This window comes from Bombina bombina, chromosome 10 (genome assembly GCF_027579735.1).
Source record: "Bombina bombina isolate aBomBom1 chromosome 10, aBomBom1.pri, whole genome shotgun sequence".
NCBI classification, from domain to species: domain Eukaryota; kingdom Metazoa; phylum Chordata; class Amphibia; order Anura; family Bombinatoridae; genus Bombina; species Bombina bombina.
Window position 1 is genome coordinate 95902220 of NC_069508.1, and position 72089 is coordinate 95974308.

Sequence of the window (72089 nt, forward strand, 5' to 3'; positions counted from 1 at the left end):
AAAGGATAAAATGTTTACCAAACGTGATAGCCTGTATTAATGGGCCGTGTATGTCTGCTGTACTATCGGGCTGCTACACCTCTAAGTGCCTACCTGTTCATTTGTGGGTATACCTCATCCACTCACCAGATGGCACAGGTGTCCTTGCAGCTCCACAGATAGCCGGTGACATCACACGCACCTCCATTCCCTTCGGAAAGTAGATCCGTCTGGATTAAGGATCTTCAACTCTGCGCAGAGTATGCTGTATGCTATAGAAAAAAGTAGTGCCGATGGAATCCTTTGTGATCCTTAGTCCATTTAGGTAGATAAGGTATAGCAAACTTCTCTATGTATCCGTGAAACAACCATCAACGCGTTTCACCACTTATCATGGATTTCTCAAGATGGTTTTAATGGACTTAGTGTTAACTATATAAATGTTGATAGCTCCTGATTGGTCTAGCAATCTAGCCTCTTTTTCAATAGTTCGTTGTTAAGATGGAATTGGTGAATTTTGTTAAGGTGGAAGACTTATGTCTTTATAATGCCCATCCGTATTTTGAATGTTTTTTTTTTTTTTTTTTTTTTAAACCAGCTTTATTTTCAAAAGAAATTCAATACAGAGTGCAGAGACGCAGCTCCGTGGGGTACACATACATTGGCTGGTCATTTTCCATATAGTATGGGAGCACACGTTCGGGTTTAGAAAGTCCCCAATGTTCTTGGTCCTGTGCTCCTCTGTGCGTAACAATACAACAAAACATTAACAATCGTAAATCATAAATCATAGCCTAGGAATGTGCAAGTTGTGACAAAGAAACTGAATTCGTTACAACATTCTGTAATATCAACGCAATACAAGCGTGGATAGGTAAAGAACTAATGTTGCCTTCTCAGAGTGCACTCCGAAATACCGCCCCATGTATGAGAGTGACTACACACTATCCTCTACTCATCCCCCTGAGCATTGGGTTTGTGTCCATCCTCCTGCTTGGATTTAAGGTAACCCTCCCATATCTCAACTATTTCTGCGTAAAGGGTCATCTTGTCGTATTTTAGGTAGTGGGATTCCTCCATACTTATTAGGTCTGATGTTTTTTGTACCCATAACAGCATGCAAGGGGCCTCTGCCACTCCCCAATTCTTAGCTATCAAGAATTTAACGCTGTTCACCATCAAGGTAAGGAGTTTTAGTTTGGGTTTGCGTTTCAGCTTTGGAGGTTTATTTAAAAGCCATATCAGAGGGTCTAAGGGTAGCTGTGTTTCCATAATTTTCTCTATCTCATCAATGACTTGTGTCCATAGATTACGTATGGAGGAACACCACCACCACATGTGTGCCATGTCGCTTCCGACATGGCCACATATCCAGCAGTGGCTCCTTGAGCCTCCAAACAATCTGTGGAGTCTCTTTGGTGTATAATACCACCTATGCAGAATTTTGAAGTTTATTTCCAGGATACTCATAGAGATTGAAGATTTCATGGTACACTGGAATATTTGTGAACAGGTTTGAGGGAGTATAATTTTCCCTAAGTCTCTTTCCCAACTCTCCATATATCCCAGCACCTGACCTGGTCGATTTTGTACCAACATTTTATATATTTTGGAGATTGTGTGCCTTGGGGGAGGAGCCTGAGTGAACAGGGATTCAAAGTGGGTAAGGGGTCTTGTCATATTTATAGCCTGTGGATTGGAACTTAGGAGGTGGTTGAGCTGAAGGTAGGTAAACCAATTAGTGAAGCTCTGCAGTCCCTGTTCTACTAATTCTTTCTGGGGTCTGAGTTGTTCGTTATCTATAAGATGACATATAGGAAGGTCAGTGAGTGAGTGGGTGGGTGTTGTTTGTAAAATTGTAGGGCCAAAGTCTAATACTCCATTTTTAACCAGTGAGGTTAAGGGTGAGGGTCGGGATGTAAGAAAGGGAGAATGAATGAGTGTCTTGTTCCAGGTGCTAAGAGTCTCTAGAATGATTGGGTTAGTAGTTACTATAGTAGGTGTGGTATAAAATGACCAGCACCATTCACTGATTCGCGTTATACCCAGATTATCTAGGTCAATATCCACCCAACGTTTATCGTATGGGTGTGTATAAGTCGAGCATTCTCTGTAAGTAAATGGCCGTATTATAAGCTTGTAGATCTGGCATACCAAGTCCGCCCTGATCTCGATGTTTCGTCATTATTGCTTTGTTAATTCTGGGGTTCTTCCTATTCCATGTGAACTTGCTGAAAGCTGTTTGTAGAGATGTGATGTAAGATCTAGGGAGGGGGATCGGTATCGTCTGGAAAAGGTATAGTATGCGGGGAAAAATGTTCATTTTTATCAAATTAATACGACCCATCCATGAAATTCTTTTGTTTCTCCACCTAGATAGGTCATTTATGATTGTGTCTTTCAGGGGTTTAAAATTATAGCCAAAAAGCAGGTCTAATGAGGGGGTGATATAAGTTCCCAAATATTTGAGGGAATTTGAGCACCATTTAAACGGGGTAACCTTCTTGGTTTCGATTAGGGTATTGTGATCCAATGTTATATTCAAAATTTCAGACTTATTAAGATTTATTAGAAAATTTGAGAGGTTATGGAAGGTTTGGAGTTCTGCGATAACTATGGGGATAGAGTGCACTGGGTTTGTTAGTGACAGGAGGACATCATCGGCGTACAACGTGATTGTGTAAGGTTGGCGATGAATTTGGACGCCTTGTATATCTATGTTGTTTCTAATTTTTGTGGCTAGGGTCTCTATTATACATGCAAATAATAGGGGAGAGAGTGGACATCCCTGCCTGGTACCGTTAGTTAATTGGAAGGATTCTGAGAGGATCCCATTGAGGTGGATTTTTGCGGTCGGTTGTGCATATAATGCCATCACTCGGTATAGTATACTATCCAGCCCCATGTGTCGCAGTGTCGAATGATGGAAGTCCCAGCTGACACGGTCAAAGGCCTTTTCCGCGTCCATAGATAAAAGGACTAGCGGAATTTGATGTTCTTGTGCATGATGAATAATATTCAAGGCCCTGACCGTGCCATCTTTTGCCTCCCGGCCCGGGATGAAGCCTATCTGATCAGGATGTATCAGGTCCGAGATGACTCTGTTCATCCTTATTGCCATGATCTTCACAAATATTTTTACGTCAGTGTTCAGCAGGGAAATCGGGCGATAGCTGGCAGGGTCATCTAGGGGTTTCTTTGGCTTGGGTACTAAGATGATGTGTGCTTCTAAGGCTGATTTGGAAAAGACATGAGTCTCGTCTATAGAGTTATAATATGTGAGGAGATGGGGTGCCAGCAAGTCCATGAATTTGGTATAGTAGGAGTAAGAGAATCCGTCTGGGCCCGGTGTTTTGCCCGTGGGTAGATCTTTTATAGTGTTGATGAGTTCGTCTATATTAAATGGTTCAGCTAGCCTATCTGCTTGGTCTTGCGTAAGCTTGGGTAACTGTAGTTGAGTCAAGTAGCGGTCTATGCTTTCTATGCACTGTTCTCTAGTCTGTGGGTCATTTGGATTTATGTTGTATATGTTTTGGAAAAAGGATTTAAATACTGAAGCTATGGAATGAGATGTGTTATAGTGGCTTCCTTGTTTGTCTTTAATGTGTAGTATGTATGCCATGTTTGACTTTTTCCTTATAAGTCGAGCCAGAGATCTACCCGGTTTGTTGTGCGAGTCATATATTTGGTGTTTTAGGTGTAAGCTTTGTCTAGCAATGTCCTTGTTGAGCATTGAGGCTAGCTCTTTTTTCTTATTTGAGAGTGTTTCTAGGAGTTGTGTGTCCTCTGGATGCAACTTATGTTGGGCTTCTATAGTTTCTATGAGTGTTATGAGGTTAGTCATGTTTTCCCTTTTAATTTTATTCTTTCTGGCCTTGTAAGCAATAAGTTCCCCTCTTATGGTAGCTTTATGTGCTTCCCAGTTGTTCTGGGGCGAAGTGTCGGCTGTTGTGTTTATCTGAACATATTCAGTGATGCGTTCTGTTAGTTTAGCTTTTAGTTCTATGTCGTGTAACATGTATTCGTCCAGCCTCCATATGAAATCTTTAATTGGTTTTGAGGGCCAGTTAAAGGAGCAGTGTACTAAGCTATGATCCGACCATGTTGTTGGAGTAAGTTTAGCTGACCTGAACATACACATCCCCGTGATATCTGTAAATATGTAATCTATGCATGTATAACGCTTATGGGGGTAGGAGAAAAATGTATAGTCTATGGAGTCCGGGTGTAGCGTTCTCCAGACATCTTTTGCCGTGAGTTGTTTTAGAAGTAAGTGTGCTTTCTGTAGTGTGCGGGACGGGAGGGAAGACTGTGTAGAAGAGCAGTCTAGTGTAGGGTGCAGTGCTATGTTCAGGTCTCCCCCCATCAGTAAGGTGCCGCTTGAGAACTCTAAAAGCTTGTTCGTCAGTTTTTTAAGAAAAGGGAATTGTTTCTGTGGCGGGGCATACATGGATATAATAGTAACTGGGCGACCATACAAGAGACCTTTGATCGCTATGTATCGACCCTCTCTATCCCTGAGTATCTTATTATCTTGGAATGGCACACCCTTTTTAATGAGGACTCCCACTCCTTGCGTTTTCTTTTTGGGGTTTGAGGCATAGTAGCTGGTGCCAAATTTATAATGAAATGTCTTGGGCTCTCTTCCTTTCAGGAAGTGTGTTTCCTGCAGGAGTATTATGTCTCCTTTCAACCTTTTGAAGTCAGTCAGAGCTATGTTTCTTTTTTGGGGGGAGTTAAGACCCTTAGCATTGACTGATAGAATGTGCATTAAGGTATCAGTATTATGTACTAGCATGTGGGTAGCGGGTACTTACACATCTGATGCTTGCTGAGATGGGGGGCATCGGAGGCACTCAAGGATTAATCTATAGATAAGACTATGACTGCAACAAGAAATAAGTTTGACCACATCCTAGGCAAAAAATAAACGGCAATAAACAACATACATAAAAACAATAACATGGAACATATTTTATAACTAAAACTACAACTGCATAACTTTTGCCAGTGCGAGGACGAAATCAGCATTTCATCTACACGCAGGTGCAATTTGGGGGAAGGAGAATTAATCCCTTCCAACCGGACCATGGCAAATAACAAATGGTATAAGTTAGGAGTGTTGCATGTACTTCTTTATAAAGTTCAAACAGAACAGGTAGAAAAATAAGTTATCTAGATAAACGACTAGGTCTAACATTGTGATTCTAGCGCCCCTCTGTAGGGGGAGCCTGTATATAGAGGAAAGTCAAGGCATATTTGCGTGAGGTACGCTAGTAGGGGTCCCACTTGTCGGCCCCGGAGGTTAGAGTCCTTAAGTCTAAGGTACTTATCTGGTTCTCTGAAGTGGAGTTGAGTGTAAAGACACTTTCTTCTTCTTTTGGATTGTCCTCACTTTTCTTTCAATCATGTCGGGGGATCCCGGATTTCTCTGGGATGGTGTGAAAGTTTCTTATGATGAACTGTGGTCCACTGTGGTCTCTGTTCTTTGGGTAGGTTGTTTTCAACGTAGGCGACGGCCCTCCATCTTCAGAATCCGTTGTAGTCATGGGGTGCTGGACTTGGATGTTGAGTGTTCTGTTTATCATTGTCAGGTGTGTTGGGTCTTTATAAATGAGTTGTTTCCCTGCGTGAGATATGATAATACTAAAGGGGAATCCCCATCTGTATTTGATCTTGTGTTCTTGTAGGACAGTTGTGAGAAATTTAGCTGCTTTTCTCTTTTCAATCGTTGCAGGGCAAAGGTTTTGGTATACCTGCATTTCTTGGTCTTTGTATTTAATAGAGCGTGATGTTCTAGCTGCTGACCAGATTAATTCTCTGTCTCTGAAGTGAAGGAGCTTCACAATGACATCCCTAGGGGGAGCATTTGTAGTTGGTTTGGGGCGTAGCGCCCTGTGAGCTCTTTCTATGGAAATCTCTGATATTTGTGTGGAATTGGTCAGGTAGTTAAAAAAGTCTATAAGGTATGATAATAAATTACCAAGATCCACTGTTTCCGCTATCCCTCGAATACATAAATTATTTCTCCTGCCTCGATTTTCGAGGTCCTCAACCTTTTCTTTGAGGGAGTGTATTGAGGTAGCATATTGGGCTAGGCAGTTTTCAGCAGAGGAAACTATTGTATTAAGAGTGTCTTGTCCTGTTTCCAAGTCATCAATCCTAGCACCCAGTTCGTTGATATCTCTCCTGACTGCTGATAGTTCTGTCTTAATGAATGTCTTGAGGTCGGCAATGTCGGCTTTAGATGATAAACTTTGAATTGTGGCCTGTATATTAAGTAGCTGATCTTGTGGTAGAGACTGTGACTGTGGGTTCTGGTGTGACTCTGTGTCCATCTCAGCATTAGGTTGTGATGACTTTTTATTTTCTTGGTCTGGTTGTTCTTATGGGGAAAAAAGGCATTAAGGTTACTAGTCTGGATAGTGTTTTTGTTATTGTTGCCTTTCTCCCCTTTGGTGATTCTTTTGGAGGCCATCTCTTTTAACTGGGGGTATTATCACTGCTAGTGCGGTTGTTATGTGGGGCAGAAAGTGTCCGTGGTAATTTTATGAATGTCTGGAGCTGGGATGTGTGGATTCTTATTAAACTTTCCCCCAAACTGTCACTGCGGTCTCGATGGAGTCGTCTGAGCTGTTATCAGCACAGGCCTCCGTTATATGCAGCCCACGTGGGTCGGCGGTGTCTGGGATTAACTCTCACCTATCAGCCTGTCTGGTTGTAACCCATCGATCCCGCCGCTAGCCCGCTCCATGAGAGTGCTCCAGCAGCGAGTGTCGGTAGGTCTCCAAGGTTCTTCGCAGCAGTGTCTGGCTGGGCTGGGGTAATATATGTTGCGCTAGCGTGGGCATACCATCATGGCGTCTGCTTCTTGTTGCTGGATGCAGCACCGCAGTGAAGTTCCGTTTTTTCCCCTCCGCTATATGCGGCAAAACTTTCATCCAGGCATCCGCTTGTTCTGTGAGCCTTGAGCGAGGTCACGGATTGTTTAGATTACATTCAGCTGTCCATTAGTCCGGCGGCAAGGGAGAAACTCTAACGGAGCTAGGGCACTACCCGTCCATGTTCCTGCATGGCCAAGCTCCGCCCCCCGTATTTTGAATGTTTTAACTCCTATTCTAAAAGTATGAAAAGCGACTTAAAAAATTATGGTTATATAATTACATAAAATGTATTAAAATAAACAATTTGTAAAAGTGAATTAAATATAATCCTACTAAAATAAACAATTTTAAAAAAACATAAAAATATAATAAAATGTATCCATTTAGATGGTTTGCCTATTGTGTAGCATAATATCTAACATGGAATCGATAAGTGTTTTTTTTATATGGTACACTACTTAATGGATCAGTTTCGTGCAATAACATATCCCGATAAGTAGTATGCACAAGATTTTATGCATTCATATATAAAATATATACATATAGAAAATATACGCAAAATATATATGAGCATGTATTAAACATTAAAAACAGCCAAGATCTGTGAATTTCTGTATAGCAATATAAAAAATGGTTACATTTGGGGTATTATCCTTCAAAATAGGGCTGAATAAATATCTGATTGGTTATTACAAATGATACAAGATCTAACTGTGTGAATATTATCTAGAAGGACCTTGGTATGTTAACTCCTTTGGCTGGGATACTAGCTAATCTGTTATGGACAAGAATAGGGTATATCTATAAAAAAAACTATAAGACAGAATTAATTCCTATAATCAGGGCAGGGACACTGTCTGGTAAATAGTGTGAAGGATCAAAAATTAGACAACTGTATATAGGTTGTTAAATTGATATTAACCCTTTAACTGGACATTATGTCCATATCTAGTGTGTCTTATTAGGTTCCAAAATAGATATATATATATATATATATATATATAAATATTTAAATAAAATTATAAAAATATACAAAATATATTATATATTAGGTAAAAGAGATTTAAAAGAAATGTTTAATCTAGAATGAAGGGGTTGAGGTCCAATTCGGAATTTAAACCCTTGGGGTATAGTGTTTGTAATACATATATAAGTTTGGCTTCTTTCCGTAGGAGTAGGCGTTCATAATCTCCACCCCGCCAGGGTTTCTTAATCTTACAAATACCCCAGTATTTAAGATCTATGTTATTATTTTGATGCTTCAACCTGAAATGTTCATACAGTCTAGTATCTTGATCTCCTTTCTTTATTAGGTTAAGATGTTCCCTGATCCTAGTTTGCAGGGTCCTGGTGGTCTCTCCTACGTATTGTTTGCCACAGGAGCACTGAATGAGCTATATTACCCCTTTATAGCTGCATCTAATAGTGTCCTTGATGTTATATTTTTTGCCTGTATTAGTAGAAGTGTACTCTTTACATTTGGTACTGTGTTTGCAGGCTATACAGCTATAACAAGGATAATACCCTCTTAATGTATTCCCTATCAGGTATATAGTTCTAGTGTTAGACTGTTGGGCTTTCTTATTGAAATCACTAGGTGCTAATATGTTTTTAATATTAGTTGCCTTTCAAAAAATAATTTGGGGATGTTCAGAAATTATATCTCCAATGATTGGGTCAGATTTAATGAGGTGCCAGTGTTAATTTAACTATTTTCTTCAGAAGATTATGATGATAGCTAAAATTCGTTACCAGAGGCTTTTTCTGGGTGTCTCTCATTTCGTTCTTAATTTTTGGCGTCTTGGATAGGAGATCTTGTCTCTCTACACTTCTTATTTCCGAGATGGTTCTTTCTAATATCTCTGAATCATAGCCCTTCTCTAAAAATCTGCTTTCTAATACTTTAACTTGTTGGTTGTAATCAGAGATTTTTGAGCAATTTATTCTAACTCTGAGAAATTGACCCTTAGGGATATTATCAATTCAATGTCTTAGATGGCAGCTGTGTGTGGGAATATAATTGTTGGCATCTATGGACTTAAAATGATTTTTGGTAGCTACTCCACCATTTTCTACATAAATGTCCAAATCGAGAAAGGTGATGAGTTGTTTACTGATGGTGTGTGTGAATTTTAAATTAACATCATTTTGATTCATTTCTTCCAAAAAAGATATTTAGCTCTCCTCACTCCCCTTCCACACTATTAAGATGTCGTCAATATATCTTTTGTATAGCATGAGGCTTGCTCCCAGCCTATGTCCCTGTAGGTAGTGTTATTCCCATTTACCCATAAACAGGTTGGCATAGCTAGGAGCAAACCTCGTGCCCATTGCAGTACCTTGAACCTGGAGGTACACATTCCCATTAAATGCAATATAATATTTTTTAGGTATAAATTCAATACATTCTAGAATAAAGTTATTGTATCTCATTTGTGTTTCGTTCTCATTTTTTAAAAACCAATCTACTGCCGCTACCCCTTTATCGTGTTGGATACTAGTATATAAGGAGCTAACATCGCTCGTTGCTAAAATATAGTCATCATGCCAATCTAAATCTTTTAGGAGATTCAGTACTTCAGTGGTATCTTTTAAATATGATGGTAGTCTCTGTACATAACTTTGGAGTTGGGTATCTACAAATAAGGAAAGGTTGGAACAGATTGAAGAAATACCGGAAATAATTGGACATCCTGGCGGGTCAACAAGAGTTTTATGAATTTTGGGCAGAAAATAAAACATGGCCATTTTGGGATATTTCTGATGGATGAAATTAAATTCCTTACTATCGATTAACCCATTATCTTTAGCTTTTGTTAGCATGTCATATAACCTGTTGTTTATCTTATTTAGTGGGTTTAATTTCATTTTCTGGTAAGTTTCTACGTCATTTAATAATCGATTGGCTTCATTTATTTATTTGGACGTGTCCATAATAACAAGGCCACCGCCCTTGTCCGCCGGTTTAATGGTTATGTCCTTGTTTTTTTGTAACTGTGTCAGTATTTCCTTTTCCTTTCTAGTCATATTGAACCTAATTTTACTTTTATCATCTACCTTTAGTCTCTCTAATTCAGTTAAGACTGTCCTTTCGAAAACTTCTAAGTTGCTTCCTTTACTTTGATATGGATAAAAGGAGGATTTTGGTTTAAGTGAAGTGTGTATTATATTCCTGCTATTGGGATATCTGTGCAGTATATAATGCACATCATCTTTTTTTATTACATGGAATGGTGAAAAGTCTCATTTAATATATCCAGGAGTGGTGCACCATTAAACATTTGTGTTTACCTTGTGCTGCAAGAAGTTTTACACTGGGTTTAGAAACCATTGCCCCATCCGGCTGAATTTTATACATTTATATATGGTTTTGTGAATTTTATAGTCCATAAGGATTTTATTAGGATAGTTTTTAAGATTTTTTTCATTTTTTTATGACCGGTCATAGATTTGCACTATTAAGAATATGTGTTTATTACAATAAATGTTTATATTTGTAACCCATATTTTCCTACATTTATATATAATCTGTGATTAATTCTGACCAGTAAAAACATCCAGTCATATTTTACTTCCCCGTTGCTGTTAGCGCACTTTCACCAGACTCGGCCTCGATTTAGGGGCTCATAGGTAGTTTATGGGTGTTAGTGTACTTTGTAGCACTGTAGTTAAGAGCTTTATGTTCCGGCATTAGCCCATAAAACTCTTAACTACTGACTTTTATATGCGGTAGGAGTCTTCCAAGACTTGTAATACCAGCGTTAGCCAAATCCCATTAAAAAGATATAATACGCAATTAACGTAAGGGGATTTTCGGTATGGAAAAGTTGCGGAAAAAAAGTGAGCGGTACACCTGTACCTGCCATACTTGTAATACCAGCAGGCGTTAAAAAGCAACATTAGGACCCCTTAACGCTGCTTTTTAAAGCTAACACAAAACTCGTAATCTAGGCGTTTAATTTTTGACTATATCCACACCTTTATTTAAAAAGAATATTAAACACATTTTCTTTCTTCCATGACTCAGATAGAACATACAATTTTAGAAAACATTCTAATTTACTATTATAAGCAAACTATTTTTATTCTCTTGGTATCCTTTGTTGAAGGCACAATACTGGGAACTGCCGGAATGCATCAGATGAGCCAATAACAAGAGGCATGTAGGTGCCCAATCACTAGTTATCTCCCAGTAGAACATTGTTGCTCTTGAGTCTACCTATGTATGTTTTTCAACAAAGAAGACCAAAAGAACAAAGCAAATTTGATAACAGAAGTAAATTGGAACTTTGTTTTAAATATCATGACTTTACTGTCTCTTTAATAATCACACTAAACAAATCTATAAAATAATATAACGAATAACCCATTAAAGATTTAGCATATTTCATACACTATTTTTTTTTCTAAATTAAATAAAAGTTTATAATTAGTTCCACCTCAAGGTGACAATAAAGCTAAATAAATTATTTTGTATGAACTATCTGCATGTAAAACAGTGAAGTGTTTTTCCACTGTTAAATCCTTGTTATACAGTTCTATATCATTAAAGGGACATGGGAGTCAAAGTAAAAAAATGGCTTCAATAGATCATACAATTTTTTATAAAGTACCCAAGTAAAATATACCTCTTTCTAATTATATGCTTTGTTAAAACCTAGCTACTTTACATGACTGCAACCTAGGAATACTCAAGAGTGAGCACTAAATGGCATCAGTGTTTGCAACAAAGTATGTAACAGTGCTTTACATACAGTGTTCAAAATAGGTTCTCATGAGTCTCTCTGGGTATGCTCTTATAGAAAAAAACAACTTTCTACTAAGGATACAAAGAGTAAAGTGGTGATTTAATGATATAATCAAATTATAACATTTCTAAGATAACTGTTGCCTTCCATGTCCATTTAAGTTAAGTCTAGTCATTTTTCCTACATACTGTACAGTACGAAGACAACACTCTAATAGGCAAATTCTAAAATTTGCATATCAATTAATGTCAGCACTTTCTCCTGTTAAAGGTTTTAAATTTTTTATCACCTCTAACATTTTACACCCATTGGATCCACATGTCCAATATCCCTTTGTTGTTAACCAATTGCGTCTAGGGTCTTTCTTATATATAATTAGACTCTAAGAAAGTTGTACAGTTAAGGTTTCTTAGAAGACTTTTCAAATTTTTTTTTACAAATAGTATGAAATTCTAAAATACTAAGTGTAAAAACAATATTTTCCTTTGTTTTGTTCTACAGTTTTTCTAAAGCTATTTTTTGTCTTGTTAGTTTACTCAAATCCCTTTATTTTCTTCTGTAATATTTCTTTCTCTGCATCTTAAACAATTTATGACATTTAATTAAATAAATCTGCATTAGATTTAAATAAAATACTCATACTACATCTTCACCAATTATGAATACCTTTATTTTCTCTGCCCTAAGTCACCAAAAAATCCGGAATAGAAAAATTCTAGCCCACTTTAAAAAATCTAACACTTTTCGATCACGCGCTAACCTGCCATCATATTAAACCCACAGGGCTATACCTGACAGGATTAATAATATTTCACATTTCAATGTTCTTCACATACAGGAAAATGTTCTTTTTATTTTAAAAAGATATATATATATATATATATATATATATATATATATATATATATATATATATATATATATATATATAAAAATAATATTTCTAAAATAATATTTAATATTGTGTTTAATTGTGAACTTACTGTAAATATTTCACATTAAATATGTTTTTAATAATATAAATAAAAAAAGTATTTGTAAAGAATCTAGGAATGTAAAATCTGAGTAACACTTTGGGTTTTGCGCTTTAGGTCTAACGTGGAGTTGGGTTAGTAAAAAAGAGTGTCATTGAAATATTAAATATTAAAAAATAATTATTAAATTAATTATTAAAATGATTATAGATTATGTAATATATATATATATATATATATATATATATATATATATATTCTCTGGATTATTTAGAATAGATTTAAGATAACTAACTCTTCATGTGTGCAAACCAGACACCACGTTAGACCTAAAGCGCAAAACCTGAAATGCATTACACATAGTTTACATCCCCATGTTCTTAAAATAGAATTTGTTTTAATTTGTATTTTTAAATATATATTTCTATATACATATATGTGATTATGTAAATGTAAAATATATACCCATAGCTATATATCTATAGGAAAAGATATACAGATATATATGTAGAATTATCTATTTAAAATAAAATAAAAATTCCTGTATGTTAAAAATATTGGAATGTGATATTTTAATAACTTCTGTCGGTCTAGCGCGTGAGCGATAAGTGTTAGTTTATTTTCTTCAGCGTTGTCCATTAAAATCTATGGGGAGAAAAAGTGTGGTTGCGATATCTGAGGTCCTTAAATTAGTGTGTGGTGGGTTTTGCTTGTGCGCAACACTTTTACTTTCAAGTAGTAATATGCGTGCTAACCCATGTGCACAAAAAGATTACGTTTGAGCAAGAGTGCTAAATAGCACGCCAATTGTAATCTAGTCCTATATATTTTTTTATATTTTATTTTTACACTAATTTGCTTCAAATTTTTCTAGTCTGGGTATAGTGGAATTTATTTTTCAGTCCTCCATGTAAATTTATATCTTTCTACTTTATAATTAATTCAAATCTATATAATTTAATATTGTGCCAATGATTGTAGATTGAATTCACATTTATATAAGAATGTATCTATTCCAAATTGAAATGAGCACATAGTTATTGATTAGCCTATTTTTGACACATGTACATTACCTAATTAGTAAAATATTTATTTCTTCATTTAAATCTTTATTACTATAAGGTATTTTTTATATCCTGCTTTAAAGTATTAATTTAAACAAGTCACACAAGGGACATATATGTATATATATATATATATATATATATATATATATATATATATATATATATATATATATATATATATATATATATATATATATATATATATATATATATAAAATTCTAAATTTGAAAAATGCTGTTAAAATATTTGTATTATTGTGAATGTAGCTTTTAATAATAAAAAGTCTGCACTATAGCTTAATTTTTTTGTGTCCTTCATTCTGATATTTGTTTGATTATTCACAATCATTTTCAAAAGATAACAGTAGTTGATCATTATTGGGTCATTTTGACCCTGGCAAAGTTAATCTAATCTGTAACTTATCTAAAACCAGAATTTACACAATGATACAAAATACAATTATTCTTTTTTTAAGAACTAAATTCAAATTGAATTTAATTAGATATGTTTTGTTACTGCTGTTAACATATATTTGTTGTAGTTTTTTTTTTTTTTTAAGAAATGTTCACAATTTTCTCTGAAGTTCTTTTTCAATGTGAATTAAGAATTGTTTGCACAAACTGATAAAGAGATGTGAATGAGCCAAAATTGTATCACGTGTTTCAGATTTACTATTATAAATAGAGCAGGTTGCTCTTAGTTCTGTATTCGCCACCATGAGGGGAATCATCCTAGCATTTCTGCTTGCTGTGGCGGGTAAGTAAAATAATTAATAAATAAGGGATTCACATATGTGTACTGGGCTCAGCTTAATTCATTCAGAAATCAACTCAACCTTTTAATAATAATTATTTATCCAATACTTATGCTATCCTTTAAAATGTATTTGAGATGTGAAGTGACTTTCCAGATCTTTGTGGGCCAGCTCCATTTATAAATGTAGAAATCACAGAAAATAAAAGCAGCATTAGAGAGTATGAATCGTTCGGGGTTGCCATACTATTTGTCTTTATTGGCATGGGCAATATAGTATTAAAATCAATCCTATCAGCTTTTATGCATGCTAACGAACTCTACTTGGGGTGATAATTATACAATCATATAGAAGTATATTTGGGTAGAGCAGTCTTTCATGTCCTAAATAAAACACACTTCTACCTTACTTTAAACATTCGAGAAGGTCACACCAAACATAAAAAAGACAGTAAGTTACATACAAGTAAGTCTACATACTTAATCAAGTCAGTAGATGATATATATACACTAATCTCTGACTAGTAAGTAGTAATTGCAGCAGTTGAGCTGATAAATTATGTATCTCCTCTATCTTTAAAAGGACACTAAACACTAAATAAACAAATGCTAAATAGAATGATGTATTCAAAGCAAAATTAGCCTGAGATTAATATATATACAGTATGTATAAATATATATACTGTATATATATATATATATATATATATTTTTTTTTTTTTAAATTAATATTATGATTTTAAATATTAAATAAAATAAGTGTCTTCATAAAGCAATGGGCACCACCATAATGTAACCTAGGTTTCCTTCTCTGGTCAGGCCAATCAGCGACAGCTGATTCACTAGAGTGTTCAACCAATGACTTCCACTTCTAACTGGAATGGGAAATTCCACAATTTTTAGAATTAAATTGCAGGGAAAGGGGATACAATTATTTAATAAAAATAATAAAAATTAAAGTATATTACTAAGCTGTTTTTACTACATAAAAAAAAACTGTTTAATGTCCCTATAGCTTTGACTGGACAACTTTTTCTCCACTAACTAATAATCCTTGGAATTCAATTTCAGTTTCCAAAACTTAATATTAAAATTTCAAATTAATTATAGCTAGTCTAAAGGGTTAGCAACAAATATTTGTATCTATCCATTTAACCAGAGATTTGATATAATTAGGCCTTTAAGATCAATAGTATGTTCAAATTATGATCCCTGGCTTTAAATTTGGATGGATTTGGCAATATGTTTGAAAATTGGATATTTATGGATTTATGAATATTTGACTTGCTTTCATTCTAAAAGCAAGTCATATATATATATTTATTTTAAATAACCAACTTGTACTAATTTTGGCTATGCATGTTGGATGTGAAGGGTGATTTAACAACTAATTTGCATTTACAAAATAGGTTACATAATTTTTCTCCAAATCGTATATTAGTGTATACTTATAATGTTATAAATAAATATCAGTCCTTAACTTGTAAAACCTGGTGTGTTTGGGACCCTCAAGTGTAGAGCAGATTCGAACAGATCTTTGTTTTGCAATACTATATTTTATTTTAAGAAATATTTGGACCTAATTTTCCTGTAATAAAATCCATTACAATGCTGACAAATCTCATAAGTTTCTTTCTGTTTTACTTATAGGCTCTGAACGATCAGATATAGGTAGGTCTAACATATCTTATATGTATGCTGTTTTGTGTAATGCTATAAATGTAATAGCTGATTGATTAATACTTTAATGTTAATATATTTTAGAGCCTGTTTTTAGCCAAAGCAAAACTATTGTATATAACTATGAGGCTGTTATTCTGAATGGACTTCCTGAAAATGGCTTGGCACGGTCTGGTATTAAAGTGAACTGCAAATTTGAGATCAAATCCTTTGCTCAGAGGATGTACCTTCTCAAGGTAAAAATTAAACATTTAAATGTTGATACTAAATATTGGATATTAATTGTACTTTTAACCAGAACTGGAATGGCTATTTTATAAATGAAGATTTCTGTTGAGGACCACTGGTCCGACTGGTAGTTTTTGGCTGTCCTCACCCATTTGCCATATAAGCTGTAGCTGCAAGAATACCATATAAAATATGTCACTGGATACAAGTGGGACACAATGGCATAATAGCTAAGAAAATGTCCTCACTTTTTTACATTCTTTGTTTTCTATAAAATTTAAATGTGTCTCATATTCCAGTACATCGTACATGTTGTAAAATAGGTGTGTTCCACCAATGAGGAGCCTATGTCAGGTCTCCTTACCTGCACATTTTTTGCACTGCTATACTTTTCCAGGCAGGGGCTGGACCTGCTATAAGCCCTGCTTTGGGATCTAACATGTATTTGTTGCTGGCATTAACACATTTAATGTATGGTGTAGTTGTACTTTAAATTTCTACCCTGTAGATGGTATCTCTGTACCAGTTTTGTGACTAAATGTCTACTGTTTATCCTGCCCAATATCTTATCCAGACAGAAATATATTAGCAAATATTTCAATTTATTCCATTGGTGAGAAACAATATCTCTAAATTCAATTATGAGATATATTCAGTGACAATCAAAAGTTGACAATGTTTCCACCCATCTGTGCCAGGCTTGACCAGCTGCCATGGTAGGTATTTAATTTGAGCCAGGCACACTGGCTGAAGTAATAAATATACATTTATAGGACAATAGAAATTTGTTTTTAAGAACTAGTACTAAAAAATATTTCTAATAAAATAAATGCAATTATAAAATTCAAGATTGATTAGAATTTTATAGATCTTTCAGGGATTTAATATTTTTTATTGGGTATAATATGTTGCCTTCATTGTCTACAGAATCATTTTAGTAATAGTGTACATTGTATTATATATCTAGCTAAATCCATCATCTTTTTGTGCACCTTCAAAGAAAAAAATCTATTTTTTTTAGATTCAATCTCCAGAAATAAAGGAGTACAATGGTGTGTGGCCAAAGGATCCATTTACGCGGTCATCCAAGTTGACAAAAATAATTGCTGATCAGCTTACAAAACCTGTAAAGTTTGAATACCACAATGGACGGGTTGGAAACATCTATGCCTCCGATGATGTCTCAGACACTGTTGTCAACATTTACAGAGGAATCTTGAACTTGTTCCAAATGACCATAAAAAAGACACAAAATGTTTATGACTTGCAAGAGGTTAGTTTTGTGTTTTATAACATATTGCTCAGTAAAATTATAACAATTGCTACAAATTTCATTGACTAAGGTTGGGCAAATCTTATGGTACATTAATTAAAAGTAATAAAAGCTGTCTGCAAATGTTGAATTACTTGTCAAACATTCATTACTTGTTTTGCAAGTTAAAAAGTTCAATTAAAATGTAGCATTAGGTTATAGAATACAAATTCAATTGTTGATTGTCTTAAACGTCATGGAGAGAGAGTACAGGAATCAGCGATATATGCAATATGTATATGTTGCAATGTTATAGTCAAATGTTGAATTTGAATATGCTGCTGTTACATTCAATATTCATATGCTGGTGTGACAGAAACATTCAAATTTCAAAACATATGTCAAGAGGAATTAATACTACAATTTGATTGACACAATTTCAGCATTTGCTTTCTATACTGTTGATTTCTTAAAGAATGAAACTTATGTTAATATGTACAGAATTTTCTAATTAGTTATTTTGTAGTATTTCTTAAACTCTACTTAAGTGGGTCTGTGATTTGCTGATGGATTTTACATGATACAGGTGGGGGGGGGGGGTTAAGTAGCTTTTTAAGTTTACCTTTTAAAAATCCACTGTTCATCAAATAATTGCTATTGAATTGTATTTTTTTTTGTAGATCCATTTATTATTTTATCATCTTTTAAATACAAAACTAACATTTCTCTGCTTACATTTCTAATTATATATATTTGTGTCTTAGTCAAGCATTGGTGGGGTCTGCCACACCAGATATGTGGTTCAAGAGGACAGAAGAGGAGATCAAATCATTGTAGATAAGTCTACAGACCTGAACAACTGTCAAGACAAAGTATCTAAGAATGTCGGCATTGCATTCTTGGAGTCCTGCATAGCTTGTAAACATGTACGTACTGTTTATGTTTAGCTTTTATAGAGGAAAAGGAAAATAACGCATCACTTCCACTAAATACGTTTTATATATTTTAATTTAGCTGGGAAAAAATTTACGTGGAACAGCAACATACACCTACAAGTTGAAGAAGAGGGAACAAGGCGCTTTTATAATGGAAGTTTCAGCACGGCAGATATATCATTATTCTCCATTTGCTGAACTCAATGGTGCTGCTGTTATGGAAGCCAGGTTTGTATTTGTAATATTATGGCGTATTTTGTCATCTTATGTTGACATTATATCCAAATACACACTTCACCTGTATTTTGTATTTGGTTGAGCTAAACTCATTTTTAGTAGGCTGTCTTCTGGAGAATGTGATCTGTTAGATCAGAGTTTTTCAACTCCATTCTTCAAGTAACAAGCTGGGTTTTCATGAAATCTGAACTAGATTAAAGGTGAAATAATCTCCTGATGTGCAAGAGCAGGTTAGTAACCATGGTTACCGATCAAGTGATTATTTTACCTGTGCTCTCAGATTTCATGAAAATTTGGCCTGTTAGGGGTACTTTGAGGACTGAATTTAAGCAACACTGTATTAGACCATGTCTATGTTTCTTCTTTGTTACAATGAAGAGATGATAAAAACATTTAAATTGATATAAAACGTTTTTATCTGCTCATTATTTGATTAGACTGTACAATATTTTGAGCAAATGTTTCAGAATTAGCACTTACATATCCTATACATATTTCAATTTTCTTTAGCATTTTATAATTCCACCCATGTAGGAAGGCTGTTCAGTATAACTACTTGTATTCTCTATTGCACTTACCTAGATGATTTGTATACCATACACATTTATTGCCCAAATATCAACTACGTTTTCTGTAAAATAATGCTCTTTTTCACAATGGTTAGAAAATTGTAACCAAATTCTAAGGCTGTTTTGTCTATGAAGTTGGGGTTAATCACATTTTACAGTATTTATGTTGTTATGGTAAACTAAAATATTTTTGTATTTTTTGGGCTAATCATTTAAGAATATTTTTTTTGGTGTTGTCAGTAACAAGGTTAACTCCTTTATTCATAGTGTGAGTATTATATTTAGAGAAATGATAAAACCATTGGAAGATGTATATGTCTGTCCAGCTATAACATGGTTGACATATTCACTAGTCTAAAAAAATAATATTTACAAGAAAAACAAGAAATCTCATTCAGTAAGAAATAAATATAATTGACCTAAACTATATTTGCTTATTTAATGCATATTTAATTATCTATATGGCTATATCTATCTTTCTATCTATGTAGTAAATCTTCCATCTAGAGTTGGTGGAACATTCATTTTGAATGATAATTAGAAAAAAAAAATAATACAGGTTCTGGAACCAGCCTATAGGCTTTGTCTGTATTATTTTATTTATTCATAAAATATTTTACCAGGAAGGATACATTGAGATTTCTCTCGTTTTCAATTATGTTTTGAATAATTATACTAAATGACTAGATGAGCATAATTTATAGAAAATAATTTGAATTGCAGAATATGAATTAGCATATTTAATATTTGATATTCTTTCTACACCATAGACAAGTAATAACTTGGGCAGGAACCAAAGGTGGTCAGACGTATGCACCACAGATTCAGCTGCAGAACCGCGGTGGGCTTCATTATCAGGTGGCTTCTGAGGTGTACCAAATTCCTATCCATCTTATGAGAACCAAGAGCCCTGAAGGACAGGTACATAATAATTATTAAAATCATTAAACTAAACCACAAATCATAGCATTTCAAGATCTATTTGCTAAATAAAGCAATATATTCTGAAGGTGAGACAGATACATTGCAATATAATTATCAAAAAAGCCCCTAAAGATTTTTCACCATTCTGATGAGTTTTTGATCATCTTGACTTTAGTCTAATCAATTTCTTGCATGATTAAGAATCTCACACCAGTGTTAATTTTCCCCAGGTAATTCAGTGCTTTTTTAATTTCTATAAAATGATAAATGATTGGAATTTTGTATTTATGATTGTTTTTTTATCGTCAATAAAATAGATAGAGGAAACTCTGCAACACCTGGTACAGAATAATCAACAGCAAGTGCACAATGATGCTCCAGCCAAATTTTTGGAACTTACTCAGCTTCTACGTTTATCATCTACTGAAGGCCTCCAGGGCATTTGGAAGCAGTATTCTGCTAGACCTCAGTACAGGTATGAACCAATCAAATGCTCAAAATGCTCAGTGATCCCATCTAGTGTAATCTTTTGTGCTGATCCCAAAGTATGTTGCAAACGTTATAAAGTAGCCCATAATAGTTTGCACTGGAATTCCCTTTAGTGTCACATTTGAAATACACAGTTATGCAAACATATTTCTTTAAACATTATCACTGCTACAACAATATCTCCTAACATGTAAGCAACGTGCTATTGATACAGCCAGAGGTCATGTGCATGTGCATAGGTAAGGAGCGTGTGCCAGTCATGTCAACAAATATGTCACCTGTCTCCTACTTTTGAAAGCTTCAAGCGCTCCCTAAAGACTCTATTTAGGGATGCATACAACCTACACTAACCTTTCTTAACTCCATTGCTATCCACTTAAACCCCTTAGCATGTAAGCCTTTGAGCCCAGCTGTTTGTAGGTCACGTTCATAAGAGCCGACTACAAAAGTGCAACTCTCGGCAGGGCCCTCTACCCATTTGATCCCTTAAATGGTACCTTGTATACCACCTATGTTATAGTGGAATCTGTTGGAGCTCTACAAATATCTGATAATGATGACCTGCTGTACTCAAACCATGTGTAGGAAAAAAATAGCACTGAACAATGAATAATTTAGATTTGTGAATATAATTTTGTAGATATGATCATTAGAAATAAATAAGATTCATCCAGGATTTTTTATATATAAAATACTTTGATAATCACTTTTGTAGTTGAAGCCTATAATAAACCTGAATGATCATACTGAGCTTTATGTTTGATCCAGACGTTGGCTCTTGAATGCTATCCCTGTTGCTGGAACAATGGATTCCCTGAAGTTTATTAAGCAGAGTCTTCACAACCAGGACCTGAGCCCTCATGAAGCAGCAGTAACAATTACACTGGCAATGCAATTTGCAAGATCCAATCAACGTGCTTTCCAAGTTTCCGCTGTAAGTTATTTCAGATATAGATATATCTTTTATCCTACTTCTGGTATGTTGGTAATACCGTTAAAGGTAAAAACAAATTTAAACTTAAATGGATTGAATAGAGCATGAAATTTAAAACAACTTTTTCCTTTACTTCTATTATTCATTTTGCTTAGTTCTCTTGGTCATCTTTGTTAAAGAGTAATCCCAGTTGATCACAGGAGCGTGAAGGTGTCTTTATTTATCTGGTAGCAGTGTTTGCAACAATGTTTATGGCAATGTTATATAGTGTTGCAAATACTGCTGCCATAGAATGATAAGGACACGTGCATGCTTCTAAGGTCCAATTAGCCAACCTAGGTTGTATCTTTAAAGGGACATTAAAGTCAAAATTAAACTTTCATGTTTCAGATAGAGCATGCATTTTTAAACAACTTTCCAATTTACTTCTGTTATCAAATTTGCTTTGTTCTCTTGGCATCTTTTATTGAAGAGTAAAACTAGGTAGGCTCATAAGAGCTCAGGAGTGTGCACGTTTCTTTAGTACTCTATGGCAGCAGTGTTTTGCAAAATATATAACAAACCTACAAATAATGTTGCAAAACACTGCTGCCATAGATTACTAAAGACACGTGCACACTCCTGAGCTCTTATGAGCCTACCTAGTTTTACTCTTCTATAAAAGAGAAAAAAGCAAATTTAATAACAGATTAAAATTGGAAAGTTGTTAAAAAATTGCATGGTCCATACAAATCATGAAAGTTTAATTTTGACTTTACTGTCCCTTTAACATAGGATACCATAAGAGAACAAACCAAATTTGATAATATAATAGAAGTAAATTAGAAATTTGTTTAAAATTTTATTATGCTCTGTTTGAATTATTGTTTAATTTTAACTTTACTGTCCCTTTAAAACAGCATAACTTATGTAATTAGTATTCAATCGGCTTTAAAATTAAACACATCAAATATAGATAAACAAAAGAATATAAACAAATACAAATATAAAAACAGTATTTTAATGATAACTGATTTGAAACAAATCCTTAAAGGGATAGTAAACCCAATTTTTTTTCTTTCATGATTCGGGTAGAGCATGCAATTTTAAGCAATTTTCTAATTTACTCATATTATCAATTTTTTTTCGTTCTTTTGCTATCTTTATTGGAAAAGGCAGGAATGAAAGCTTTGGAGCCGGCCTATTTTTTGTTCAGTACCCTGGATAGGGCTTGCTGATTGGTGCTTGCATTTAGCCATCCAATCAAGAAGCGCAACCCAGGTTCTCAACCTAAAATGGGCCGGCTCCAAAGTTTTTATTCCTGCTTTTTCAAATAAAGATAGCAAGAGAACAAAGAAAAAATGATAATAGAAGTAAATTAGAAAGCTGCTTAAAATTGCATGCTCTATCTGAATCATGAAAGAAAAATATTTGGTTTAGTATCCCTTTAATCATAGTAACATGAAAAATAGATTTTGAAGCCACTCTAGTTTATAATATTATTTATTTATAATTCAAAGTATTTAGACAAATATGAGAGTTTTTTAAAAAAAATATTTTAATTCTATATTTATTTAAAAAAGTACTTAATTGCATATATAATTGTATGTATATATGCAAATATATAAGATATTCCACACATCCAAAAATGGGTTCCATGTAATTAAGCAGCAAATTCTGCCATGGAGCCCTTTTTGACTGCTGCTTCTTACTATTTCTGGCACCTTTGAGATGGTGGATAGAAATCACACCAAACATTTAATTTTGGGTGATTGACAGGCCCTTCTCTCACATGATTAGTCACACGAGAGAAGGAGGATTCATTACCCACTTGAGTGTGTAAAGGTACATATGGGCAGCAGACATACAGTGTAAGTTGCCGATTCACTGTGAAACTGGGCGGACAAATTCTGAAGTTGGGAACCTCGTCCACATCTGCTTTGTACATGGGGCCCAATTTGTGCATTTACAAACATTTTCTTTGTAGAACATCTATTAACTATTTGTTTCGGTGTTGTAGGAATTAGTAAAAGATCCAAAGATACAGAAATATCGTCAAGTGTACAAAGCTGCAATCCTTGCTTATGGCTCCATGGTGAATAAGTACTGTGAACATCTGAGTGGCTGTCCAGAAGCAGCTTTAGAGGTGAGTATTTGTTAATGTTGTGTAACAAAGGCAAGGCCAATCCTAATAGTAATCCTGCTGTGCTTTCTAGAACACACATTTGACTGTTTTAACTGATTATAATTGAAAATTCTAATTACAGTGGCTAGCTAACAGAAGGATAATAATATGAATTTGTTGTGTTAGACTTGTGATAGTTATTAATTCCAGCTTAGGTATTTTTAATTTGTATAGAAAAATCATAAATTATTGTTACTCCCATTCACATAAAATATTTTCATTAGGTTGAACCAGGCAAATCTCCTCCCATTTTCTGCCCTACTGTCTGCATATTTTGGGAATCTGTGGATCAATGTTGTCCTCATTGCTTCTTATAGTTCATTCCATTCTATTTTAGCCCCTCCATGATTTAGTGGCTGAGGCCCACAGCAAGGCACATGAAGAGGATATCTCCCTGGCACTAAAGGCTTTGGGTAATGCAGGGCAACCTCAAAGTATCAAACGGATCCAGAAGTTCTTGCCCGGCTTTTCCTCTGCTGCTTCCCAGCTCCCAGTCAGGATTCAGACTGATGCTGTCATGGCTCTGAGAAACATTGCCCAACAAGATCAAAGAAAAGTAAGTGATATTTATTTCTAAAGCAGTAACATTTTCTTCAGTAATGTTGCCATTGGAAAACTAGCAAAAATCAGATACAAAATGAGGAAAGGATAGACGATCATTTGATATGGCTCCTTCTGTGTGACTGTGGTGTACAGTACTGGCAGGCTTTTCAGCTTACATGCTAAAAGTAGAAATGAGGGGTTTATAAGATAGGGAGAGGGAACTAAGGTGATAAATAAGAGAACTCAGTTAGTGTAAGTGGTATGTATTCCTTAACACTAGTGTTTTAGGCAACACATGAAGCTCTGAAAGTCTGGGGGGCAAGTGGGTCGAGGTATAGAATTCCAGAAAATAAGTGCAGTTATAGAAACTTCCTGTAGGTGGCAATGTGAGGAGGTAGTAAGAGAGGAGGAAAGAATAAAGTTTTGGGCACAGTGATAGGAGTGCAAAAAGAATATTTGAATTAAATATCCCCTATTAATATATTGGTGCAATGTTGTTTTCTTACTATCTTAGGTGCAAGAAATCCTACTCCAGGTCTTCATGAACCGCAATGCACGTACAGAAGTCCGACAGATGGCATGTTTGGCATTGTTTGAGACTAAGCCAGGTCTGGCTTTAGTAACAACCATTGCCAATGTGGTGGTAAAGGAGAGCAAAATAAATTTGCAACTTGCAAGTTTTACATTCAACCAAATAAAGGCCTTGTCCAGAAGCAGAGTGCCACATCTTGAACCCCTGTGAGTACAAGAGTAACAATGGTTGTTTTTCATTCCAATCAGATTATACATATAATAATAAGAAATACTTATTGTTATAAACTTCCATATTTATGATATCTGTTTTATATCTAGGGCTGCAGCTTGCAGTGTTGCCCTTAAGATAATGAATCCAGCTATTGACAAATTAGGATTCCGATACAGCAAAGTTTATCGAGTAGATCATTTCAAATGTAAGTAGGTGCATAAAAACATTCCTAGTTATCTTTACATGGTTTAAAATCTTTAATTTGGAGCCATTATGTTTTACTTCATGTAGATAAAAAATGTACTGAGTCATTTTATCCAGCCTTGTGTAAATATAATTTGCTAATTTAGCCCTCAGATACACTCTGAAGCTTTTCTATATTTTATTGATATATTTGATTCCTTAATGCCAGTGTGCATTTTTGAAATCTTTCTATGTAATGGACTGATCTACTTATATTTTGTCCTTTTTTATCCTTTTTATTTTTGTTGTGTGTTTGCTAATATGATGTATTTGTATGTTAGTCATTATTTTATTCCTTGGCTGAGATATCATAGATGTTTATACAAATCATTACAAATAATCATTTCCTTACTGATCTGCTTAGTGGATCACGGTTCCTCATGTATAGTGCAGCATATTTGTTTTGCATTAATCTACTATATCTACTGTTTCATAAATATTTATGGTGTCTTCTCATAGATTCTCTAATGGCTGGTGCTGCTGCCAAAGTCTACATTATGAATAGTGCAAATACCATGTTCCCTGTGTTCATTCTCGCTAAAATCAGAACATATGTTGCGGGAGGAGCAACTGATATCATAGAGGTAAATTCTAAATTGCCTTTGGGGCAAGGCCCATGGTAATCTTCAAAATCAAATGTAACTACAGTATTTCTGTGCTGCTTTTCAGCCCCCCCCCCCCACACACACACACACATTGGAATGTGCATGAATTTAAAAGGGACATAATACCCAAATGTTTAAACACTTGAAAATGATGCAGCATAGCTGTAAAAAGCTGACTAGAAAATATCACCTGAACATCTTTATGTAAAAAAGAAAGATATTTTACCTCAAAAGTTCCTCAGTAGCCACATCGGATTGTAAAGGATTTCTAAGCAGCATATTAGTATGTCTGTCCTGGGACAGCTAAGGGGATGAGCCTCGTGCACTCTCATATTATTTCCCTATTCAGGCTAAAGGAAGCTTAATATGAATTCTCATGAAAGTTAGGTAAAATCTCATGAGATCACAGTAAAAGAGTTCATGACCTCAACACTGCTGATGCTGATTGGCTGCAGTTCATTTCTTCATATTTTTATTTTTTTTACCTGCAGCTGGGAGCAGCTGAGTATAACTTTTTACACAGAACTTACTCTGCTGAGCTGAGGAGATTGTGAGGTAAAATATCTTCCTTTTTTATATAGAGATGCTCAGGTGATATTTTCCTGTCAACTTTTTACAGTTATACTGCATCAGTTTCAAGTGATTTAGCATATGAGTATTATGCCCCTTTAAATAAACTCCCACTTCCATGAATAAGGACCAATATATGATGGTGTACATTATCAAAAATCTGACTGAATACAAAAACAAAATTTCAGTTGCCAAACTATGGAGCTTCTTTTTTTTATCACCAAGAGAGATTATTGACAAACTATAGAAAACACAATAATAAATTAGCACAAATTAGTTCTGCATTTATTCATGCCATTTACACTTTTTTCATTTTTAGAATAAATAAATAGAAAAATAATAAATCAAGAGAAAACTAGGAGCTAGCGAAGATAAAGAGGGAGAGAGAGAGAGGGAGAGGGAAAAAAAAGTTGAAAATGAAAGCTTCCCATTATTATTAGTAAAATGAGAGAAAAATAAATAAAAAGTGTACATTATATTTATGTAATTTAATCAAAGTTGGCATAAAACCCAATTAGTAGAAATGTGTGAAAAATAAATAAGTTTATTTATTAAATTATTTAATCAGGGAAAACATATAGAAAATAAAAGGGATTGAAGTTGGAGGTTAAAAAAACAACCTTAAATATTGTGATAACTCATTATAATTGGTGTGTTATGCAATTACACTCTTAGGGGCCGAATTATCAAGCTCCGAATGGACTTTGATGCCCCTGTTTCAACGCGAGCCTTCAGGCTCGCCGGAAACAGTAGTTATGAAGCAGCGGTCTTAAGACTGTTGCTCCATAACTTAACCACTGCCTCTGAGACTGCGGTCTTCAATCCGCCCAATCTTATACGATCGGGCTGATTGGCAGCCCTTGCTAGTGGCCGATTGGCTGTGAATCTTCCCGGGAGCATCATTGCACAAGCAGTTCACCAGAACTGCTTGTGCAATGACAAATGTCGACAGCGTATGCTTTTGTCATTTATCGATCTGCGGCGGACATGATATGCTACAACATTACATGTCCGTCCGCACTTTAGCAAATCAGCCCCCATATATAAACATCATTACAATGTTTTTCTGTAGATTGGGATCAGAGGAGAAGGACTAGAGGAAATGCTCAGAAAACAGAACGTTCCCTTTTCGGAGTACCCAATGCGCAAGAAGATCATGCAGATTGTGAAAACAGTGAGAATTATGTTTTATACTTTTTTTTTCTCCCTATAGAATGTATCTTTAATGGTGTGAATAATCTTTTTTTTTTTTTTTTTAATAGCTATTGCGATTTAAATCACTGCCTTCCCAAGATCTTCTTATGTCTGGCTATATCAAGATATATGGTCAAGAACTTTCTTTCTCTAAAGTAAACAAAGAAGTCATTCAAACCATTATACAGGTATCCAGAAATACATGTCTACTTTGTGTAATTGTTGACATCACTGCATTTTTTTTTAGCTAAAAACTTTTTTTTACTGTATGTTTTAGGCACTCAATGAGCCAGTTGAAAGACATACAGTTGTAAAGAATGTGATGAACAAGCTTCTTGGAGGGTTTGCTGGACAATGGGCCTATGCATTGCTTGCCACAGAAGTTCGACACATTGTTCCCACATCTGTTGGTTTTCCTGCAGAGTTTAGCTTATATACTTGCGGTGTTGTCCATGCAGCCATCTCAAGTAAGTCATGATGTTTAATATTTAGTGCCAATGTTCTTGTTAATTTCTCATGATGACTTATTAATGTACTTTTGTTCAGATGATGTAAAGGTTACTCCAACTCCATCTTCGGATTTTAGCGTTTCACAGCTCTTGGAATCTCAAGTGCAACTTCGTACTGATTTAAACCCAAGGTAACAAAAGTCATATTTTTTTTCATTATAGGAATTTTAGGAATGCATAATTTATTGTAAATCTAAATTATATTAATTTCTCTTGCAGTTTATTAGTGCATGCAGTGGCAACTATGGGAGTGAATACCCACTTGATTCAGAGTGGTCTTGAATTCCATGCCAGGCTACGTACAAACCTACCTGCAAAATTGTCTGCTCGTCTTGATATGAAAGAGAAAAATTTTAAAATTGAAACATCACCATGCCAGCAAGAAGATGACCTTGTTGTAGTAAGGTAATTGAAATTTAATCAACTACTCCAAATAACTATCAAACATTTCTTTCAATGACAGCTACATTTTCTTTATTAATGTCTAAGTAATTTAATTTTTATTATGGAAAGGCTAAGTGTAAAGAAATTTGGGTTTCCTTTACAGGAACATTTGTGCATAGCTAACTGTACTCTAGCTTTGAGCAGCACAATTATAGGTTTAAGTTACAATCAGGGAAATATAGAGATTTTTGTTTCTAAAGTTGTATTATATTTCAATATCTTCCTTAGGACTCAGGCATTTGCTTTCACAAGAAATGTGGAAGAACTAGACACAGCCAAAAAGACACCAATTTTGCCAAGAGGAGCAGAGCCAGACATTCAGAAGAAACACTTTGAGACAACAGGAAAAGCTTCAGCAGAAGGAGCTAGCATGATGGTAATGAACACAAAAAGTATATTATAAAATCAGTGTTTTAATGATTATACTTCATATCTATCTATCTATCTATCTATCTATCTATCTATCTATATCTATCTATATCTATCTATCTATCTATCTATCTATATAGCCATCTATCATCTATCTTTCTATCTATCTTTGTATTCTTATATGGCTCATAGAAAGGGTCACACTTGCTTCTAGTTTATTTGTATAACATTTCTTTACTTGTTATCCTTTGTAGGATGTGTCCTCAGAAATTGTATCCAAGAAATATGCCTATTCTGCAGAAGTAGTACAACACCAGTCTTCACAAAGACGTATTGCATCATATCATTATTGTGTTAAAGCTAAAAATTTTGGCTTCCAAATATGCTTTGATGCTAAACAACAAAATGCTGCTTTTCTCAGAAATTCTCCTCTTTATCAGGCTGTTGGAGAACATGAATTCAAAGTCACAATGAAACCAGGTACAGTGCTACTCAACAGAAATTAAGTTGCTTGTCATAAATATATGAATCAAGAAGTTATGTAAGATTTTGATTGTGTATGTTACACAGCTCGCACTGATGCACCAATTGAAAAACTGCAGCTTGAAATCACAACTGGACCAAAAGCTGCTTCTAAGATCAATGCCCTGGTAAAAGTAGAAGAAAATGAAGATGAACAGCTTGAAGACTCAGAAGTCCAAATAAGACTGAAAAAGATTTTAGGATTAGATGTTGAGTTTATGGTAAGTGAATTTGTGAACAGGTTGACTTTGGACCAATTGTTAACTTTTTGGAGAAGTATGTTTTGATATACTATTATTTCTATATATACAGTCCAGAAATGGAAGCTTACATCAGAGGAAGAGACAAGACAGAAAACAACAAAACCAACAGCAAAAACATCATAATTCTAGACAGGTAGTTGATGAAATTGTAGAGGCTAAGAGACCTGGTCCATCGAGCAGCTCCAGCTCTTCTTCATCATCTTCACCCTCATCTTCTTCATCATCTTCTTCATCATCTTCTTCTTCATCATCTTCATCCTCTATGTCAAACCGGAGAGATAAGCAGAGAGGGCAACATGGTCATCAACAAAGAAGCTCAAGCAGTGAATCAAGCAGCAACCAGGAACAAAACAAAAATAACCAAAATCCCGGGCATAATAGAAGGGCCAAGAGTCAAAGCAGTAGTAGCAGTAGTGAAAGCAGCAGCAGTAGCAGCAGCAGTGGTAGCAGCAGCAGCAGCAGCAATCGACAAGGACATAGACACAGAGGCAAACAGAGTAGCAGCAGCAGCAGCAGCAGCAGCAGCAGTAGCAGCAGCAGCTCTGTTAGAGGCAGCAAACAAAGGCACCAACAACAACACCATCAGCAGCAACCAAACAAAGGAAACAAACAAACAGGCAGCAGCAGCAGTAGTAGTAGCAGCAGCAGCAGCAGTTCAGAAAGCAGCAGTCAACAGCTGTCTAAGGACAGGGTGAGTTACACTCTATGATTACAACAATTTAATTAACAATAACTATATTTATGCAATAATCGTCTATTGATTATTAAATAATTAACTAATAATTATGCAATTAACAATTATTAAATATTATTTATTAGAATACTTTGAAAGATTTGAAAGTGGTATCACCAGTATAATATTTTAACAAATAAAATCTTGGAGCCTAGAAGTTTATTCCTCATGCGTTTTGATAATGATGTAATTAAAACTGTTTCCATTATGTGTCTTATACAAATCTGGACTTTTTCTTTTTAGAAGCATAGACAATTTTACAATCTTCGCTTCAATCCAGCAAACAGACAAAAAGTAAGTTTTTAAAAATATAATTCTGTTCTATGTCCTGGACACCTCAATCTACTATTTAAATTCCCATTTGGCAAATTATAATGTGTTACAATCAAGTTAAAGACTGTTATTTTTTATTCTGCATTTTGGTGTGGATTAAAATTAATTTAATGGATGCTAATTAGACAGTAACAACAAATTATCTTTGCATATACATATAACATAGGACTACACCTTTTAAATATTTCTGATGAACACTTGGGGGCTGATTTATCAAGCTCCATATGGAGTTTTGATGTCCTTTTTTTCTAAAGACCGCTGCTCCATAACTTGTTCACCTGCTCTGAGGCTGTGGACAGAAATCAACCTGATCAAATACGATCGGGTTGATTGACACCCCCTGCCAACGGCCGTATGCTGTCTGCATTTATCAATGTGCAGCGAGCATGATACGCTACATCATATCATGTCCATTCGCACTTTCATAAATATACCCCTTGGAGTTGCAGTAACATTTTTTTAAAGTTTATTTTGATACATTTTACAGAATACTGGTAAACAAGGTTCACAGTCTTCTTCATCATCATCTTCATCGTCATCTTCCAGCAGCAGAGCTTCCGCTGTACAACAGAGAGTAAGTTTTATGACCTACAGTATAACACCACAGTCAAATGGTTATTTCACCTAAAACACCAGTAATCATTTTTTTTTTTTTTTAGAGGAAATTCATGGGTGACAATAAACCCCCTGTTCTGGTTATCACGGCACGGGCTATAAGAAATGATAACAAAGAGCAAGGTTTCCAGATAATCACTTATGCAGATTACTCAAGCTCTAAGCCTCAAGTACAAGCCTTTATTGTGGATATCCAAAGAACAAGCAGATGGAGAGCTTGCTTTGATGGCATTGTTGTTAATCCTCATCAAGCTGAGGTAAATATTAAAATACATACATATACATTTAGCATTGCCTAATTTACAAAGAACAACATAATACCATTTTTTGCAATACAACATTTTTTTTCTCTACTTCATTCATAGGCAAGTCTCAAATGGGGCCAGAATTGTCAAGACTACAAGATTAAACTGAAAGCACAAACCGGTCATTTTGGTAATCAGCCTGCAATGAAGATGACTGTGAACTGGCCTAAAATTCCATCAAAACTGAAATCATTTAGTCGAAAGTAAGTTTATATAAGCAGCATCCATTTTAGATTGTTATGGGTAATTTTAACCTGCCTATCTGACAATGGTCCTTTAAGGAACATAATGAGGAATATTCATGTACAGGTAGGCTTCTCTGCACATTTTTTTTCATGAGACTTGAACTGTTTTTCACAGCCCAGATCATAATGAATTTGCAAGGGAGCCTATTGGCTCTCTTCCTTGTTGAATGGCACACTTTCCTTAAAAAAATCAACTGTCAAAGAAAAACTTTGGTCTTTGACATGCAAACAACGGGTCCGTAAAGGAACTTTGCAGAATAAAATCACCTGTCAAGTTTTAATTTAAAATTATAATCAAACAGTGGAAATAGAATCCAGTGTCCTATATATTATGTTAAAATGTACCAAATACATTTTTGGGATACAATTGCTTGTTTTCAAGGGCTCATATTGATGGTTCATTCATGTATTAATTCATTCATTTAATTTTTAGAGTCTCCCAGTTTGTTCCCGGAGCTGCTTATATGCTTGGATTTTCCGAGAAGCTAAAGAAAAACTCTCAGCGTCAAGCAAAACTTGTTCTGTCCTTAAGTTCTCCTAGGACTCTTGATGTTCTTGTTCAAGTGCCTTGGGTAAATACATACTTTTATTTCACAATAAATAATGTTACTTAATACATCATCGAAACCCAAACTTTTCAAATGAGGGACCATTTTCCAAATTTAGTAAATTATCTTAGGGATTCTTCAAAATTATATACTTCTGCATAAACAAGCTTCAACTGAGCAACTCACTAGTAAAATATCTTCCACAAATATGTAAGTAAACATGGATCCATTCATATATACATTAGATCCACACAGACAAGGCAGAAATTAAAAAGATGCATTGTGACTCCTGAACTTTATGTTGGATAATCCTGATATGCCTGTAATCTTTTACTGACACTATCTGCCTGTCTCCTAAACCCCCATCATGATTTTTATGACACCCCTCCTCCCCCTGCATTCAGACCTCTGTCACACTTTCTGTCTTTTTAGCCTGTCTTTTAAGATATAATCTGTAAATTCTATCAAATTGGTCAGTATTGCTTCAGACTTGAAAAAGGAAGACACTCTTCTGAAAGCTTGTCATCTTATAAATGTATAGTTAGTCCAATAAAAAGTATCATTGTTCTACTCTTGTTATTTTAATATATATATATATATATATATATATATATATATATATATATATATATATATATATATATATATATATATATATATATATTATACACACACAATTGAATTTATTTTTTATGGCATTCATCATAGTTTAGTTATTATAATATTTTTTTTTTTCACATGTGTTTACTACTTATTACAATTGCAGTTTACAATGTATTACCGAGGTATGAAAATCCCAGTGTCCATCCCTGTTGGTCATCATATGCAGCAAGAAGTCCTGCAAGCACCAACATGGAATATGTTCTCAGAAGCACCACGTGTAATTATGGAGTCTTTGCAAGGTAGAATAAGCAATGTTATAAATTCAACTACTTTCATACATAATATAACTAGATAACTTTACATATACATTATGTTTCCTACTTCCTAGGTCAATGTAAGGTCTCTCAAAGCCAAATCCAAACATTCAATGGGGTAAACTTAGCCTATGCTTCACCTGAAAGATGTTCCCATGTTCTGGTGCAGGACTGCAGCCCTGAATTGAAATTTTTGGTGACAATGAAAAACTCAAAAGACTCCACTTTAAACAAAGACATAAATATTAATCTTGGCACTTAGTAAGTATAACAACTTCAGGTGGCTAATGATCACACTGTTACTAGCATCTGCTTCAGTATTTCTTGATTCTAAATAGTCTTCAGCAGCACATACACTCATCTAACACATACTCCTAAAGCTTAGTAATAGTGACACAGTATGCAATATCAATATGGTATCAATACTTTTATTAATGATCCTTAAATCTGTATAAGTAAAATAACAAATGGCATTGCTCCATAATTAGAGATGCAGGTACCAGTGGAATTGGTTATTTGCCTCAATTTTAACACAGAATAAACACAGTGTTCTTGACCATGAGCTTCATTAATTTTGTAGCTAGTAGCTAAAAAAAAAGGTTGAATTACAAATGGCTAAATTGTATTGCCTCATTGGATAGCACAACCACTAACCTCAACTGAGAAGAACAACAACAAAAATTACAAACATAAAATAGTATTTTTTAAACATATGCTATTTATACTGTCTATTTCTAAGACAATAGATAACATCAACATATTTTTTGAGAAAAAAGTAAAGGTATATTACTTCACAACTGTACCTAACAATTGCAAATCAAAAATAAGGCTTTATTAATATTCTACATTATTGGGCATTAAAACTGACAATTAACTCAATTGACTCTTGGGGTAAGATGATTTAAAACTTGCTGACACAGAGGGAAATCACAAACAATCTTTGAGATTATTTAGACCTTGCATTGTAAAGTAGGGGGTTTATTCTCTATCCTCTATGAATTTGTGTTTCAGTGCCTGGATGTTTTCCTTTATACATTCTTTAGGGAGCTTTAGGTTGACTTGTCCATATGGAATCAAAATTTAAGCTCAATGCAAAGAAGATTTCTCCATTATTTTTTTTTTTGCACCAGTCCCTGGTGATGGATATATTTAGCAAACATTTAACGGTTATTTCACAGTGGACTCTTGTGGAAGCAAACACTTCTGCATATTTTGATTACTGGGGCACCCAAAAATGGAGCCATAGCAGGTAATAATTTTTACCTTTAATAAAAGGGTACAAATTGGTGGCAAATATGATTGGAGAGTGGTAGAAATGAGTACCCTTTGGAACATTAGTTAGTATTTTTAAAGCTGTTGATATCTAAGTATTTTCAATTAATTTAAAATATGTATTTTTTGGTATCTGACTTTGAATGAGTCAAGTGTGTGGATGCACTTAATGTAAACTTGGTTTTGAAAATAACAAATAATGCTCGGAGAGATCATTATGATATTTTCCTATTGTTCCTAAGGATAATATGTTGATAAAAGGTAAAATCGCATGAAACCATAGCCTCATATCATAAAACATTAAATGTATAGCTTAGTTTGTAGAAGTGAACTCAACATCATCTGAAAGATTTGTGTTTGTTATATATCAGGTGTATGTTATTTGGGTAATTTATGTTATGTAGGCTTTTGTGGAGTGTATTTTTGGCTTTGATGATTGGAGAATGTATATATTCAGGGTGGGCACTGTTGAAAGAATACAAAAATGTTTTTATAACTGGAACCCATACAGATATGTCCACTGCAAATTGTTGTTTCATATGCAACGTTTTAGAAAGCAAAGGCTGAAACAAATGTGAGAATTGAGGAACTATTCTGAAGATTATAATCAACAGAGATTAAGTTTCCAGCGCCTAAAATAACTAATATACCTGCTTCACTATAAGGAAGATCCCCTATCAGATCTGGTGGATAATTACTGTGAAAAGTGTATATAGGAGCGCCTACAGGCTAAGGTATATCACAGGGCTTAAATAAGGTCAAAGGGTGGTAGGAGGAGCAGCTAGAATAGTTAAAACAGTTCTGACCAAATGCTCGTATAAAATCGTTTTAATCAATAAGGTAATAAACAATCATCTTCTATATTCCAATGATGTCACAATCTGGACAATACAATGGAATTACAAATATAAATGCAATAGAACACACTAATAAAATTCTCGATACAATGTCGATATGATATAAAATACAATATAAAATCTAAAATGTCTGAGCTTGTTGGCTACAGATTGAAGATGCACTATTTCCACAGATTAATAGTGTTAATCCTTAAAGAACCATAAATGGTGATAAATAAAAAAGACTAATGACAAAAATCAAATCTCTTATTATCAAATTTGGAGCGATAATGGATGCAACTAGATTCACAGATGGTCTAGTTGAATTTGATACAATAATTTAAAGTTTGTCTGTAATTAAACCAAAAAGAAGGGATAGTGTCTATTGGTGAAACCAGTGAATAAAAACACTCAAAATAGTGTCCAATGAATCAGAAAAATAAAATACAGTCAAACAGAACATCACAATTTGCCAAAAACAGTGCTTAATCAATAATGTGAATCCTAACAAATAATGAGTCCTAACAAAATATACTCTACGTGATCCTGTCCTAAATTCGAACAATACCGGTATGTTCTAGTGTCACTTATCCGCTTCTCTAGCGGTATTCAAAACAACAATAATAAAAAACAACTAACAAATCATTGACATAAATTCTCTAGTGGCTGGTGAAATCAAAATACCCCGGGGGTGAATCCTAAATAATCCTAAAATCCTAATATGAAGTGGCTAATAATACAATGGAGTCAAATACAAAACATTACAAACAATAAATACGTGTTGGATAGATCCTGAATTAAATGAAAAAAAGTCAAAATAAAGTCCAAAGTGTTTTGATGTTCCTCGATAGGGTCCGAAATGGCCAATAATCCTGGGAATATGATAATCCAAGTGATTGCTGTACAAAACAATCCTGAAAAAGAAAAACAAAGTGCACTAAACAAAAAAGCCTATGGGGTTTCAGATCATTGGTAAACAAACTTACCCCATTAGGTTATAGCCTATGGGGTTTCAGATCATTGGTAAACAAACTTACCCCATTAGGTTATACCAATGATCTGAAACCCCATAGGCTTTTTTGTTTAGTGCACTTTGTTTTTCTTTTTCAGGATTGTTTTGTACAGCAATCACTTGGATTATCATATTCCCAGGATTATTGGCCATTTCGGACCCTATCGAGGAACATCAAAACACTTTTGACTTTATTTTGACTTTTTTTCATTTAATTCAGGATCTATCCAACACGTATTTATTGTTTGTAATGTTTTGTATTTGACTCCATTGTATTATTAGCCACATCATATTAGGATTTTAGGATTATTTAGGATTCACCCCCGGGGTATTTTGATTTCACCAGCCACTAGAGAATTTATGTCAATGATTTGTTAGTTGTTTTTTATTATTGTTGTTTTGAATACCGCTAGAGAAGCGGATAAGTGACACTAGAACATACCGGTATTGTTCGAATTTAGGACAGGATCACGTAGAGTATATTTTGTTAGGACTCATTATTTGTTAGGATTCACATTATTGATTAAGCACTGTTTTTGGCAAATTGTGATTTTCTGTTTGACTGCATTTTATTTTTCTGATTCATTGGACACTATTTTGAGTGTTTTTATTCACTGGTTTCACCAATAGACACTATCCCTTCTTTTTGGTTTAATTACAGACAAACTTTAAATTATTGTATCAAATTCAACTAGACCATCTGTGAATCTAGTTGCATTCATTATCGCTCCAAATTTGATAATAAGAGATTTGATTTTTGTCATTAGTCTTTTTTATTTATCACCATTTATGGTTCTTTAAGGATTAACACTATTAATCTGTGGAACTAGTGCATCTTCAATCTGTAGCCAACAAGCTCAGACATTTTAGATTTTATATTGTATTTTATATCATATCGACATTGTATCGAGAATTTTATTAGTGTGTTCTATTGCATTTATATTTGTAATTCCATTGTATTGTCCAGATTGTGACATCATTGGAATATAGAAGATGATTGTTTATTACCTTATTGATTAAAACGATTTTATACGAGCATTTGGTCAGAACTGTTTTAACTATTCTAGCTGCTCCTCCTACCACCCTTTGACCTTATTTAAGCCCTGTGATATACCTTAGCCTGTAGGCGCTCCTATATACACTTTTCACAACAACTATTCTGAAGATAGAAGCTACCGGAAAAAATAAATAGTTCTCTTGATAAAAAAAGATATTGAAGGAATTAGATTAACATAGATGATGGGCCTTTTCATATTGCTGAACACAAAGCATTTCCCTTTTTTCATATTTTGGTATCCAAGGAACAGAGAAAGAAGTTTGAATTTAATAATCTAAATCACATCGAGCAGCATTTTGCTCCAACAATATTTAAGACTATCTTTCTATTAGTTTATAAACTTGAAGGAAATGGGCAAAATACACCAACATACTGTCTAAAATATTTTTTATAAGGAAACATCTCGTTGAGTTGTACCAATTGTCTTCAAGTCAGCTTCCATGAGTAAAGCTTCTGAGACATTTGGGTTTCTTATATTTATTTAAAAAAAAAAAAAAAACATTTACAGGCTCGTTTCTGTAATGTGATATCCAACTGCTGATGTTTTGTGTCATTTTCAGTGGAATACAATTCGGCAGTTGGTTCCGAACAAGGTGTCAGAAGGAGTGGAATGCCCAAATACGTAGTGCCCCCTGGTATGGGAAGATTAGCAGCTTTAGCAAAGACGTCCTTGGCATCAGGTACATAGAGTAGTTGCCTTAGGAACTGGCAGGATTGGAAGTCTCAGTGCTTTATTTTGTTGTTGAGATACATAATTTGGGACAAGAAAGAACCTTAACATTTTTGTATTGTTTTTGATATGTAGTTTTACAGGGCAGTGGAGAATAATAGAATGGCTTGATATCTTTGGTATTAAAGATGAAAAAATGGGCGGACTATAGAAAAATAAACAGAAAAATGAAAAGTTGGTAAAATGTTTTTTTAGTATATTATCTTGTGTGCACATTTTTGTGCTGAAAATGGTTTGTAGTTCAGATTATAAAGTTATTCTTTTCAATTACATTTTGGATGGCTTTTGCTCTAAAGACTTGGTAGTTGTGAGTTTATGATTTCCATTAAACATGGTTTGCTTTTTGAGGAATCATGTCCTGTCTGAGAATTAGAAAAATTATACTTTTCATAAGTCACTCCTAAAGGTATCATATGGAATGAGTATCTTTGGGTTCAGTATTTGAAATGTACTATGTTAATGTTTTAGATTTATGTGGAGCCAGTAATTTGATCATTTATTTCTAAAGATATTTATTTAAAAATCTTACAGAATTGTAACCCAGTCTTCATAGGTCCGAAGTTGTATGGAGATCAATAGCAAACATGCTCATGCATTTAAACAGTCTATTGTCAGAAAAATTCTACTGACTAAAGTTAAGATATTAAGAAAATATATGGCTTCTATTTTCCTGTACTTTTTTATAGGTCTTTTTTAGCTGCAGGATAGTGAGATACATAGACTAGTTCTTTGACAGTGCTTGTAACGCTGCATACTTGAAGACAATCGATGTGCAAGACAGTCCTACAAAAGCCAGAAAAGGGTCAAATTTTAAGTATGATCATTCTGGCTTACCAATTACACATGGAAAAAGATGATTGCTGTTAATCTGACCACATCTTCCACATTGCAAGTAGAACTTGTTTTATAAACCATAAAATGCATGGTTTACACACTCATGAACCTTTCTCTGATCCTGACAAATTGGTAGATGTCTTTTCTTGAAAGGGACATAATTAAAAGCTTGTTTTTATTATATGATTTTAAATTGGGTGGTTTTATGTTATCTCTCTTCAATCTATATCTGGTCATATGGATCCATCCACTCCTCATATCTACTTAATGATATAAAATGTCTACTAACTGGGCTATGGATTTTTTGTCAAATCTTCATCAGCTGAGTGAGGATACCAGAATGACCAGATGCCAGGTAAGGGGACAAGGCAGGCACATAAACAAAAACATGTTTAAAAAGTAAATAGACCAACATTTGCCTTTAAGATGTCCTAAATTTGTAAACATTTTGGATTCTGCAATTTCTAACAGGTAAGAAGACTATGAGGGTAACTGTCTAGTTTGTTGTAGGACAAATAGAAACTATATAAAGAGCAAATGTTTGTAGGTCCTAAGAATCAATGAGTATGTCTACATTTCTAATAAAGGTCAACTAATATTTTCTGAATGGTTAGTTTGCTCCGAATACACAGTAACCGTAGTGCCATCAAATATCACCACAATTAATCTAACTACACCTATATCTTACCCTTTTTGGATTTTCAATATAACGGACTAGCAACAAAACACTAAACAACATTATATATGGTTGTCTTATGTAAATATATCTTTTACATATCTATATCTGGTTTTAATTCCTCAATACTGATATATATGTGTTTATGTCTATGTAGTGACATCGACTTATATTATGTAGAGAACAATCTGAAAATGAAAATAAATGGTGTAGAGTTATCTGAAGAAAACCTTCCATATAGATCACATGCTGGTAAGAATCCAAAAAACATTAAACAGTTTAAGCATTAAAAAGAATTATCCTAAGGATATGTAATTAGAGATAAAATATGATCTTTATCTGTTTTCAGATCCATCTGTCCTGATTCTTAAGGAGGAAACTGGTGTGTCTGTATTAGCCCCAGAATATGGTATTGAAGCTCTTCATTATGATGGTGAAAATATCAAGGTAATTGTTTATAACATAAAAGTCCAAGCATCATATTTTTTATTATGTAAAATATACTTCATTAGATGAATGTTTTGTACAGGAAGATTTTCTGCATGGTAAAGGAATCTTTCATAAAATGAATGATGTCTGTAGATATCTATTCTGAGTATGTTACACAGCTTATAGCTTGCTTTAGTTTGAACTAGATTTTGTTTTAGAAACAAAGACACATCCTTTAAAGTGATAATGGAACATGTATTTTCTCATTGGTGTACAACGTCACAGCAGCATAAGTTTCAAGATCCAAGATCCTGATTGGGCAATAAGTCTCATTAAGGGATGAGTAATGTTAAAGTTCTAAATTATGTATGTCCTGTGGCATCCAATAAAATAAATTTTACTTAGAATTGGTATGTTTTCTAATTGTCCTAAGTCAACTATAACATGGATTTGGACACACATAACTTCCAGAAAACCCATCTAGTTTTCCCATACACATATCAATAGTGTAAGCATGATTAATTGGACAGACTTCATACATATTGAAGGATTATTATTTTTTTTTCAATTAATTTATTGTATTTGTTACTACTTTATCTCATGGAATGCATTAGCTTACATTTCTGTAAAAAGGTGCCATAGAGAATTAGTCCATCACACCCTACCCATCAACTTTATATCACATTATAGCTTTTACTAAATTAGAAAATATGTATTAAATACAAGAGGTCAAGATAATTATGGCCTTAAATTAGTCAATTATTGTAAAACTATCCTTTTCACATCCTTAATTCTAGACTTATGACATTTAAAATTCATCAAACAATTTTTGTAAATATATAGGTAAGAACTGCTATTTGGATGAAAGCCAAGACCTGTGGATTGTGTGGTCGCCATGATGATGAAAATGAACAGGAGTTCCAGACACCTGATGGTTATGTTGCCAAAGATGTTGTGAGCTTTGGTCATTCATGGATTCTGAATTCAGAAAGATGCTCTGAAGGTATATAACGTATATGTACTGCTGCAATATATATCTGTAATATCTATCTATCGATCTAATAAAATATTTAATTATATATATAAACAAATTTAAAAAAATGAATCCACCCTCCCAGAGCCCGCAACCTGGGTACAAAAATGAATTAAGTATGTAAACAGAATGACGCACTTACAAGGATTTTAGACAAAAAGTGTCACAGTATTTATTGACGTTTCAGGGATCTTATGTCCTTAAGCAATATCTATATTGTCTTTTGAAATGCTAGAACTGTTAAATAGTATTTTTTAAACATATGCTATATATAATTTCTATTTCTAAGACAATAGATAACACCAACCTATTTTTAAGAAAACAGTAATGGTATATTACTTCACAGGTGTACCTACCAATTGCAAATAAAATACAAAAATGTTATTTTAATAATAAATAACCACAACCTAGGATATAGTAGAATCTCTTGAACTTGGACACAGCAACAATGAGAAATGCACTTGGTGAAATAAATCTGTTTAATTTAGTTTTTTATTTGTTTCATTTACTGAAAAGAATAATGTATAGAAGGATAACTGCATGAAACATTCTTACATTTTAGAGTTTTAAATTAATGATAACATGTAATATTCACATACAAATTATTACATTGTTTTGTAGACTGCAAAGTTAAGCACTCTCTGGTGAAATTTGACAAACCAGTAGGACTTGATGGAGAAAATGCAAAATGTTATTCAGTTCGTCCAGTTTTACAATGTCTCAAGGGATGTTCCCCAGTTAAGACTGCAGAGGTCACTACTGGTTTCCACTGTCTTCCTTCTGGTAAGTTTAAAGCTGCATTAATTCCCTAGACAATTATATTTATGCTGTTACATAGTATTGTAGTTCAACAACCAAAACAAGTAAACAACTTTGAAATAAAAACATCTTGGTTAGATTGTCAGTATATTTATGAAAATCTTAGTAGTGCTATCCAAATAATATATCAGTTTATGGCAGGGTTATAAACACAATCTTATAATAATTTTCCTTAAAAATAGAAACCCTAATCAACCATGCATCTACTAGACCATACAATTAATATAAATACCTGAACTCTTTTATTTAGTTAATATCCATGAACATTTTTGAAATATATTTGCAATAAAAGAAATATGAAATAATATTATATGCGCTTGAAAACTATTTAAATATGCTATGCAATAATATATCAGCTTCTCTTAAACACCAGCCTTATTTACAAATCTTTTAACATCCAAGCAATACAATTTTTAAACTGTGCTCTTTGGCAATAGGATAATATATATATTATGCTATTTAACTGCAATTTATCCTAATACAAAATTAACTGACAATATCAGAACTTGCATAGATGAGTTACTTAGCCAGACACAGATTTAAACAATACCTAGGCTGTGAAATGCTAACTTGAAAAACACACTGCTTCTTTAAATCTATTAACTGTAAAGGCTATGCATATGACTTATCTTACAAAACCCAGAAAACTGTATCTTTAAACTGCAGTGACTTTAAAATATCACATGTAATTAGCAGCCCTTTTCTTATACTCTATATATACGTTACCAAAATGATATCCAGCTTCAAGATTTTTCACACCTCATATAAAATAAGTGTAATTGCAATGGAATAGGAGAAATATGGCCCACTTTGTTTTTATAGTTTGACTGTGTCCCACGCAAAACAGTTTCAGCCAGTTACAAAACTCTGCAGCCAGTCTTTCTTCCACCTTTTCCTGCATAGCACTATATAGTGTAATTATTGGTGTGAAATATGGGTGGCCCTTCGAAACCTTGTCCCTCTATTGGATAATCTGAATATCCCATTTCCAACAGCCTAAATGCTTTCTGGCTGTAGTTCTCTCATGGCAACACCGGGTGGCAGCATTACAATTAGACAGCACAAACAAATGCAGCATGACAAAAAAAAAATACAGCTATACATTTAAACATCTTTCTTTAAATGTATAATAACTACCATAATTTTCTTCATATTAATAAGTTTGCAATACCAATCGCAGCTGGGTAATATTATATTACCTCTCTGGTCATTTTAATATGAGACATGTGTCTAACATTATTTATATTGTATTATATTAGTTTATACTGCCAATTATTCTGAAATTAATGGCATTTATATATTCTAATATGTTTTCTTTCACTTAATATAATATGTTCTATGTCTCCGACAATTTCTGCATATATGAATTGATGCCTGCAATAGAAATGGAAACAATTATCAGAAATGGTTTAAGCATTCGTATGTCTATGGTCCATCTGAAATAAGATTAAAGGGACACTGTACCCAAATTTTTTCTTTTGTAATTCAGAAAGAGCATGCAATTTTAAGCAACTTTCTAATTTACTCCTATTATCAATTTTTCTTCGTTCTCTTGCTATCATTATTTGAAAAAGAAGACATCTAAGCTTTTTTTTGGTTTCAGTACTCTGGACAGCACTTTTTTATTGGTGGATGAATTTATCCACCAATCAGCAAGGACAACCCAGGTTGTTCACCAAAAATGGGACGGCATCTAATTAATTACATTCTTGCATTTCAAATAAAGATACCAAGAGAATGAAGAAAATTTGATAATAAGAGTAAATTAGAAAGTTGCTTAAAATTTCATGCTCAATCTGAATCACTAAAGAAAAATTTTGGGTACAGTGTCCCTTTAAGTATTATTAATCATTTACTTTTAGGTCCACAAATATTTATTTATATTCTTAAAAACACAGAGGTTATTAAACATTTTTGACTGACTAAAACAGTTACCTCCCAGCTTAGCAAATACCCATGTAATAATAGAGAATTAGACAATTTCCCAACTTTCTATATTTAATACATTCTGGGGCATGCATTCAAATAGAGAGAAAAAAAATGTTTATTTGTTATCTGTTTTAATGAGTTTCAGAGTCACACCTCAGCATCTGTCTTTTGTTTCCCAAGGCCTTCACTGCCCTTTCAGTAACTTCAGACTCCCTGTCTCCCATTTACTACATGGTGTCCCCTGCACTTAAGTGCAAATGCTGAAAACTCTCATAAAACATGTTACATTTGAGATCCTATTACACCTTTTCAGTTGGAAGACAAATGGTATCCTGATTCCAGTCTGTGAATTCCCATCTCATTATCTCCTAAATCAACAGCCTTAGACATTTATGTTTTTATTAACTGTATGATGGTAAGGTATGCTTGTAATTTTAATTAAGGAGCAAATGGTTTTGGTCCTGTCTCAAGCCACAAACTCTGTTTTCTTTCAAAATTACTTCCCCAACATTCCTCTAAGTGACTATATTAAATTGGGGTAGACCAAATGTCTTAGAGTCATAAAACTCTGCATATAGTCAAATGAGCATGGTCACTGAGTTAGTTCCTTTTGGAAAATGTCTGTGTATTTTACACCGCAGGGGTCGTGCTTCAAAAGGCTATGCTGATTTCCAATCCTGATAAACGTGCATTTACCTAGCCAAAATCAGCTTGTAGGGGGTTTTGCGTTAAATCCTGACATCAGAATTTCTATTCTACAGCACATCTGATAAAATAGACGGCTTCATATATACACACATCCTTTTTATATTATTTCATTTACGTATATATATATATATTAGTATATATATATATATTATGTCATTGACCTTTACCCTGACAAGATAATGTTAACAGAGCACAATGCATAGTGAAATACCCTAATAAGATAAATAAATAAAACCATTAGTCCATTTGCAGTTAATCTTGAGTTGATTCTTGTACTTAAAATGTTGTATTCTTCATTAAAGGGACATTCCGGTCAAAATGTAAATGCACATTAATGAATTACATGTGTGAATAGAGACATATTTGCAATATATATGAATTGGCAAAATTGCTTCCATTAAAAGTGATAACTATTTTAATGACAACATTTTTTCTTTACACGTGCATGTGAAGCATAGCTGGATATTCTCAGTGCACTAGCATTTTAAATACTGCAGTCCCTCAGAGCGCCAGTGGGGGCTCGTATTATATCAGCAATTAACAAATAAAACTCCAAAAGAAAGGGTGCTCCAGCCTTTGCCGTTAAAAGTAAAATGACCTTTATTGTTCCATGATCCACAAAATAAACAACGTTTCAGACCTACATTAGGTCCTTAGTCATGTCTATCTGTGTATGCAGAGAGACTGCCTTTATACAAGTAAACAGGTGTAAAACAATTACACAGGTGCAAATCAACTGACATTAATTGTACAACAGCGCCATCTAATGCTGACAATTTTTATAACATTCAAAGATGGTATTTCTTATCTTAAGCAAGCACTGCGTATAATGTGTATTGACAAATTTTCATAAAGGCGCAATTAAAACATATACATACAGTCCCTATACATATAATTAAAAAATTAGAAGCTACATTTGCATTATCAAAAACAATCATGATAAAACAGAATCCAGAAATAATCCTAGTAGCAGAATAGTAACCATCATATATACAAAAATGCAGGTACAAAAGATATGAACAGCGCAAGGATATATACAGATAGCCCAAGAATATATTGATGTATGTAATTTGTGCAAACATTCTGAATACCTTATATGTCAATTTTAAATTTTGAATTTTTAGCCTGTATGGGCAATCTTAAACATTTATATCAGATAGAATGTTAACCTAAAGAGAGGCCAATCAAAATCTTTATTTAGACCCTTAGGTTTCAAAGTTTGTAGTTTGTTAATCCAAAACATTTCCCTGACCTTAAGGAGAAATTCTCTGTCTCCACCCCTCCTGGGGATATTTACTCTTTCTATAATTTGGAAGCGTAATTGGCTGATGTTATGGCCAGCTTCAATAAAATGTGACGATACTGCATGTATCCTTGTGCTGTTCATATCTTTTGTACCTGCATTTTTGTATATATGATGGTTGCTATTCTGCTACTAGGATTATTTCTGGATTCTGTCTTATCATGATTGTTTTTGATAATGCAAATATAGAGTCTCATTTTTTTATTATATGTATAGGGACTGTATGTATATGTTTTAATTGTGCCTTTTTGAAATGTTGTCAATACACATTATACGCAGTGCCTGCTTAAGATAAGAAATACCTTCTTTGAATGTTATAAAAATTGTCAGCATTAGATGGCGCTGTTGTACAATTAATGTGCAGTTGATTTGTACCAGTGTAATTGTTTTACACCTGTTTACTTGTATAAAGGCAGTCTCTGCATACACAGATAGCCATGACTAAGGACCTAATGTAGGTCTGAAACGTTGCTTGCTTTGTGGACCATGGCACAATAAAGGTCATTTTACTTTAAACGGCAAAGGCTGGCGCACCCTTTCTTTTGGAGTTTCATTTGATGTGGATGAGGTGGCTGCTTCCTGGCTCCTGTGCCTATTTGTTTTGGCTGCTGTTCCCTACCTTTTGCTTGTTTAAGCAATTAACAAATGGAGTAATTATCCGATAGTACAAGCACCTTAGGCTCTCTGAGAAAGTGCTGCATTTAATGCTTAACCCTTTCATGACAGGGTCATAATGTCTACATCGGACATTATCGCGAGATTTCAATTATGGTATTGGGTCAGGGGGGCATCCCTATGATGCTAGGCATGCCCTCCAGACTGCGATCACATCCAGGTAGCGCTGTCTATGACGTTGTATTTCGTCCTAACGGCGCTAAAGCCCAGCACTGTTTGGATGGAATACAATGCCATAACGGCGGTAAAAGGTTAAATACACTGCTAAAACTGAAATACATCCATGTGGATTACAATTTTGGCTGGACTATCCCTTTACTAAGCAAGAGATTTATGGTCATTTTGGATTATTTGTGGATTAACGTAACTTCTCTCTTGCAGAAGCAACTCTTGACCTGGCTGATGAGCAAATTCACCTGGATAAATCTGAAGATTTCTCTGATAAGATTCAAGCTCACACGGCCTGTTCATGTGAATCATCCCCATGTGCATAAAAGACAATGCATTTTATTCTTTCTCAGGAAGACTACATAGATTATATTGTAATTTTCTATATACCGGGAAGCTGTTAATACATAATCTGTGTACGTGTGTGATTTTTATTTGAGGAATTATCAAAAAACCAACAATCTATATGTTGTAATATATTGCATTCCAAATAAATATTTGCATTTGAAAAAGAATTTTACAGATTCAGTATTCATTCTAAATTCATACATTTCTTGGTGCATTGTCTACATCATGTTTAACCACAAACATAAAAGTAGTTTATTTTAGTGCACACATCCAACATGCAATAATTAATACTGTATTAATAATAATATTGTCTATAGAAACTACACTTTCATAGGGACATATTGAGAATAAAAAACAATGAATACAATGTATGCATATGCACATGATTTATACACCTACCTACTATGTAAGTCCCAGGAATACCTTTATTACAGCTGAATTCCACTCCACAGACCAGACCACAGATCAGATATTTACCCCTGTTTAATTCCCCACCTTATGACAGCTATATGCAATATCAATCCTTAGACCAGATGCATACAGTTCCTAATGCCAGACATATGTCAGTGTCACATCTCAGACCAGTGCATGGCCCTGCACTGCAGCGTTTAATTCTACTTAAATCACTACATCACACAGGATATATGTGCCCTGCAGCCCCATTATGCTAGTGTATGCCAATATCATACATTGGAACAAATGACTGTCCCTGCAGTTCAGTTATGCTCACATAGGACTCAGCAGCAGCCTCTTGGGATCAAATTATGCTCACACATGGCCCCAGATCATTCACCTGCAGCCCTACAATGCCTCTATTATTGCCTAAAAGAGTCCTGCAGCCCCAGTAAGCCCACATCTTAAAAAGAACAGCATCTACAACCCCGCTATGTACTTATCAGACCTTTAGAGCTGCCATCTGATGCCCCCAATATGTCCATAAGATCACAATCCCCTACAGTTTTGTTATGTCCATGTTAGACTCCAGAGCAGAATGCAGAAGTTCTATATGGTCTAAATAAGACCACTCAGTAGCCTCCTGTGGCCCCATTATGTTCATGCCAAGCTTCAGGAAAAAAGACTGCAGCTGTAATATGTACATACCGAGCTTCATCAAAACTCCCAACAGCTGCATTAAGTAAATACCAAGCTTCAACAAATCTCCTTGCAGCCATATTATGTATATACCAAGCTTCAGCAAATCCCCTTGCAGCCATATTATGTACATACCAAGCTTTAGCAAATCCCCTTGCAGCCATATTATGTACATACCAAGCTTTAGCAAATCCCCTTGCAGCCATATTATGTACATACAAAGCTTCAGCAAATCCCCTTGCAGCCATATTATGTACATACCAAGCTTCAGCAAATCCATCTGCAGCCATATTATGTACATACCAAGCTTCAGCAAAGCCATCTGCAGCCATATTATGTACATACCAAGCTTCAACAAAGCCACCTGCAGCCATATTATGTACATACCAAGCTTCCGCAAAGCCATCTGCAGCCATATTATGTACATACCAAGCTTCAGCAAATCCCCTTGCAGCCATATTATGTACATACAAAGCTTCAGCAAATCCCCTTGCAGCCATATTATGTACATACCAAGCTTCAGCAAATCCCCTTGTAGCCATATTATGTACATACCAAGTTTCAACAAATCCATCTGCAGCCATATTATGTACATACCAAGCTTCAACAAAGCCATCTGCAGCCATATTATGTACATACCAAGCTTCAGCAAAGATATCTGCAGCCATATTATGTACATACCAAGCTTCAACAAAGCCATCTGCAGCCATATTATGTACATACCAAGCTTCAACAAAGCCATCTGCAGCCATATTATATACATACCAAGCTTCAGCAAAGCCATCTGCAGCCATATTATGTACATACCAAGCTTCAACAAAGCCACCTGCTGCCATATTATGTACATACCAAGCTTCAGCAAATCCCCTTGCAACCATATTATGTACATACCAAGCTTCAACAAAGCCATCTGCAGCCATATTATGTACATACCAAGCTTCAGCAAAGCCATCTGCAGCCATATTATGTACATACCAAGCTTCAGCAAAGCCATCTTCAGCCATATTATGTACATACCAAGCTTCAACAAAGCCATCTGCAGTCATATTTTGTACATGCACTGCAGCTATATTATGTACATATCAAACTTCAGTATAGCTCCCGCAATCCATATAATGTACAAACCAAGCTTCAGCAAAGCCCCCTGCAGCCATATAATGTACAAACCAAGCTTCTGCAAAGCCCCCTGCAGCCATATAATGTACAAACCAAGTTTGAGCAAAGCCCCCTGCAGCCATATAATGTACAAACCAAGCTTCAGCAAAGCCCCCTGCAGCCATATAATGTACAAACCAAGTTTGAGCAAAGCCCCTTGCAGCCATATAATGTACAAACCAAGTTTGAGCAAAGCCTGCTGCAGCTATATTATGTACATATCAAGATTAAGCCTACCCCTAGAGCCCTATTTTGTACATGCTAATCTTAAGCAAATCCAGGTGCAGCCATTTTATGCCCACATTTGACACCAGAGCACTCCTGTGTACTTTCCTTGTACTTCCATGAGACCCCTCCCCAGCCCCATCATGCACATATGAGATCCAGAGCAACCCCATTAGTCCAGAAGGATGGACAGTTCATAATTAGACCATATTGGTGTTTACCTGCTATCCACTTTCTCAAATGGTAATGTTTGTGTCTAATCTGTATTTTAAAGCAATTTAAAAGGAATTTCATGCCACTTTAAACTTACACATTGGTTGTTGAGAAAAGCCAGGTCAATAAAAAGGAAAAAGGGCAATATAAAGATTATCAGTGGTAGATTATCATGCAGAAATGAGGAAGTTGTTTAAAATTGTTTTAGATTTCATTACTTTACTGTCCCTTTAATAAACATACTGAACAAATCTATAACATAATATAAATAATAACCCATTAAGGGCCAGATTACAAGTAGAGCAATAAATACTGCTAGTTTTGGGTTATTCACCCTTAATCATGCTAATACAGGACACCGTTATGTTGCTACTTATATACCATATCAATTAACCCTTCCAACATCATTTATATTAAACATCTATAGTACACATATTGTGCTGCCACCTAGTGGCTAATACACAGTATAAATTATAAAAACAATTTTAAATACAATTTTAAATTATCTTCTGTGATATGATAAAATCATGCTGTATATTGCCTACTCAGAGATGGTTACATAATTCATCATATATATACATTTTTCACAGGAATACTGACATATCAATTTCCCTGTTAATACCTCTGGGTTTTACTGTTTCCAATGTATGTATCCAAAAGGACTCCTTCCTAAAAAAAGCAGTAGCTCCCTATTGCCACCTCTTCTCAATGTACCTACGCTGTCAATATTTGGCCATCTCAACTGGGATATACTGTGACCAACTTCCAGAAAATGGCAGGCCACTGGCGCCTTCATATCACCACATCTTATGTTAGGCCTGTGTTGGCTGAGTCTGTCTCTGATTTTCCTCACTGTCTCTCCCAATTAAATTTTTGAGCATGGGCATTTTATTAAATAAACCACATATGTGGATTCACATGTATAAAAACCGTTTATTTAAAACTTTTCCCTGTATGTGGATGTACAAACTCTTTACCCTTTATCACTGAGTTACAGCTAGCACAATTTAAACACAAGTAGGTACTATTGTTTTTGGAGGTGATGTAAGTTTGTTGTTTATTGTTGGCGGTCCATATGTCATTTTTGACTACCAAGTCTTTTATATTAGGGTCACGTCTATATGTCATAAGGGGATATTGCTGGAATGGTTTTATTTCCTTATTACATTTTTTTTGCTTTTGTGGTTATATTGAGGGGTGTTTGCAGTGGTCCACTACCACCTGCACCTGGTTCAGTGCTGTTTGTCTGTATTGTACTGTATTGTATTTTACTGCATGACATACCTGCACTTACCTTGAGGATTAAAAAGCACTATAGAAAACAGTCATAAAACTGATAGCACTCAAATGTATACCTATACAGAGGTGGACACTGCCCATATCACCACCTTGGTACGAGGGTCCAGGGACTTTCTAAAAGAGGCACCTGTGGAACGTAATAAACAAGAATATGAAAAGTTGAGAAAGAGACATATGATATGGGAGCTACACAATATAACTCTTGCTGAATATTATAGGGTGAAAAGAATCCCCAGGGTCTGTGCATGAGTACCTGGACAACATTGCTCAAAGATAATGCTAAATATTGTCAAAAATTCGAAGCAATTCTCAATAAGTGTTCCTATGACATCATCGTCCTAACAGTGGAAGCGCTGCAGAAAGAAATAGAGAAGCAGCAAGCTATAATCGATAAAAGCCAGGAGGAACTTAAACAAATGCTGTCAGTTGAAGATTTTGGAAACAAAATTAAAGAAGTGGATGAAAAGATTGCAGCTATTAAAAAAGAGCTGCAGGATCGTAAGAGGCAGACGTTCCAAAGGGACGACTTGGATTATGCCCAAGGAAACGTCTACAAGTGGTGTAATGAAACCAGGACCTGGCGGCGGAGGGATACTAACCAACAAAAAAGATCCGGCCGAAACAACTTGGCACACCAGCAAGCCAGACAAGATCAGCGGAGTTCAATTAGCACCGACAGCTCTAGGGGATCAAGTTTTTTAGGATCCAGCGACGAGGGGAGCATGCCACAAAACACAGAGGAGGCCGCAAACAGAATTGGAGGGGCAGGACGCAAAAATCGACCGAAGAGGGAGATGGCCCAGAAAAAATACCAAACGAAGAAGAATCAACAGTAATCAACATTTCGGTCTGCACCCTGATGGACAGTGAGTACCAGTTGCTGGACAAAGGACTTACGTTCTGTCCAGCTATGGATATCATTTTCTTTGAGATTAAAAAGGACATGTTCAGGTGTTTTAGGTCTTTGAAACTTAAAGCATTTTTTTCTGATGAAACGCATATGTTGAATGCAATTAAAGTTATAAGTAAAAGTGAAAAATTAACTTTTAATGCAGTGGGTCTTTACAAGAAGAACAATTTTTTACCTCCATCAAACAATAATAATGTGGAAACATAAATGAGAATGGTTTCCAGTGATTTGGAAATCGTAAATCAAAGACAAAAAAGAAGTCTTGGAAATTTAAACACAATATATCTAAGGAACAGACTCATGCAATTACCACACTATTAGATAATGATATCATTGTGGGGCGGAGGGCTGATAAGGGTGGAGCTACCATTGTCTTAGATAAAAACTATTATATTGAGGAAATTACATGTCAGTTACGAGACACTTATCAAATCCTCCCTCACAATCCTTTATTTAAAATTCAGAAGGAAATTAAGGGTATACTTGACAAAGCACTCAATAGGGACATTATTGACAAAAAACTTGCACAATATTTGTACACAGAATGGCCAAAGACACCCATAATATATACTGTACCAAAAGTAGACAAAGATTCTAATAGACCCCTGGGCCACCCCATAGTTGCAGGAATGGAATCAGTCTTTAGTAACATAGCAGTGTATTTAGAAAACATTTTACAACCAGAGGTAATGAGAGCAACCTCTTACATCAAAGACACCAATGATTTCATAGAAAAACTTAAAAATCTTCCACTGGATAACACAAAATATATCCTATACATGTTAGACATTAGTAGTTTATACACGTCAATAAAACATGAGAGTGGTATAGGAGCTACTATGTCAACTATGGCAAAGAAAAGCGTTTATAATGGAACCCATTTACAATTATTTGAGGAGCTATTGAGAATGGTTTTATATTGTAATTATTTTCTATTTGATGACCACTGGTATCTACAGTTGAAAGAAACTGCTATCGGGTCCCATCATACGCCAACATTTTCATGAGTTGCTTTGAAGACAAATTTGTCTATGAGAAGAGTTTATTCTTAAAATATGGAGCTGCCTGGTGCCGCTTCATAGATGATGTATTTGGCGTGTGGTGGGGACATTGGATTCCTTATAGCATTTTTAGACCAGCTCAATGAGGCGGTACAGGGTTTGAAATTTACTTTAAATTTCAGTGAAACAAAGATAGCTTTCCTGGACACAGAGGTGTACAAGGATGTAACTACGGGCATTTTAAACATTGACATATACAGGAAGGTTACTGATAGAAATTAAATGTTGAACTATGGGAGTTTTCATCATGAGACACTTAGGAACTCTCTACCCCGAAGCCAAATGGAGAGGGTACAAAGAATAGTAAGTGAGAGTTATTTGGTGGGTCAAAGACTAGATGAAATGGCTAATAGATTTATCCCAAGGGGTTATCCTCCTAAGCTTGTAGAGGCTGAAAAATTAAGGTTGTTGGTAATATGAATAAAGCACAGAAGCCTAAGGGGAAATATGATAAATTAGTATGTGTTACACAATATAACCCATACAGTCAAGAAATATCTCAGATCATGAAAAAACATTGGCACATAGTACAAAAATGCAATAAGGAAGTGAAAGCATTCCAGCAATACTCCCTTATGGCATATAGATGTGTCCCTAACATAAAAGACTTTGTCGTCAAAAATGACATAGGGACTGCCAAAAATAAACAACAAACTTACATCACCTCCAAAAACAATAGTACCTACTTGTGTTTAAATTGTGCTAGCTGTAACTCAGTGATAAAGGGTAAAGAGTTTGTACATCCACATACAGGGAAAAAGTTTAAAATAAACTGTTTTTATACATGTGAATCCACATATGTGGTTTATTTAATAAAATGCCCATGCTCAAAAATTTACTTCGGAGAGACAGTGAGGAAAATCAGAGACAGTTTTAGCCACCACAGGTCTAACATAAGATGTGGTGATATGAAGGCACCAGTGGCCTGTCATTTTCTTGAAGCTGGTCCCAGTATATCCCAGTTGAGATGGCAAATTATTGATAGCGTAGGTACATTGCTAAGAGGTGGCAATAGGGAGCTACTGCTTTTTTAGGAAGGAGTCCTTTTGGATACATAAATTGGAAACAGTAACACCCAGACGTATTAACAGGGAAATTGATATGTCAGTATTCCTGTAAAAAATGTATATATATGATGAATTATGTAACCATCTCTGAGTAGGCAATATACAGCATGATTTTATCATATCACAGACAATAATTTTAAATTGTATTTAAAATTGTTTTTATAATTTATACTGTGTATTAGCCACTAGGTGGCAGCACACTATGTGTACTATAGCTGTTTAATATAAGTGATGTTGGAAGGGTTAATGGATATGGTATATAAGTAGCAACATACAGGTGTCCTGTATTAGCATGATTAAGGGTGAATAACCCGAAATGTTGCATTTTGTTCTTGCTGTGTGCCTATATGCTTTTAATAAGCTAAGAATAAAGACAAGAAAATACCTCATACATCTGGTGCTGTGGATTTTTGCTTTTATGCTGTTAGACACAGTATGAGAACCTTGCGCAGCGAAGGAGGTCAGTAGTGCAGCAATGGCAGCAAATGTTAAATATTTATGTATACGATTATATACATATATATTTATGTGTTAATATAAGTAGGCAATCTGCCGAAATGCGTAAGCCCGTGTGCTGCGCTCTCCTCTCCATACATGTGGCAGGCTGTCACAATTCTTTAAAGCTCATGTTTTAAACTATTTTTGAAATAAAAGTTTGTTTTATATATACGGAGTGTGACACTGCATTTTTCTTCTTAATATGAGTATATGCACATATTAACACATACATATATATGTATATAGTCATATAGATATATATTTACAATTTGCTGCCATCGCTTCACGACTCATGAGAGCCTATTGAAGTGTACTTTCATGAGTGCAATGCTTTTTAGCAATGCGAGCGAGAGCTCTTGTTCGCATTGCTGTCAACTTGTAATACCAGTGCATATTAGCGTGCGCTGGTATTCCTCAGTGGAGCGCAAATATCGCTTTCACAATACTAATATTTAGCACCCCACTTGTAATCTCGCTTTCACAATACTAATATTTAGCACTCCACTTGTAATCTGTCCCTTAATAACTTATAATTAGTTCCACTACCAGGTGGCAATATAGCTAAATCAATTAACTTGTATGAACAATCTGCATGTAAAACACTGGAATTGTCTTGCCACTGTTAAATCCTTGTTATACAGTTCTACATCATTAAAGGAAGTCAAAGAAAAAAAAATGGTTTCCATAGATCATACAATTTTTTATAAAGTAGCCAATTAAAATATTCATTTTTCTCATGATATGCTTTGTTAAAACCTAGCTACTTTCCATGACTGCAACCTGGGAATACTGAGGAGTGTGCATTAAATGGCATCAGTGTTTGCAGCAATGTTTGTAACAGTGCTTTCCTTACAGTGTTCAAGATAGGTGCTTGTGAGCCTCTCTGGGTATGTTCTTGTAGAAAAAAAATAACTTTCTTCTAAAGGTACGAAGAGTAAAGAGGTAATTTAATGATATAATTAAATTAGTTGGAGAAGGAGAGGTAAGAGAACCTCAATTAAAGCTGGTGGTTAAGCAAGCACTCATTCCTGTGAAAAGTCAATTAAAAAGCAAAACTTTAATATATAATTTAAAATACCAGCCTAAATACCACAGAGTACGTATCAGTTAAACTAAGTCTCAATTGTCCCCCTGTTTCCTGGCCGATAGCAGCTCCCTCGGCTTCAGGTGACAGGGACAACGGACTACTAAAATTAAAAACAATCACCAACATGCAACTAAGTGCACAAAAAATATATGAGCAGCAAACTAGTTTCGGCTGTACTATCAGCCTTTCTCAATGCTATGGACAAACCGAGGCCCGGGTGCCACCCCTTTAAATAACACTATGCATCATCCTTTAACCAATCATCAGTTAGTGTGGGAACACTCCTACTTCTAATCCTATCCCTGTATATTGAGGGATTGTAAGATACACTTGCTTTATAATTGGTTCATAAATGATATATCATCTGTGTGATTAATAGTTACTAGAGCGATCTTATGTATTAAATGCTAATAGGTAGGTTCCTTTACTTCCCATATTGTCAGTCATTAATTCAAAAAAATATATTTATGTGTGTTTATTGAGATTTGATTATAATCGGTTGTAGTATTGAAGACATAATATTACTAATAAAATGCAGTTCTTATCCCTTATACCAGTTACGATTCTAATATGGGACGCATCTGTTTTTTATTTTGTGAATTACTCGTTTCGTTAGTTCAGTTAGGAGCGGCACGTAAATGAGCAGGTTCTATTGGTCTCTTGAAACACTCCCATTTCTAGCGTAATCCAATAAAACATCCATCTTTATGTGTAGGCAACGTGATGTCACATAGGTGTATTTGGAGATCCCTCATAGTATCTACATTGAATCATAATACCTTATATTATGCAGATCATTTTTATTGTCAGTGACTCACTCTCCCTTCAAAGAACACTTATACATGGGGTTGTATAAAATTATAACTCGATGTGACTCGTAATTCAGGATTTCCTATTGGTCCACTTGACACTCCCACCTTGGGTATCGTCCATTCAGAGCGCCATGTTTTGTATACATGCAGGGCGTAGATTTGCTTTAATCTAGTAATGCCCCAATTGGTTTACATATTATACATTTTACAATTTTTAATTTTAATATTATGTCCAGGTTGTAAATAGACATTAAGCGTTCTAATCAGTGCATATATTTGGTGATAAAATGTCACTGGAAACCGGGGATCATTTTCAGCAGTAGGATGTCCTTATTAAAGTGACATTGATTTTTTCTTCTTATGTGTTGTCCTCCTATAGATAGGATCGCTTTATCAGATTGCCTAAAGGTAATAGTATTGGGGTTCGAGAGCGATATTTCTCAATTAATAGTGCCCACCTCTACAATGTTAATCAACCTCATATTAGATTAATATTCTCAACTATAGGTCATAAATAGAGATTTAGCTTCTAATGTTCAGCATGGCTTGACATCTAGACTGCATAATATTTCTAACATGTCATTACCTGTGATTACATTCATTATACTTTCTTAGTGTGAAAACACATATTAGTATTATGTAATACTGGGCATGTATTGTCCTCATATTATGCAATTTTCTGGCATTCATTCTTTATAATTGAGCCAAAAAGTATGTCAATAGCACATAGAGTTATTAGATTATGGGAAGGAATAAGTTATAGGTATGGGAAGTGCTATGGGCGGCAATTGAACACCCAGAAAATGTATTAGTTATTAAAAATAAACTTACACTATATTCTAAGATTAATAAATACCTATTGTCTGAAAATACCAACCTCTCTCTCATTTGAGGTACCTGTTTCTAAAAAAAAATTTCAGGTTGAACCTGTGAGTATCATATGTGGTAAAGAGGTGGTCACTGGTCAGATCAAAATTAGGTATGATTCGGTAACCAGAATATATTAGTTTATTCATTATAGTGGAAGAGACAAGTAGTAAAATAAATTGATGGATTATACCTGTTCTACATATTTAAATGTTTGTGATTCATAACACTTATTGGTGTATAAATTAAACTATAAGATAGTGTGACAAAGTATGATGATAGTCATATATTTTTATTATCTAAATTCTGTAAATATGGTTTTTAAAGAAATACCCAGAAGTTGTTAGCCTCATTCATGCCATTGGGTATGATTGTATTGAGTCTGAAGATCCAACCTGTTTCTTTTTGCAACAGGATTCTCTCACAGTTGCCTCCTCTAATTCCAGGTTTTATTTGTTCCAGACCCCAACATTTGAAAGAAACAGTTTTGCCTGAGTGAAATTGGAGAAAATGTTTAGCCACACTAGTTATTTGTTTGCCCTTTCCTAAATCTTTCTGTGCATTGCGAATGTTACTAAGATGTTCTGTCATTCTAATGTTCAACTTGCGTGTAGTCATACCTGTGTAAATTAGGTTGCATGAGCATGATAGACAGTAAATGACATTCTCGCTTTGGCAGTTGATGTGGCTTTTAATTTTCCAAGTTTTGCAAAATCTGTCTACTATGGTATCTTTTTTCACCATGTACTGGCAGGTATTACAATGCCCACAAGGTACAGAGCCTTGGTGGATGGGTTTCTTATGTCTATTTCTGTTAAAGTGACTATTTGTAAGATGGTCATTTAAATTGTTAGCACGTCTGAAGGTGAAAGACGGATTAGTTGGTAATAACATATTTAGTTTGTCATCACTTTTTAGAATGTGCCAGTGTTTTTTGATAATTGCTATTAATTTATCACTTTGGCTGTTATAAGTGGATATGAATCTAGTCACATTTGTATCAGGTAATGTGGCCTTTTTTGGTCTAAGCAGGTCTGACCTATCTTTTGTTAGTGCTTTTTGATAGGCCCTGGCTAGTGATTTTTTGGTATAGCCCCGTTCCAAAAGTCTATTTCTTAATTCACCTGCTGCTTTCTTAAAAGCATCAATGTCTGAACTGTTCCTTCTTAATCTTAAATATTCGCCATATGGGAGGCTACGAATGGTGGATGGGTGATGATGGCTACTGGCATGTAGTATGTTGTTGGTCGCAGTTGGTTTTCTGTAAGATTCTGTTTCTAGTTTGTTATTTTGTTTCACAATGGTCAAATCTAGAAATTCAACTTTTTCCATACTAGTATTATATGTCAGATATAAGCCAAAAGAGTTGGTATTTAAAGATTCTATAAATTTTTGTAAGATCTCAGCTGGGCCTTCCCATATAATAAAGATATCATCTATGTACCTGGACCAGTGGGAGATGTATCGAGTGTATTGGTTCATGTTTTCATTGAACACTATCATCTCTTCCCACCAGCCCAGGTACAAGTTGGCATACGTGGGTGCACACGAAGTACCCATGGCGGTGCCACATATTTGTAAAAAGAATTTATCGTCAAAGACGAAGTAATTATGTTTGAGGACAAATTTTAACAACCTGATGATGAAATCTTTGGTGGTCACGTCCATGTCTTGATCTTTATTCAAAAAGTGGGCAACCGCTTTTATACCCCATTCAGGACTTATACTTGTGTACAGCGATTCAACATCGCATGTTACCAGTAGTGAGTGTTTGGTGGTTTCTGTGTTTTGAAATTTATTGAGGATATGCATTGTGTCCTTTGTATGTGAAGGTAAATTATCCACAAAACACCTGAGTCTAGAATCCACATATTTGCTGGCTTGTTCAGTCAGGGAACCCATACCCGAGACTATGGGTCTTCCCGGTGGACAAGAAATGTTTTTGTGGATTTTGGGTAATAGGTACATCGTGGCAATTTTTGGTTTAGTAACAGTAAGGAACTTGTGTTCTTTAACATCTATGATTTTCTCAGACAGAGCCCCATCAATCAATTTATTGTAGTTTTCTACGAAATTATCAGTAGGGTTACCCAATAACCTTTTATAGTTTTTAGTGTTAAGAAGTTGTTTCATTGCTTCTTCGACGTACATTGAAGTGGGCCATATAACTATATTACCCCCCTTATCACTATTTTTGAATTGGACATCCGTCCATGGTGTCATTTCTTTCATGGCCTCAAATTCTGACTTAGTCATATTTGCCCCATAGAGTTTAGTATCTTGGATGGATATGATGTCATTACATACTAAATTCAAGAAAGTGATGGCTTGAGGGGAAATGTTACCAGGAGGACTAAATTGTGACTGTAATTTAAGAATCTTGCGCCAATTGTCAGTCTTAGGTGTGTTCATTGATTGATCAGTCAAATCCTCATTCTCATCTAATAGCACTATAAGGTTATTCAATGCTATAATATCAGTCTGAGAAGCTAGATTTGGGTCATCATTGGGTGTAAAATATTTCCCTAGTATTTCCATAGTATGATGACCCAAATCTAGCTTCTCAGACTGATATTATAGCATTGAATAACCTTATAGCGCTATTAGATGAGAATGAGGATTTGACTGATCAATCAATGAACACACCTAAGACTGACAATTGGCGCAAGATTCTTAAATTACAGCCACAATTTACTCCTCCTGGTAACATTTCCCCCCAAGCCATCACTTTCTTGAATTTAGTATGTGATGACATCATATCCATCCAAGATACCAAACTCCATGGGGCAATATGACTAAGTCAGAATTTGAGGCCATGAAAGAAATGACAACATGGACGGATGTCCAATTCAAAAATAGTGATAAGGGGGGTAATATAGTTATATGGCCCACTTCAATGTACGTAGAAGAAGCAATGAAACAACTTCTTAAAACTAAAAACTATAAAAGATTATTGGGTAACCCTACTGATAATTTCACAGAAAACTACAATAAATTGATTGATGGGGCTCTGTCTGAGAAAATCATAGATGTTAAAGAACACAAGTTCCTTACTGTTACTAAACCAAAAATTGCCACGATGTACCTATTACCCAAAATCCACAAAAACATTTCTTGGCCACCGGGAAGACCCATAGTCTCGGGTATGGGTTCCCTGACTGAACAAGCCAGCAAATATGTGGATTCTAGACTCAGGTGTTTTGTGGATACTTTACCTTCACATACAAAGGGCACAATGCATATCCTCAATAAATTACAAAACACAGAAACCACCAAACACTCACTACTGGTAACATGCAATGTTGAATCGCTGTACACAAGTATAAGTCCTGAATGGGGTATAAAAGCGGTTGCCCACTTTTTGAATAAAGATCAAGACATGGAAGTGACCACCAAAGATTTCATCATCAGGTTGTTAAAATTCGTCCTCAAACATAATTACTTCGTCTTTGACGATAAATTCTTTTTACAAATATGTGGCACCGCCATGGGTACTTCGTGTGCACCCACGTACGCCAACCTGTACCTGGGCTGGTGGGAAGAGATGATAGTGTTCAATGAAAACATGAACCAATACACTCGATACATCTCCCACTGGTCCAGGTACATAGATGATATCTTTATTATATGGGAAGGCCCAGCTGAGATCTTACAAAAATTTATAGAATCTTTAAATACCAACTCTTTTGGCTTATATCTGACATATAATACTAGTATGGAAAAAGTTGAATTTCTAGATTTGACCATTGTGAAACAAAATAACAAACTAGAAACAGAATCTTACAGAAAACCAACTGCGACCAACAACATACTACATGCCAGTAGCCATCATCACCCATCCACCATTCGTAGCCTCCCATATGGCGAATATTTAAGATTAAGAAGGAACAGTTCAGACATTGATGCTTTTAAGAAAGCAGCAGGTGAATTAAGAAATAGACTTTTGGAACGGGGCTATACCAAAAAATCACTAGCCAGGGCCTATCAAAAAGCACTAACAAAAGATAGGTCAGACCTGCTTAGACCAAAAAAGGCCACATTACCTGATACAAATGTGACAAGATTCATATCCACTTATAACAGCCAAAGTGATGAAGTAACAGCAATTATCAAAAAACACTAGCACATTCTAAAAAGTGATGACAAACTAAATATGTTATTACCAACTAATCCGTCTTTCACCTTCAGACGTGCTAACAATTTAAATGACCATCTTACAAATAGTCACTTTAACAGAAATAGACATAAGAAACCCATCCACCAAGGCTCTGTACCTTGTGGGCATTGTAATACCTGCCAGTACATGGTGAAAAAAGATACCATAGTAGACAGATTTTGCAAAACTTGGAAAATTAAAAGCCACATCAACTGCCAAAGCGAGAATGTCATTTACTGTCTATCATGCTCATGCAACCTAATTTACACAGGTATGACTACACGCAAGTTGAACATTAGAATGACAGAACATCTTAGTAACATTCGCAATGCACAGAAAGATTTAGAAAAGGGCAAACAAATAACTAGTGTGGCTAAACATTTTCTCCAATTTCACTCAGGCAAAACTGTTTCTTTCAAATGTTGGGGTCTGGAACAAATAAAACCTGGAATTAGAGGAGGCAACTGTGAGAGAATCCTGTTGCAAAAAGAAACAGGTTGGATCTTCAGACTCAATACAATCATACCCAATGGCATGAATGAGGCTAACAACTTCTGGGTATTTCTTTAAAAACCATATTTACAGAATTTAGATAATAAAAATATATGACTATCATCATACTTCGTCACACTATCTTATAGTTTAATTTATACACCAATAAGTGTTATGAATCACAAACATTTAAATATGTAGAACAGGTATAATCCATCAATTTATTTTACTACTTGTCTCTTCCACTATAATGAATAAACTAATATATTCTGGTTACCGAATCATACCTAATTTTGATCTGACCAGTGACCACCTCTTTACCACATATGATACTCACAGGTTCAACCTGAAATTTTTTTTAGAAACAGGTACCTCAAATGAGAGATGGTATTTTCAGACAATAGGTATTTATTAATCTTAGAATATAGTGTGTTTATTTTTAATAACTAATAAATTTTCTGGGTGTTCAATTGCCGCCCATAACACTTCCCATACCTATAATTTATATTCCTTCCCATAATCTAATAACTCTATGTGCTATTGACACACTTTTTGGCTCAATTATAAAGAATGAATGCCAGAAAATTGCTTAATATGAGGACAATACATGCCCAGTATTACATAATACTAATATGTGTTTTCACACTAAGAAAGTATAATGAATGTAATCACAGGTAATGACATGTGAGAAATATTATGCAGTCTAGATGTCAAGCCATACTGAACATTAGAAGCTAAATCTCTATTTATGACCTATAGTTGAGAATATTAATCTAATATGAGGTTGATTAACATTGTAAAGGTGGGCACTATTAATTGAGAAATATCGCTCTCGAACCCCAATATACTATTACCTTTAGGCAATCTGATAAAGCGATCCTAACTATAGGAGGACAACACATAAGAAGAAAAAATCAATGTCACTTTAATAAGGACATCCTACTGCTGAAATTGATTCCCGGTTTCCAGTGACATTTTATCACCAAATATATGCACTGATTAGAACGCTTAATGTCTATTTACAACCTGGACATAATATTAAAATTAAAAATTGTAAAATGTATAATATGTAAACCAATTGGGGCATTACTAGATTAAAGCAAATCTACGCCCTGCATGTATACAAAACATGGCGCTCTGAATGGACGATACCCAAGGTGGGAGTGTCAAGTGGACCAATAGGAAATCCTGAATTACGAGTCACATCGAGTTATAATTTTATACAACCCCAAGTATAAGTGTTCTTTGAAGGGAGAGTGAGTCACTGACAATAAAAATGATCTGCATAATATAAGGTATTATGATTCAATGTAGATACTATGAGGGATCTCCAAATACACCTATGTGACATCACGTTGCCTACACATAAAGATGGATGTTTTATTGGATTACGCTAGAAATGGGAGTGTTTCAAGAGACCAATAGAACCTGCTCATTTACGTGCCGCTCCTAACTGAACTAACGAAACGAGTAATTCACAAAATAAAAAACAGAAGCGTCCCATATTAGAATCGTAACTGGTATAAGGGATAAGTTCTGCATTTTATTAGTAATATTATGTCTTCAATACTACAACTGATTATAATCAAATCTCAATAAACACACATAAATATATTTTTTTGAATTAATGACTGACAATATGGGAAGTAAAGGAACCTACCTATTAGCATTTAATACATAAGATCGCTCTAGTAACTATTAATCACACAGATGATATATCATTTATGAACCAATTATAAAGCGAGTGTATCTTACAATCCCTCAATATACAGGGATTGGATTAGAAGTAGGAGTGTTCCCACACTAACTGATGATTGGTTAAAGGATGATGCATAGTGCTATTTAAAGGGGTGGCACCCGGGCCTCGGTTTGTCCATAGCATTGAGAAAGGCTGATAGTACAGCCGAAACTAGTTTGCTGCTCATATATTTTTTGTGCACTTAGTTGCATGTTGGTGATTGTTTTTAACTTTAGTAGTCCGTTGTCCCTGTCACCTGAAGCCGAGGGAGCTGCTATCGGCCAGGAAACAGGGGGACAATTGAGACTTAGTTTAACTGATAGGTACTCTGTGGTATTTAGGCCGGTATTTTAAATTATATATTAAAGTTTTGCTTTTTAATTGACTTTTCACAGGAATGAGTGCTTGCTTAACCACCAGCTTTAATTGAGGTTCTCTTACCTCTCCTTCTCCAATTAGTATTATCCTTGGTGGGATAGCACCGGAACACTTACTGGTTCCATATATTCCTGTATACACTGAACTAGTGCCAGTACTCTTACTCCTCTTTTTGTATATAAATAAATAAGAACATTTCTCAGTTTACTGTTGCCTTCCATGTCCATCATGCTAGATCTAAATAGGGATGTCGCGAACTGAAAATTTTCCGTTCGCGAACGGCGGACTCGAATTTCCGCAACTGTTCGCGAACGGGCGAACCGGGCGAACCCGCCATTGACTTCAATAGGCAGGCGAATTTTAAAACCCACATGGACTCTTTCTGGCCACAATAGTGATGGAAAAGTTGTTTCAAGGGGACAAACACCTGGACTGTGGCATGCCGGAGGGGGATCCATGGCAAAACTCCCACAGAAAATTACATAGTTGATGCAGAGTCTGGTTTTAATCCATAAAGGGCATAAATCACCTAACATTCCTAAATTTTTTGGAATAACGTGCTTTAAAACATCAGGTATGATGTTGTATTGATCAGGTAGTGTAAGGGTTACGCCCGCTTCACAGTGACAGACCAAACTCCCCGTTTAACGCTCCGCAAACAACCGCAAACAGTCCATTTGCACAATTATGAGATAGATAGATTTGATAGATACATAGATACATAGATTAGATAGATAGATCAATAGATGCAATATACATTTGATAGATCCGATAGATAGTTAGATAGATTTGATAGATAAATAGATAGATTTGATAGATATATAATTTCCCAGACAGAGAATTACAAGACGTGCGGACTGGGACCCATGGTAAGGTTCCCAGAGGCAGTTGCGGCACCAGGGGATGTGTATATGGCATGAATTTTAGGAACCGGGAGAAAAAAAGATGCTTGGTCGGTCCTCCTACTTCAAATTTGGGGCACTGCATGTGCAATCTACTGTGCCACCAGATATGAGTGGTGTGTTAAGTAGTACTATTCTGATCCGTTTAATACCTGTTACTCCCCCTATCGGGGGAGGTGTATATGGCATGGATTTTAGGAACCGGGAGATGGAAAAAGATGCTTGGTCGGTCCTCCTACTTCAAATTTGGGGCACTGCGCGTGCAATCGTGGCCGGACTTTTAGCCGACGGACATTTGTCCGACAGACATTTGTCCAACGGACATTTGGCTGAAACACAAGTGGCTGTCACAAAACAGTCCGGCCACGAGATAGATAGATTTGATAGATACATAGATTAGATAGATCAATAGATGCAATATACATTTGATAGATACGATAGATAGATTTGAAAGATAAATAGATAGATTTGATAGATATATAATTTCCCAGACAGAGAATTACAAGACGTGCGGTCTGTGACCCATGGTAAGGTTCCCAGAGGCAGTTGCGGCGCCAGAGGACGTGTATATGGCATGGATTTTAGGAACCGGGAGATGGAAAAAGATGCTTGGTCGGTCCTCCTACTGGGCACTGGGCAAGTGGGCCTGGCTGGCACACACTCTAGCAGGCAGGCAACTGCAATAAGATTACACTAGAAGACTGATGTTTCACTGTCAAAGTTTTTTTTTTAAAAATTATTTACACTACTGTTACACCAGATATGAGTGGTAGCACTGGGCAAGTGGGACTGGCACACACGCTGGCAGGCAGGCAACTGCAATTAGATTACACTAGCAGACTGATGTTTCACAGTCAAAAAAGTTTTTTTTTTTTTTAATTATTTACACTACTGTTACACCAGATATGAGTGGTGGCACTGGGCAAGTGGGCCTGGCTGGCACACACGCTAGCAGGCAGGCAACTGCAATTAGATTACACTAGCAGACTGATGTTTCACAGTCAAAAAAGGTTTTTTTTTTTAATTATTTACACTACTGTTACACCAGATATGAGTGGTGGCACTGGGCAAGTGGGCCTGGCTGGCACACACGCTAGCAGGCAGGCAACTGCAATTAGATTACACTAGCAGACTGATGTTTAACAGTCAAAAAATATATATTTTTTAAAATTATTTACACTACTGTTACACCAGATATGAGTGGTGGCACTGGGCAAGTGGGCCTGGCACACACGCGGGCAGGCAGGCAACTGCAATTAGATTACACTAGCAGACTGATGTTTCACAGTCAAAAAAGTTTTTTTTTAAAATTATTTACACTACTGTTACACCAGATATGAGTGGTGGCACTGGCAAGTGGGCACAGTATACGCTGTGAGCCTGACACACGCTGGCAGGCAGGCAACTGCAATTAGATTACACTAGCAGACTGATGTTTCACAGTCAAAAAGGTTTTTGTTTTTTTTAATTATTTACACTACTGTTACACCAGATATGAGTGGTGGCACTGGGCAAGTGGGCCTGGCACACACGCTGGCAGGCAGGCAACTGCAATTAGATTACACTAGCAGACTGATGTTTCACAGTCAAAAAAGTTTTTTTTAAAAATTATTTACACTACTGTTACACCAGATATGAGTGGGGGCACTGGGCAAGTGGGCCTGGCTGGCACACACGCTAGCAGGCAGGCAACTGCAATTAGATTACACTAGCAGACTGATGTTTAACAGTCAAAAAATATATATTTTTTAAAATTATTTACACTACTGTTACACCAGATATGAGTGGTGGCACTGGGCAAGTGGGCCTGGCACACACGCTGGCAGGCAGGTAACTGCAATTAGATTACACTAGCAGACTGATGTTTCACAGTCAAAAAAGGTTTTATTTTTTTAATTATTTACACTACTGTTACACCAGATATGAGTGGTGGCACTGGGCAAGTGGGCACAGTATACGCTGTGAGCCTGACACACACGCTGGCAGGCAGGCAACTGCAATTAGATTACACAGGAAAAAAAAAAAAAAAGCAGCCCTAAAAAGGGCTTTTTGGGGTGCTGTCCTTACAGCAGAGATCAGAGGAGTCCTTCAGGACTGTAGTGGACACTGAATACACTAGCCTAGCTATCAATTTCCCTATTAAATCAGCAGCAGCTACACTGTCCCTCCTCTCACTAAGAAAGCAGCTTCCGAATGAATCTAAAATGGCTGCTGTCCAGGAGCTGGGATGGTCTGGGAGGGAGTGTCTGCTGCTGATTGGCTGGAATGTGTCTGCAGACTGTGAGATACAGGGTCAAAGTTTACTCAATGATGACGAATATGGGGCAGATCGAACATCGCATATGTTCGCCCGCCGCGGCAATCGCGCACAAGCTATGTTCGCCGGGAACTATTCACCGGTGAACAATTCACGACATCACTAGATCTAAATTATCTAGTTTATGCTACACAAATTGAACAATGGCACTACTCTGGCTTTTCCTATACCATAAATATAATAGTAGGGAATAGTAAATAGAAAATCCCAATGTACAAAAAGGAAATGGTGCTCATGCATAAATAATAAGACACAACCACATAGAAAAATGGTTATAAGAAAACAACCATATTCCGAAAGTATGCATGAAGAGCACTCTGTGCCCTGACTAAATAGTGAGATTCGCACTAACAGGATAAATAAAATATAACTTTTATTAGTAAATTTAAAAAAAACAAAATTGTTTGGTTAAGTGACATACAAGATAAAAACTGCACCGGTAGAATTATGAAATGTACTCGATAAATTAGATCACATAGTATTAAGATTCGGCCTCAATATCACCATATTAATAGTGATCTAAATGTAGATTCTCATAGGTTACCTAATTCTTGTAACTAAACCACACAAGGTAAATAAAGGGAAAGATTTCCCCCAACAAAGTGATATCACAATTACAATAAATATACCGAATATCACAAAGAAAAAAATGTGAAATAAATGTGATAACAAAAATCATAAAAGGAAAACCAAATAAAGTTCTGAATCAAGGATATGTCTGTGTCCTCTGGATGAGTTTTTCAGCTTGTTAGCATTCCTCAGTGAGATCCCATAAAAAAGGAAACAGAAAATTGCAACATAGTGTGAATCTGTAACGGCACTTTGAGGAAGTAGTTGTTTTGTAACAAATGACTACTCACATTTGTTGGAGCTTTCGACTAAGCTCAAGGATATGCGCACTCCCACTTTATACTGATGGGAAAACAGTACACTAGGCAAAACTTGGATACAAATTTATTTTAAAATATATAAAAGCGTCACATAAGCCTTGATAACACCACAATGTAAGGGTACAAAAGCAGATATGCTGTAACAAATGCTTCAAATCGCCAAACTTGCAAAGAGGTAAATGGATCAGCAGGAGTGTTACCAGCTGAAACCAAAACCTCTTTAGTAGCAAGACAATAGCGCTAAGCCCCCAGGTGTCCTGGCTAGTGTAGAGACGCAATAAAACTCAATATAGAACAGTTCAGTTCCGACGTACGTTTCGCTGGTATGCTTTGTCAAGGAATGTTAGTGCGCATGTCCAAGAGTCCTTTTAAACAATCCATTGATGAGTTTCTGCCAGGTTTGTGGTTACATCCTCCATTTTGGAAGTTGGCATTTAGGTAAATTGTCATTAAACAACTAGTATGTTTTTCAATATATAGTTTTTATATAATAGTAGGGAATAGTAAATAGAAAATCCCAATGTACAAAAAGGAAATGGTGCTCATGCATAAATAATAAGACACAACCACATAGAAAAATGGTTATAAGAAAACAACCATATTCCGAAAGTATGCATGAAGAGCACTCTGTGCCCTGACTAAATAGTGAGATTCGCACTAACAGGATAAATAAAATATAACTTTTATTAGTAAATTTAAAAAAAACAAAATTGTTTGGTTAAGTGACATACAAGATAAAAACTGCACCGGTAGAATTATGAAATGTACTCGATAAATTAGATCACATAGTATTAAGATTCGGCCTCAATATCACCATATTAATAGTGATCTAAATGTAGATTCTCATAGGTTACCTAATTCTTGTAACTAAACCACACAAGGTAAATAAAGGGAAAGATTTCCCCAACAAAGTGATATCACAACAAATACATTCAATTTGGCACTCTATAAAGGGTGACACAAATCTTCAGGGTACTGGTCTAAGGTATTTGGACCACAGGGTTAAATAGTAGATAACTGAAATATATCTATCAGGTTATTTCAGCTACCCGGGTATCAGTCTTATAAATGCGGGTAGAGAGTTCAGATGCTGATAAATAAAGGGCTGGTAGCCCTAATACGTAATATTTCTATCTATTACTGGATAGCTGATAGTAGGTACACTCATCTAGCTCGATAAGCAAGTGCTCTAAGATACCATAGTCAATAATGTCTATGCGACTAAAATAAATGTTCCTCTAGTCTCACTTCACTATGATCGAAGTATTGTAAACAGCGCTAAATGCGTGAAAATGTGATATTCAAATCTGTGATTACGTAATATTGCTATACCTCATAGTGACCTATCAACATACCCATGTTATAGCTTGTAATGAGCTAGAACCTATATTTAGACGTAATACATCCTTAGATACTCAGTGGTAGTATGTTGCAAGCCGGAATATATGTTAACGCAAATCGGTATCAACCTGTGAAATATAGTCACTAATTAATATTATAGATAGTAGCTAGCTTATATGAATAGCTGGGTAAAGTTAAGTCTAGCACCACCCAGAACGCAAGCCACTAGACTTCTACTATAAAACAGGATAGTGTATACGTTCAAATATATTGAAAAGTAACAATGTAATGAATAGGGGACTATGGCTCACGTCAGAAAGTCACTTGTCCTGTGTGCAGAGCGTCATAAATCAGGCTTGTTTACAAAGTAATCATTGTGTCTATTTTCAATGTATATCTTCCAATAAATATGTAAGCTGAGGGGCTGGAAAAGTGCTGTGAAGGTTAATGCGAATAAGTTGTTCTACGCCCTCTCAGGATGGAGGGTAAATCTATCTAAATCTAGATAATAGTGAAGTGACATTTACTCCGCTTGAGTCTAGGTACCGACAAGTGTATCTTATAATTCTAAGTTAACAGGTTCATGCTCGAATCATTTAGTACTGCCTTTCGGTATTCACATCTAATCTGCAGTCACTCATACACACCCGCTGTATTGAGTCTGGCACAACCCAGACTGTGGTTACATTAACCTTAGGAAATACGTTAAACAGCTCTTCAACTTCAAGTATTCAAAGATAATCGGTTAGCATAATAGTGCTTCTATCATAATACAGAAAATACTGTATACATTCTTTCCACTTCAACACGATCTATGCTGTTAAGCTAACGTCATTGTTCTTATATACACTGTTAACATGTCGGCTGTAGCCCTATATTATAACAGGTTAGACATGTGGAACCTCTGTGGTATTACCCAATTCAGTCAACAATTGAATAATAAGAGTATGTGTATAAGCTATGCTAGGTCTGGCACAACCCCGACCATAAACAAATTAGCTAAGTTGTGTGTTTAGTGCAGAAAACATCATAATCGTACCAGGCTATTAAAGTAACATAAAGACAGAGTGTGAACGGATCCACTACTATCCCCTGACGCGTTTCGCCCAATAGGGCTTTATCAAAGGCAGCGAGCCGCCGGATCTCTGGGATTATATATCCTGCTAACCGGAAGTCCCACCCTAACTCCGTTCTAATAGGTTAGACAAACATTAATAGAAATTCTATGATAGGCATAAGTAAGGACCAATAGCAGGAGGTTAAATACGTAACTACAAGTCCGTCTACCTGCATTTTATTGAGGATCAAGCTACTGAAGGATTCCTGGTATTAAAATCAGTCATCATATAGCGAAAAAAGGGGGGGAATGTATATCAATCTGAACACTTGTGATATCATGTAGGTCAGTAAATATAAGCCATACTGCCATTGAGTGACCTTAACAAAGAATCGATAGATTTAAAATACACTTGTAATTCGAGTAACATATTTGATATTAATATAAATTACCAGGGCATCAATAAAATATATATTAGACATTTGTAAGGACCAAAGTTTACTGATGAATTTATGATTTGGAATAAGCATACCAATGTGTTCTTAGTGATCAAATTACTTATGAAAGATAGGTATAAAGATCCAAAAGAAGGTTATGTAAGAAGTTGTTTTGTGTCAAACTATCAGACATGATTAGCTTTTGAGATCCATCAATCTGAGTATGGCCATATATATAGTAATGTCGTAAGATTTGTGGATGTAATTAATCTTCTTGTTCTAGTAGTAAACTCATTTTGGGTAATGAATGTATAAATATACACTCTGTAAAAGTTAGTAAATAAATTGGAGTTTTATACTGTGAAATAAAATAAAATATTGACATAAATCTTCCATGTATATAAATTCATTTATTCAAAGTGTAGTTTGAATGTGCTGTGAAAACGTGTAAAACTTCAGTGCAATCAGTGTGTGAGAAATCTGTGTGCCGTTAATTTAAGCTACTAATAAAATGTGTGGTTAAATTAAATAAATAGTGGGGGAAAAAAAACCTAGTGTTATTCCATAAATTCTTAAGAGTGTCAATGTGAATTTGGAAAAATAATTATTAATATTAGAGTGCGTGACATAGCAGATCTACATGTTCTAGTTTGTGCTTCTAAAGTCTCGTGGTTGGTGTCCCTGTATGTGGATACATATGTGCCCAAGGTGAAGGGATCTTATAATAAGTACAATACCCTAAAAC

The 72089-nt window shown here is 35.1% G+C and overlaps 1 protein-coding gene across 1 annotated transcript; it reads left to right on the top strand.

Annotated features, from left to right (window-relative positions):
- Window positions 1-14363: 14363 nt before the first annotated feature.
- On the top strand, window positions 14364-47466 carry LOC128640821 (vitellogenin-A2). The gene is made up of 35 exons (XM_053693245.1): window positions 14364-14409; window positions 16057-16077; window positions 16171-16322; window positions 17336-17587; window positions 18331-18492; window positions 18581-18729; window positions 20078-20228; window positions 20549-20706; window positions 21489-21654; window positions 23654-23779; window positions 24156-24374; window positions 24876-25099; window positions 25214-25311; window positions 25809-25933; window positions 27597-27698; window positions 27787-27906; window positions 27996-28185; window positions 28265-28358; window positions 28447-28632; window positions 28900-29047; window positions 29295-29520; window positions 29611-29783; window positions 29875-30516; window positions 30802-30852; window positions 31379-31465; window positions 31551-31763; window positions 31872-32014; window positions 32490-32628; window positions 33371-33506; window positions 33596-33782; window positions 40096-40190; window positions 40288-40385; window positions 41211-41370; window positions 42022-42183; window positions 47216-47466. Exons 1-35 carry the CDS (start codon window positions 14370-14372, stop codon window positions 47326-47328), a joined length of 5508 nt encoding a protein of 1835 aa, XP_053549220.1. The 5' UTR covers window positions 14364-14369; the 3' UTR covers window positions 47329-47466.
- The last annotated feature ends 24623 nt before the right edge of the window (window positions 47467-72089 follow it).

What these genes read in the sequence shown, in the direction of transcription:
- LOC128640821 (XM_053693245.1), top strand. Translation starts at nt 14,370, where the DNA reads ATGAGGGGAATCATCCTAGCATTTCTGCTTGCTGTGGCGG. An exon ending in AGAGGATGTACCTTCTCAAG is followed by an intron (nt 16,323 to 17,335) that starts GTAAAAATTAAA and finishes TATTTTTTTTAG; the next exon opens with ATTCAATCTCCAGAAATAAA. An exon ending in CAAAGTCACAATGAAACCAG is followed by an intron (nt 29,521 to 29,610) that starts GTACAGTGCTAC and finishes TATGTTACACAG; the next exon opens with CTCGCACTGATGCACCAATT.